Genomic DNA, 72089 nt, shown 5'->3' on the forward strand with positions numbered 1-72089 from the left:
AGATCTTCAATTGATGATAACCCGAACGTAGATCGATCTTCGAAAATACCGAAGCTCCTTTTAGTTGATCAAACAAGTCATCAATGCGCGGAAGGGGATACTTGTTCTTGATGGTCACCTTATTAAGCTGTCGATAATCAATACAGAGACGCATTGATCCATCATTCTTCTTAACAAATAACACCGGAGCTCCCCAAGGTGACACACTTGGTCGAATAAATCCTTTTTCTAACAATTCTTGCAATTGATTCTTTAACTCTTGCAATTCCTTCGGAGCCATCCGATAAGGTGCCATTGCAATTGGAGCGGTTCCTGGCATTACTTCAATTTGAAATTCTACCTCTCTATCCGGAGGTAATCCTGGCAGTTCAGCAGGAAAAACATCAGGAAACTCTTGAACTATTGGAATCTCCTCTAACCTTTTCTCTTGAGCTCTTGAATCAATCACATTTGCAAGAAAACCCTGACATCCTTGTAGCAATAATTTCTTGGCAGACATCACTGATATTACATTTGCTAAAGGATTACACATTTCACTGATCACATTAACTTCTATTCCTTCTGGACTCTTCAGGGTTACCTTTTTCAATCTACAGTCGACATTCCCATAATAATGAAACAACCAATCTATTCCCAGAATCACTTCAAACTCGTCAAAGGGTAATTCCATCAGATTAGCAGGGAATTCAATTCCCTGAACCTTTATGGGGCACCCCTTACAGACCTTTGTCCACCTGAGTACTATGCCCTAACGGATTAGTTACTATCATCACATTACTCGTAGCTTCTATAGGAATCCTCAACTCCTTTACTAACTTACTTGTAATATAAGAATAATTAGAACCCGGATCAATCAGCACCAATACTAATTTATCATACAACTGAAAAGTAACTGCTATAATATCAGGGTCATCACGGTCTTCACTTGTCTTTAGATTGTATACCCGAGCAGTAGATCGAACTTCAGGTTAAGCAGAGAATTCAGACGGGTTCCTTCCTCTGCCTCTTCCTCGTCCTCTTTGTGAGGAAGAACCAACTCTTCCAGATGGTGTAGGCTCACCAACAATTAATGGACAATCCCGGATAAAATGTCCGGCATCTCCGCATCGAAAACAAGTCCCATCAGCCATACTACAAGCCCCATAATGGTTTTTCCCACAGTGTTGACACTATCTCCCTTGACTCGAAGTAGATCTCCCAGCACCAGATTCCACTGACTGCGTCTGTCTAGGTCTTGCCTGACTTGCTCCCCTAGCAGACGATGCAACTGATTCTGATCTAGCTTGTGATCGAAATCCCGAGTCTCTTCCCCTTTTTGTTGGTACTGAGCTAAAGGAAGTAGTCATCCTCTTTGATGTCTGAACTCTTGAGTCCCCAAATCTTTCATTCTGAGCCCTTTCAAGAGCTTTTGCACGATTGATCACCTCCTGGAACGAGGACAAGTTTAATACTATCAACATTTCTTTAAGTCTAGGGCGCAAGCCCTCCACGAACCATTCGCAAGCATCTTTTTCAGTAGGCACAAGCTCAGCTGCAAACCTGCTCAGCTTATTAAACTCACATTCGTACTCATATACAGAGCGGCTCATCTGCTTCAAATTCATAAACTCCTGCTTCATTTGTCGGATAAACTGATCTCCAATATATTTGTTTTTAAATTCTTCTAAAAACAAAGACCAAGTCAACTGGTCGGTTGACATCCTCATGGTGACGTTCGTCCACCATATCCTCGCCTGACCCCTCAATAAAGATACAGCTCCATCTAATTTCTCCACTTCGGAACAGTGGAGACCATCTAACATGATTTTCAAATCATTCAACCAAAGATCCGCTGACACTGGACCTTCCTCAGCTTCTCCCTTAAATTCGGGACCTCCTAAACCTCTTAGCTCTTTTGCTACATTAATTCTTTGAGTTAATGGAGCAGAAGGTTGAAGACGCGTCAGAATAGCGTCTAACGTTCTGAAGAACGTATCTTGATCTTGTACAGGCACTCCTTGAGATGCCTGTTCTTCACCTTGCCTGGCCAGGGCAGGTGAATTACTGCTTTCAGCATGCCTATCTTCTCCCGCTTCACTTCGGGAGCTATTATGTCTGGACATCTAATAAGAATAAACACATTGTTCTATTAGCAAAAAAACATACTCATACTATACCAGATCAGAAGTTCTCACTATTTGTTGGCATGTATTCTATTTAAAGACTCTATAGACTCTGGTTCATGCCTAGAATCGGCTAAACCATAGCTCTGATACCATTAAATGTAACACCCCCAACCCGTACCCGACCCGGATATGAGTCAGAGATACTACATTGACTTTAAAACACAACTTTTAACAAATAATAGCAAAATATTTGAACTTATATTAAGAAAATACGATAATATACATATTGTAATATAAGTTTACCAAAATATTTAGAGCATACACAACTTAACCCTTTAATTACATGCCAACTGCCATTTACATAACAAAATGACCTACTGATTAAGTTGCTTCTGATCTGGTGGTTGCAGGAGTAATGCTGTCAAGCTGCTTAACCTGTCTCGTCTACTTTCTCGGATCCTACGTGTGAAACACTCACACGCTAAGTCATCGACTTAGTGAGGCAATGTAATAATAATAACAAAGCAATGTAATGACCATGTCATAATATGAAATGAGATGCAAACATGTACTTAATCAATGTAGTCTACATCATCAATATCCATACCTGTAAGCATATTACTTTAGCATTCATGAATTTGTATGAATAAGTTTATTGGCCCATGATATCATACTGAGAACCTAAGGTATTTGAGTAATGTTTGTGCACTATGCTGTCACCACAGCTCGTATAAATGCACCGAAGTACCGCGTAGAATTGCACCGTAGTGCCATATAATGATGTCCATAAGGACCATATATAATTCCTTAAGAATCATATACATATACTAGGGATCAAGTCTGTGTCTTTCAAGACTTCACACATGTTCCAAAGAATATACATATGTCCCGAAGGACCGCGTAGACCCTCTACCCTTGGCATGCCAACTATACCTATAGTTCTCATCTACATAACATGGGCTTTTACATTTCACGTAGTCTATATCGCGTAGACATGTAAATTCTTACCTTTTCACATAGCTCATAACTTTTCCCACATAGTCATGTCATATAATGCATTTTATATGAACTCATGTCATGTCTCATAATACAGAATATGCTCATGTACCAAGATATAAAATCTAGACTTATCACAAGTCTAGAATGGAGTATATTTCTATAATTATGCTATGCATATGCACTCACCTATATTTCTTTGCCTTTTCCTCGATCGATCCTACTTGTAGATTGTTCCCGAACTCGTGTAGGCTCAGTATCTACATAATAATTCAATGATACTTATCAGTATACTAATTAATATATTCTAAACTATCATTCCTTAGACTCATAGAAAAGCCAATTTCATCCTTTAATGAAGGTATGCATCGATGCACTACTGATGCATCGGTGCATAAAATGCATTCGATGTTGTATTATTACTGAGATGCATCGATGCATGACTTATGCATCGATGCACTAATTGCATTCGATGTTTCTATTTTAAAAGAGTGCATCGATGCATTACCAATGCATCAATACACCTTCAAATAATTTCTGGGTTTTAAACTTTATGCATCGATGCACTATGAATATGCATCGATGCACTCTGCCCAGAATCCTCTTTTATGCCCGAAAATCCACTCTTTCAGCTTAATACTTCATATATCATCCTCTTTCTTATTTCCTAACTTGCATACTCTTACTTAAGCTAATTATTATCCATTAAATATTTCTAAAACTTAGAAATCTAATTCTCCATGTAGAATTTAAGAATCTAACCCAAATTCCAACATGTTCTAATTTGAATTCTAACACCTCATACTTCTTAGTTAGCTTATTGACAAGTCAAAAATCTTATTCAAACTTCAAAAACTCATCCATATCAAAATTTCATCTAAAAACTCATTTTCCAAATCTATCTCTAAAACATTTATCTTGTTGTCTTAATGTCATATAAGCTTTCCTTTAGCTTATATAACATCCAAACTTCAATTTCCAAGCTAAACATCAAAGAAACTACCAAGGTTCAAATTCTTACCTTAAACTTGGGTCTTCACGTTTGGAAGAAGAGAAGAGTGAAGATAAGAAAGAAGGAAGAAGAAATGAGAGGATTCTGGAAACATTTGTTTCCTCCACAAGCCCCACGTGGGTTATAATATAACCCCATAACATTTTTTTTAATTATAATTTTTCCTTACAAATGACCATTTTGTCCTTACATTCATTTCATATTTACTAACCATTATTTTTAAACTATATAATTATTCTACTTTAATCACCAAATGTTGAAACTTTGCAAATTAATCACTAACCCGACATGGAGGATGTTACAGGCATAGTCGCTAAAGAATGTTCCAAGTTGCTTCGGAACCATAGTACTAAATTGCGGCTGCAACGCAATGTAACACCCGCATCGTAACGTTTTTGAAGGTTACCATGACATAATATCGACGCAACACGATAAGGGAACCACATCACGATTGTTGCAATAAAAAACCGTTACGTAACACCGCAACACGCTATAAATTGCGTCGTAATACAACAAACTTTAAATTATCTGAAATATAAAATTACATAGATGAATTGTTCTAATTTAATTCTTAAAAATGGATTATAAATATATATCATTAATAATATCATAATAGATATGTTTAAAATTAGTTACTTAAATTTGAATTAATTAAATTATTTATTAATGTTATTTTAAAATTAAATTAATTGAATTTTAAATTGAATTTTTCTCATATCTAAAATTGACGTAATTAATTCTAAATTAAATTTTTATATTAACATTAAGTATAATAATTATATGTTTATTCATTATTATATAAATTTTGTATAAGAGAGGAACTCACTTTATAATACTATAATTGTATATGTATTTTATCTATTTACTATAAAACTATAAAATTTTATCTAATCTATAATATAAATAATAAAAAAAATAATATTATAAATAAAAAATGAATATATTTCTTGACAAAATAAAAAAGTGATGGTGTGTGCGTGTAGAGGCAGAGGCGCAAAAAAACAAATAACTAATAGGCATAGTTATATAATTTGGGATCAAATCAGTGCAAATAGATAAATAAATAATATTATAAATAAAATTAAAAAAGAAATATATTCTTTGATAGTGTGTGTAAGAGACAGAAAAAAGTAATAGTGTGTGTGATGACAATATTGACGACCACGACGACGATGATGGTGGTTGTGATGATCACGGTGGTGATAATGAAGGTACATACCAACTAGAATATGGACACATTTATTCTACTGCTTTTCATGGAGATCAAGGTATGTCCAAATATCCTTACGATGATAATTCATGTTTGTATAGAACAAATGCATCACAAAATAGAAGAGATGATGATGATGATAGAACTTATAGGAGGATGTGAGAACACTTTTATGATTCATTTGTAGATTCATCATCATATAGTTCAGCTACAAATGATAATGAAATTAGAGAATCATCTCATGATTCTCATTATTACCAATCAAATTCATGTTATCCACCTTACCTTGAACAAAATCCAAGTTATGGATTTTTTGTCATCATTTATCATACAACATGTTTCCTACCAATAATGCATCTTATGATGCACCTTATGATGCACATAATGTGATGTCTTCTTCACATGGAATAAGAATGAATCAAAACTAAGACAATGACGAATATGGAAATGCTTTAGATCCGTCACGTCATTAATTTTGGTGGTGAACTGTAAGATATAAAATTTTTATATTTGAAGTTATGTATTTTTTCTTTCTTTCTAAGTTATGTAAAATGAACATTTTTATGTTACAATAACAAAATTTTGATATGATTTTAGTGATATTGTTTATATGTTATTCATTAACATTATAATTATTATTACCCATTATCTATTATGATAGTACTTCTATGGTTTATATTTTTTTAATAAATTTTTATCTATGAAATTAAATTTTTATTTTCAAAATAAAATATTAAAAGAGTATATTAATATTAGTATATTAAAAGATAACTGTAAAATGTATAAATATAATATTTTAGACCTATTGTGATTTTTAAGGAAAAGATCACGCCCGTGACAGCTGTAATACGTTACGAAACATTTGCAGCATCCACAATCGTGACACCGCAATCGCATCCGTAACAAAATCCTCAACCGCAATTTGATATTATGTTTGGAACCAAACAACCCGGACTCGTTGTCGGATCAGAGAGACTGCCATTTGCATCTTCTGTGACCTCGAGAATGTGATCCAATCCAATACTGGAAAAACACCGGTTCCCGACAGAGCCGTTCATCCCTTGACTCATTGCCATCGGTGTGCGGTGAGTGCTTTCATCACGTAGATATTAGCCTCTATGGTATCATTTAATAGTGAATAGCTCCAGCTCTTGGAGGAGAAAGAAGAAGAAGAAAAACACATGTGTTTTGATTTTTTATTTATTTTTTAATTGCTTACTCCGACTTGGTTGTGAGTTAACGGAAGTCAACGGCTAAGGTATTTAAACCAGACATACAAAAAACGTAAGGATCAAACGCATTTAATTAAAAAATGGTGACCAAAGTCAATTAAACTAAAAACAAAGGGGACTACTGGAATAGTTTACCCATGAAAAAATGAAAAAACTAAAAAGAAAGAAAGAATTACGTGGCTGAATGAAATTGCAGCAAAGCAGTTTGACCAAAAGTCCATTTCTACCTCTCTCCCTCGCCATATTATCCTGCTTTGGCCGCGTCTTCAAACATCTCCGCCGTCGCCACTTCCCAGCAGCCAATTAAAAAGCTTCCAAAAGCAGCCGGTCGAATCCTCTTCTGGAAATGACTGGAGCTGGATCTGGAAACCCCCTTTCCCTATCTGAGGTATTCATACTTCAGTTTCATTTCTTTGAAACCAGTATTTTTAATAGTTTAGTTTAATCCATGTCCAAATGGACAAGTTCGATCTTCTTTTATTTTTTCCGTTTATTGCAATTGATCGGGACTTTTTTTCCCTAAAATTTTTATTTCGCTTAGAACTTTGTTCAATTGGACTGAAATGAGCCGATCTGACCGAGTGGTTCTGGATTTTATTAGTACCAGCGTTTTGAAGTTTTGATGCGGTGGTTTTTATAAAATTTTTGACTGCCTATGCTCGTTTATCAAATATATTTAAGATTCAACTTTCTTGAGAAGAATCATGATTCATGAACACGTGATTAATATGATTTGTTGCAGCTTTTGTTTTCTAAATGAATCAGCTCATTGAAGTTACTCTATCATTTGCCTTCAGATTTAATCTATTTGAGTTTGCTGTACGCAATGTTGGTGTTTTTGAGGGATGTCATTGATAAGATGCAATGAAAACGTAATGTTTTGAGCAAAGTTTTCACTGGGTTTGTCACTAGCTGCAAAGCTTGTAGAATGTAGAATCAAGTAAAATTTCTGAGCAAAATTTTGGATGGCTTGAGCATTCAAGCTTTTGACTAACTGAAATGAAATTCATTTATGACTATGTTGTGTGGAAATAATTTACATCGATGTTATAGAATGATTAATTAGGATTTCTATCATTGAAGCTTGTTGGTCCTTGAACATTCCATTCATGCGCAAATTTAGCTAGGATGCAACCTTGTTTGCTAAGCTTTGGTGCTGATAACTTCAATGAATTTACTACATATCTTGCTTGTAATGCCTTTTGTGTAGTTGAGAAGGTACTAAAGTTTTTTTTTGATAATGGGCATGCATAGTGGGAGTATTTATTTGACCTGATTATCCTGCAAACCTATTTGAATGTTTGGACATTTAGCAATATGCACTGAAGGAGGAGGAAAAATCAGATGCGGCTACAAAACCAGCAGAAGCGAAAGAGGTTGAAAATCCTGTGAATGCTGCTTCTGTGGAAGTTGTCTCTGAGAAAGTGGAGGCTTCTGTTGCTGCAGTTGAGGAAAGCACTGAAGCCGTTCCTGCTTCTGCTGAAGAAAGCACTGAAGCCAATACCACTGCCGAGAACAGTGGTGAAGATGCTCCAGCTGCAGCAGAGAACTCAGATGATGCTGAAGAAACACCAGAGATTAAGGTTGCCTTGCCAAAAATTTCTACTAAGATCTCAATCTTTGCTGCCAGCAGAATCTTTACGTGCATGTTAAACTCATCATTACATGTTAAACTGTTTCACTAATATATTTTGGTGATGTTTGATATGCAGCTTGAGACTGCCCCAGCAGATTTTCGCTTCCCAACTACAAACCAAACAAGACATTGCTTCACACGATATATTGAGTACCATCGGTGAGCTATGAATTACTTTGTATCTTATAAAGGTACAAAGGTTTGTTTCTTTTAAAATGCTTACTTGGTATATCTTTATCCTATCTTATACAGTTGTGTTGCTGCAAAAGGAGAAGGTGCTTCAGAGTGTGATAAGTTTTCGAAGTATTATCGTGCCTTATGTCCTGGAGAATGGGTGTGTATTTTCTCCCAAGATCCATAATACACTTCACTTCATCATAATCAATTACATAATGGTTTTAACTTTTAACTGATATCGGATGGCTACTGTCTGTTGCTCCTTTTGCATTTGTAAACTATGGAATACCCTATGACCCAACATCTTTTCAAGATAGGTGTTTCTAAGTTAATCCTAAAATGTGTATTAGTTTCAGATGGTCATGTTGAGCTGTCAAATAAGAGTATAGTGGATTGGTTGATTTTTTTTTTGGGTATCTTTTGATGAACATAAGTGCTAGAAAGTCCATATGGATGGCATATGGTGCCATTGGTGTAAAACCAATATTGATATCTTCCCATTGATTTGGAGGTGGGAAAGAGATTTCTTTGAGGGTTTGCAAGTGGAAAAAGAGAACATTTTGGGTATATCACATGGATGGAGAAGTAGATACAGGTGTAGACCTATTTGGTAGTATCAAAGAACATGTTGAAGGATATTCCTTTTATCAAGAAGTTAGGGTTTATGGGAAAAATGAAGGGGCTTAATTGAAAAGAACTTGGCTTGAAATTTGTGAAAGAGCTTGGTTGAGAGGAGATGATGAAGGGAATTAGATTTGGTTTTTTGATTGCATCCATGCCTTGCCTTAGTGACCTATTCAGTCTTCACTATTATGCAAGGCCTCTAAGATACAGTGATTACACAGGAAGCTAGCTTAAAATTACGTAATGATAGACTTAAGAGGAAACATATGAATGTCAAAAGCTACCACAAACCCTTAAGCTTGGGTAAATACCCAAAAGGCAGACTTAAATGACAAATTTAGGCCATACAGGAAATGAGAAGTCCATTCTTCAAAGTCTCCGATAAGTTTAAGACTATGATAGACTCCAATTTTGAGCTGATTTTGAACTAAATCTTATAATTGATTCTTTGGTTGAAGTAAAATGACTAAACTATAGAAGATTAAATCTTGTTCCTCACTTCCTTATCTCAAACTGTTCCAGTATTGGATGTCCTCATTGTCAACTGATCTGGAGATTTTTGTTAAAACTTAACATGAAGGCATGAGAATAAAAAGGTAGTAAAAAAAAGAAAGAGACAGGAATGAAAATGTTTAGTTTTGCATGCTCAATTCAATATATGATTAATACATTCCTGCGGTTTCAATTTAGACTATTTGAATGAGTATAATGTTAATAAACTCAGAAGCTGAAGAGTAAAAAATGCCAGCTTGTATTAACCATTTGGTCTTCAATCTAACAAATCACTCATTTCATTTGTGTTTCAGATCGACCGATGGAACGAGCAAAGGGAGAATGGCTCTTTTCCGGGACCTCTGTAAAAGGTACTGTCTATCGGAAAACCTTGTGGTTTTCTTATGTTATATCCCACCCGGGTGTAACCACAGATGAATTTGTTAAATGAAAATCCTATTTAAAAGGATGAGGTAATAAGAAATTCTGGCGTGTATTTTATACAAATTAGATCAAGGATGAAAACCTTTGCTCATAAAAATGGAACTTTTACTTCTGTTTACATGGTGAAGAACACATTCCTACGAAGTGGAAAAACCTTTTGTTTGAAGTTATTTCTACTTTAACAACATTACGTTAATTGGTGCTTATTCCTTGAAAAGTTATGATTGCTGGAGTTTCCATTCTCATTGAGGAATCACAACTTATCAAACAAAAACTCTATTTAGTTCAAGGTTTTAGAACATCAAATACGACAAAAAAAACAAAAACAAATGAAGTCTAGTGAAAATTTCAGCTCAAGACACAACAAGGATGTGGGAATTTAGATTTCACGAAATTCATGGTCTCACTTGAGAACAAAAGCTGGCTCGGCTTTAGGTAAACACACCCAAAATAAGATAACAACACAACAAATTCAAAATATTTTCAAAATTGATACCATATAGAACATAATTTAAATACGATTATAAATAATAAACCAATAATAAAATATGAAGTCGACCTAGTAACCAATTGGGTAGAGAAGTTCCAGTGGTTTGTAGGGTTAGGCTGAGCTGCCCAACATGGGTTCTTTTCTTTTCATGCTTTAGACTAACTAGGCTCACAATTTCCAACCCTAATTTTCGTTTCTCCATTAGATTAGATGAGATTAATCTTATTGAGATTAAAAATATTTATATCTAACAATTAGTGATTTTGATAAATGGTGAGATAAATTTCGATTAGATTTAAAATGCTCATTTATACCCTAAAGTTTAATGAAAAATATATCAACCCTTTGTTTAAATTAAATACAAAGACGATTATACTTGGCTATTATTCACCTATATATTTTCTAATAAAAATTTACACAAATAATGCTGAAAAAGAGACAGATGTACGAAGAAAACGAAAGTAAACCAAGAAGATGATAGCGATACACATATATAAACATAATCCTCAATCATTTAATAATTACAGATTTCAGAAATCATATTTAAATACTTCGAAGACAAATATCTACTAATATGATTTCCTTCTTTATATTACTCATATTTTACATGAAAATAATTTTATATTAATATAAATGTTATCCTATCATAATTAGAAAAAATCACATCGTAAGCCCACAGTTTGAGCTACTGACTAACAAAGTTTAAAATCATTGTGTTTTCGCTTAAAATATGAAACTTTAGTCCTTTTTTTTTTTGGTTGTATTCAAAGTTTTGCCTTTGATTTATCTGAATTGACCCGAGTCGCTCACCTAATATTGGTGGGTGAATCTACCGACGAGTATTTTTACGTACACAAAGACTCAAACCTGAAATATTATTTAAGCGGTATCAAGCTGCTTTTCACTTCAACCAACCCGTTAGTTATCCCTTCCTTTTTTAACACTATACAAAGTTTCATTCATAGAGGCTGTTGGAGAAGCAAATAGGAACTAATTAAATTAATCGATTCCATTAGTCTTTTCCTTCCTACATTCCACCATGAAATAACAACAAATATATATAATGACGGTATCATATTGTACCATAAAACATTATCAAAGTACCTACAGTTACAACAGATTAAATTTTCAAGCAAAAAAGCTTGTCGGAGTAGTGATTCTAATCCATCAATGAAACAAGTAAAAAAAAAAAAAGCAATGAAGCAAACACCGCCATTAATGAACCCGGTTCTTTCGTCTAAGTACTTATTGGGTGAAACAGCATGGACAAGAACCCACGTTTCTTCTTCTTACGATCATTGCCTTCTTCGCTTCTCATTTGGGAAGCACAAGCGACTGACCAGCTCTTAGTGAGTAAATTCTTGCCATTAAACAACAAAAAGCAAAAAGAAGGCCCTCTTCCATCTGCACTAAAACGATGAGCACGAAAGGGAGAGGAAGAACACGAGGAATAAGATGAAGATGATAAAGAAGACGACGTCGAAGAATAACAATAAGATGACGAATGAGTGGATAACCGACTCAGTTTGTCGGCTAAACAAAGCGAACAAACTCCAGGCGATTGCCTGTGTTTTGGGTGTCTTTTACATCCTTGGTTTGGCTTGGATCGCCGACCACCTCCTCCGACATGTTCCGATGATGTTTTGGAGCTCGGCATTGTGAATACGGATTCCGAGTCTTGGTCTTTGGGGGTGTAAAAAGGAGTTATTATTATATATTATAAAGGGCAAAGTGGGAGGTTGCAAGGGAGTTTCACGGGAGCTTCATTCTTTTCCTTTTAAATTTAGGTCAGGTTGACTATTGGAGAAAAGTTTGACATGGAATAAATGAAGGGCTCTGATTTTGGGAATGTACTTTTTTGGCGGTTCACATTCTTTGTTGCTAGGCGGCCTATGGAAAATCAAGAATTGTTTTACAGTCATGATTTTTTTTAATAAAAAATTACTATTATTTTTATTGAAATATAATGTAATTTGACACCACATTCAATATTTATTGATAATATTTATTTTTAGATAAAAAAAATCTTAAAAGATATTGTATTATTGTTACCAAAACAAAAGATATTATATTATTTCATGTAACAATAAACATATTTATATATTATTGATGAAAATAAAAAATACTTATAGGATTTCACATGAAAATACTGATTTTCTAAAAAAAATTGTTTTCTATCTATACTTTCATTTTTTATTTTTAGGAAAAAAAATAAAAGAGAACATAATAGAAAGATACCAACAACTTTAATAAAAGGGTAAATTACAAATTTCACCATTAAACTTTATTCTCTCTCCTATTTTTTGGACTATATACATTGAATATTTTTTGTCACTCTGCCATTAAATAGCTAATGGGGTTAAAACAATGATGTTTAAAAAAATAAAATTTTCACCAAAACGATGTCGTTTTACATCTATATAAAAACTCATTTATAATGTCGTTAGTAAAATAAAAAAGAGAATAAATTTTAATTGTCAAATTTGTGATTTACACTTGATAAAATTATAACAATCACCTTACTTCTTTAAATATTTTTCCGAGGTAATATTATTCTAAAAAAATTCAACCACAATATATTTTTAATTTAGCCAACAAAAGTATTAAAGAAAAGACCACTAATTTTCTAAAAAAATATTTAAAATATTTATTAAATACTACGGTTAAAAAAATCTCCCAAAATTTTGACTTAATCACTTAATCTCACTGAAATAATTAAAAAAAATTTGATTTTTTTCTAATCTTTGTGTTTAGTAAATATTTTAGCATAATCCACAAACGCAGAAGACTCGAAGTTCTGTTAGTTAAAATGATCAACGGACTTCGAAGACTAGGATAATACCTCTAAACAATTTTAAAAACTAAATTGACATAAAAATTATAGAGACGAAAATGACAAATTAAATATATTTTAAATCATAAATATTCCTTAAACTTTTTTTTTAAAGACTTTGCTAAAACAAACAGTTCTGGAATTATTTAGTCCGTCCTTTTGTCTTTCTACGTCGGCAAAATATTTTAATTTTTGCGCTAACATAAGCAGTAAAATAATGTACACATATTTGTGTTCGTGTCCTTGTTTTTAACCATCAAATGCAATTTTTTAAGGCCGCACTGTTGCCCTGATATCATTTGTGTCGAGTTATTTTTTAAAGTACTTCACGAGATGTTTTATCCCTTAAAACCCCTCCTTCAAATCCCTCCCTCCCTTTAAAACTCACCTTTTCCTCTCCCTCGCTCCATGCAGTGCTACTCGCTCCTCCTCTGTCCTGGTCCTAGACCAAGAAACTGACTAGAAAGTCACTTTAAAAGCCGAAAAAAGACACCTTCAAGTAGGTCCTCGTTGTTCGAAGGCCAATCATGGACATCCCCATTGAAGAAGATGGTCAAGAAGATGACGGAAACAACGACGCTTCCAAACCATCATTTGTATAGATGTTGTTCTTAAAAAGTTCGCTAAGAAGATGCCTATATTTGAACCGAAAGAGGTGAGTTACCCATCACCCTTTCTTCGATATGGGCCATGTTTTTTTACGTGTGCAAATGGTGTATCGAAGGAGAAAACTAACTCGGAGGGCACATGTTTTGTTGGTGAAGGATGTACCGTTGGATGCGGGGGTGCTGGATGTGGAGCAGCTTGTGGGTAAATCTTTGATTTCTTTCATTACAAGAAAACCTTGGAACTAACTATTTAGCTTTATGGGATTACAATGTAAAGTGAGGCAACTGGACTTCTGCTAAGAAATGCTATATACAATAAAACTACTGCTTCTCCATAGTATGACCTTTTGATGTACTCGACAAACTGATTCCATTAATGGTGGAAAATAGTGAATGTCATGCATCATTTAATTTATTAGGTTTTTATTGTTTCTATTTTCAATCAACTACATAATTATATATAGTTGGTAGCTAAAGAATATCCATGTTTCTTGAGTTTATACATTCTAGTTTTGTTCTTTGAAAAGAATCTGGAGTCTATTTTGTTTTTATTGGAATCTGCGATATGCTATAATCTAACATGATCTATGTTCATTTTTTATCAATGAAAATTGTATTAGAGAAGGAATTACAATAGGATTCATTTTCTTTTTTTGTTACATTTTGATGTATTTGATGTGGTGGAGTTAAGGTAATTTTTTTTTGTGAAGCTTTGTTAAGTTACATTGCACTTACAATCAATATTGACTTATTATGTATGGAAACATATTGTAACTTTTATGTATGAAAATATTTTGTGGTGTTTTATTTATGTAAAATAGAATGTAACTTTATGATCTTTAGTAATTGCACTTAACACATGCTTACACTGTAAGTGAAAAGTAAAAAAAATATATAGCATTTAACACATAATTATATCAGTGTAAGTATCTACATCTCTCAATATTTTGTCTGAAAAATTATAAGCATTTTTAGCAAGTTAGCAGCTTGATCACAACATTGTCAAAAAAAGGAAGAAGAGTTCCATTCAAAATGGTTAGCAAAAAATATAGTAAATCAGTCTCAACGATGACACTCTCTTAAAGAGAGTGTTTTTTTTTTTGCTTTGAAGCATGTTGATTACTCGTTATATGTGCATCTCTATGACCGGGCAGAGAGGGAGTTAATAGTGTTGCGTGGAGGAGGCAGATGCGAGTTTTATAAGGACTATGTGATCTTAAGGAGGCTTTTTGGGATTTTCAGGAAGAAAAAAAGAGGAAAGTTAGGTTTTGGCGAAGAAGATGAAGGGGAGAAAAATTGCATGCTTTATTTGTTAAATTTTTTTACTTGTATTTGGTTTTCCATGGAGAATGTTGGACGGGTGTCAGAGAAGAAGAGTGGCTAAGGATCATATTGCAAGTTTAGTGATGATTTTTTTTAAAAAAAATTGGTGACCAAAAAAATAGTTAGGTGACCAAAACGACACCATGATAATAGTTGAATGATTAAATGTGTAATTTATCGCTTTTTTAATTGAGTTAATGATTTGGGACAAATGAGGTAACGATTAAACTTTAGCAGGCAAAATGTCCCGAAAAATAATTTAAAGGGTAACTCAATACAAATGGTATAGTTTAAGGGGCAATGGTGCATTTAAGCCTTTTTTTAACTTGATATGGTCGCACCTACCCCAGATCCGGAAGTCATGCCACAAGGTCCCATTACTAGGTCAAGGGCCAAACAATTCAGGGAAGTTCTCCTAACTAAGTGTCTTGAAGCTTTTGATTCATTTAATAACTTAACACCCTCCTATATTATGTTATATAATGTTTTAATAGTTAAAGAATAACTTAGTATGAACACAACATATACATTGATATTTAAGCATATTAGGATAGTTTTATAATCATATTAAGCATGATTACATTATATACATCAAGGCAACATCATTATAATTCGTTTTAATAGATCATATGCATTCATATTAGCTCTTAAGCTTCATGCATTATCTTACATATACTATGAGATGATATATTTAGCTCATGACCTTTAATCATAGCTCACATTACCATATTCTTACATGGCAGCAAGGTATTTATCTCGTCTTAGCTCAATATCATGGACTTACCTTATTTCCTTGCACATATAGGTACAATGGAGTGTGATGAACGTTGAGGTAGCTTGGTGGATGATTTGGACGTCCTATGCAGCTCACAAACAGCTCACAAAGGACAAGGCAGCTCATGGAACATTAAGGAAAGCTCAATTCAGCTGGTGGAGCTCAAGGCTAGCTAAACTCAGCTAGTTGAACTATTTGGAGCTGAGTTATCAAAAATGATGTCAATGGTAGCTGAATATAGCTGAATGTGTTGTTATAAAGCTCATAAGGATTCGGCTAGGAAGCTTGTTCACAAAACAGCCCATGCTTGTTAGCTAGCTCCACACTCAAGTTAGCTTGGAGGAGACACATACACTCCTAAGAATGGAACACATGACCAGCCATCATCCCATGTAAAGGGTTGCACCACAAGGCTCCCTAGAACACCCATGTGCTTTGCATATGATCAGCCCCCATGTGCCTTGCATGTGATTCATTTAGGCGCCAAGATGAAGAGCCATTTAACCATTCGACTAAGCATCATATTCTCTCCCATTTGGCGCCAAAGTGAAGGGATACAAGTGCTATTCGGACAAGGATCATTTTCTTCGATCAAGGGTCGAACCATCATCTCTTTTAGCATTTAAAACATGTCATTTTAGGAAGGTACAAGGGCTGGTCAAACTAACATGTACCTATTCGGCCAAGTCCCTTCAAAAACTATAAATAGGCTTTCCTATTTCATTTGTAAGCATACCATTTTTTATTAATATAAGTGAGATTATTCTCTTCCTTAAGTCCTGGTGACTTTTATCGACTTATCAAGTATTTTATACTTGTGGCGTCAACCCCTTCCTTTTCATCTTGATACTTCTGGTTCCTAGTTCATATAACTAGTGGGTCAAAGTACTTAACACCACCCCTTGTAGAAGCAATATAAAGTATGGGTCTTTGCTCTCTATAGCATTGGTTCTTCTTTGAGACTTCTTCAAGATATTATCCTCACTTCCATCCCCTTTGTTTCATCGCCATAACCATAACCATATCAATCATCTTCCGCTTCCATCTCTCATTTTAAACAGCCCACCCATTCACCATACGTCTACCACCCTTAACCCTCTCTTTTGAGCCATTCACTTGTGCAGGTTGTTTGCTTCCTTCCTAAATCCACAATCAATTATTATGGCATCAAAAGATCCTTACATCAAGCGGTAATCAGAGCTTTGGTGGAAGAAAGAAACGTGCAACAACAACAAAAAGAAAAATACAAAAAGAAGTGCAAGTGAAGTGCAAAGTCAAAGAAAAAGAAAATCAGAAAATAAATTGAAGCACTCCAAAAGAAAGAAAGAAATCCAACACTCAAAAAGAAGGAAAAACAAAGAAAAGAAAAGAAAAGAAAGAAGTTGAAGCACCCATCAACCAACACCAAGCAATTCATGTAAGCCGTTTTAAATTGATTATGGTGATAGAAGGTTGTAAAGTGACTTGTGTAAGTAACCCCTTTTGTTCTTTTCTTTCTATTTCTAAGCCAACCTTTCAATATATTTGTTTTTCCATTCCTACTAACCTATTTGCAGCCGACGCCAAACAAGTAAATTTACTTGATACAGTCTTGAGTAAAGTTCTCTAGAACTTGAGACAAGAGAATCGAGAGGAAAAAGGTTGGAGAGTGTGTGAGATCAGAAGAGGACAAGTAAAAGCCATTAAGTCCTAGAGTTGCAAACACGAGCGGATTGAGTGACATTCAAAGTTTTCATTGGAGTGACTCGTGAGGCTTTGTGGGAGTACATTCTGGTAAGGTCTTACACACATTTCAATTTTTCCTTATTTGCTAACATGTCTCTTCCATCCAACATCCTTGTAATCAAAAGGACTTTGAACATTCAAAGTCAAGAAGATGAACAGATGGAGAACAACTTCCATACCAAATGTCACGTAGGAGATAAAATTTGCGTGGTGATCATTGATGGAGGAAGTTGTACAAATGTAGCAAGTACTCACATGGTGGAAAAGTTGGGTCTCAAGACTTCCAAGCATCCTCATCCTTACAAACTTCAGTGGCTCAACGATGTGGGTGAAGCCAAGGTAACCAAACAAGTTGTTGTACCATTTTCAATTGGAAGATACCAAGATAAAGTCCTTTATGACGTGGTGCTCATGAGTGCAAGCCACCTTATACTCGGGCGTCCTTGGCAATATGATAAGAAGGCTACCCATGACGGATTCTATAACAAGTACTCTTTCCAACATCAAGGGAGAAAAATCATATTAGCACCAATGCTTCCAAGCCAAGTTCATGAATGTCAAGTGACCCTCAAGTCACGCATAGAAGAATGGGAGAAAGAAAAGAAGGCCAAAGAAATTCATAATCCGAAGATGAATATCTATGCCAGCAGAGGAGATATCCAGAAACATTTATCAACTAAGAAGGCTCTACTTATACTTATGTATAAGGAAAGTTTTCTACTTACTAACCCTCCTCAAGACTTGCCAATTTATATTTCTAATCTTTTGCATGAATTTGAAGATATGTTTCCTGAAGAAATTCCCGATGGATTGCAACCAATTAGAGAAATTGAACATCAAATTGATTTCATTCCTGGAGCCACCATTCCTAATATACCAGCATATAGGAGCAATCCTGAGGAAACAAATGAATTACAAAGACAAGTCAAAGAACTCCTAGAAAAAGGTTACATTCGGGAAAGTTTAAGTCCTTGTGTTGTACCCGTTTTGTTGGTACCAAAGAAAGATGGAACTTGGAGAATGTACGTGGATTGTAGGGCAGTGAATCAAATCACTATCAAATAGAGGCACCCCATACCTCGGCTGGATGATATGCTTGATGAACTTAGCGGAGCCAACATCTTCTCCAAAATTGATTTGAAAAGTGGTTATCATCAAATAAGAATGAAGGAATGTGACGAGTGGAAAACTGTATTCAAGACCAAACAAGGTTTATATGAATGATTAGTCATGCCTTTTGGCTTGACTAATGCCCCTAGTACCTTTATGCGTCTAATGAATCATGTCATTTGGCCTTACATTGGTAAGTTTTGTGTTGTTTTCTTTGATGATATCTTGATATACAGTAAGTCACTAAAAGATCATGTTAAACATTTACGTTCTATTCTTAGCACTTTGAGAGAAGAGCACCTATATGCTAATCTCAAGAAGTGTGTTTTTTTTACTAATCAAGTTACTTTCTTAGGCTTCATTGTAAGTTAACAGGGATTGTCAGTGGATCCAGAAAAGATTAAGGCAATACAAGAATGGCCAAAGCCAGTCAATGTCAGCCAAGTCCGGAGTTTCCATGGATTAGCCAGTTTTTATAGAAGGTTTGTACCAAATTTCAGTATTATTGCCACCCTCTTAACAGGGATTATTAAGAAGAATTCGAACTTCTCTTGGGGCAAAGAACAAGATGAAGCATTCAACGAACTCAAGGGTTGTTTAACAAAGGCTCCACTATTAGCATTGCCGAACTTTGAGAAAACATTTGAAGTTGAATGTGATGCCTCTGGAATTGGGATTGGTACTGTTTTACGTCAAGAAGGAAAGCCCATCGCCTACTTTAGTGAAAAACTAAATGGTGCAACTTTGAACTATCCAACATATGACAAAGAAATGTACGCACTCATTTGAACCTTGGAAACTTGGTAGCACTACTTATTGCCAAAAGAATTCGTGATACACACTGACCATTAAGCATTAAAGCATATCAAAGGACAACACAAACTCAACAAGAGACATGCCAAATGGGTTAAATTTCTTGAGTCTTTTCCCTATGTCATCCACTATAAGAGAGGAAAGGATAATGTCGTGGCAGATGCTCTTTCACGCAAGTATATCTTACTTAACACTTTGGATTCCAAACTTCTTGGTTTTTCATTCATTAAGGAACATTATGCTACTGATTTGGACTTTGGAGAAAGGTATAAGTTATGTGAAACAGGTGCTAATGACAAATATTATCAGCATAATGGATATGTTTTCAAAGAAGGACGATTATGTATTCCACAAGGTTACATACGAGACGTGTTAACCAAAGAATCACATGAAGGAGGACTTATGGGACACTTTGGAGTTGAAAAACACTCTTAGCATTTTGAAGGAACACCTCTTTTGGCCAAAGATGAAAAGGTATGTTGAAAAGGTATGTGAAAGGTGTTTAGTATGTAAAAGGGCAAAATCAAGAGTCATGCCTAATGGATTATACATGCCCTTGCCAATACCAACCATGTCATGGATAGATATCTCAATGGACTTTGTTTTGGTCTTACCAAAAACAAAGAGTGGAAATGATTCAATATTTGTGGTGGTTGATCGATTCTCTACGATGGCTCACTTTATACCATGTCACAAGACCGATGATGTTATTCATGTTGCTAACTTATTCTTCGAGAAGTGGTAAGGTTACATGGACTTCCTCGAACCATTGTGTCAGATAGAGACGTTAAGTTCTTAAGACACTTTTGGAGGACTTTGTGGAGTAAAATCGGCACAAAACTACTATTCTCTACTAGATGTCATCCTCAAACGGATGGTCAAACTGAAGTAGTTAATAGAGTTTTATCAACGCTACTACGATCCATTATCAAGAAAAACATCAAGACATGGGAAGAATGCCTACTACACGTGGAGTTTGCATACAACCGAACCATTCACTCGGCAACCAAATATTCTCCATTTGAGGTAGTGTATGGTTTCAATCCTTTAACTCCTTTGGACTTAATTCCTTTACCTTGTGATCATATAGTAAATAAAGATGGAAAGAACAAGGCAGAATTTGTTAAAAGACTCCATCAACAAGTCAAGGACAACATTGAAAGGAGAACGAGACAATATGAACAGCAAGCGAACAAATGAAGGAATAAGGTAACTTTTGACGTGGGAGATTGGGTTTGGGTACACTTTAGGAAGGAAAGATTCCCAAACCAAAGGAAGTCTAAACTACTACCCCGAGGAGATGGCCCATTTCAGATTGTAGAAAAGATCAACGACAATGCCTATAAACTCGAATTACCCAGTGAGATTGGTGGCGTCAGTGCCTCATTTAACATCACTGACTTATCACCCTTTGAGGATGGACATGATTTGGGGACAAATCACTTAAAAGAAGGGGGGATGATATGGTCGCACCTACCCCAGATCCGAAAGTCATGCCACAAGGTTCCATTACTAGGTCAAGGGCCAAACAATTCAGGGAAGTTCTCCTGACTAAGTGTCTTGAAGCTTTTGATTCATTTAATAACTTAACACCCTCCTATGTTATGTTATATAATGTTTTAATAGTTAAAGAATAACTTAGTATGAACACAACATATACATTGATATTTAAGCATATTAGGATAGTTTTATAATCATATTAAGCATGATTACATTATATACATCAAGGCAGCATCATTATAATTCGTTTTAATAGATCATATGCATTCATATTAGCTCTTAAGCTTCATGCATTATCTTACACATATTATGAGATGATATATTTAGCTCATGACCTTCAATCATAGCTCACATTACCATATTCTTATATGGCAGCAAGGTATTTAGCTCGTCTTAGCTCAATATCATGGACTTACCTTATTTCCTTGCACATATAGGTACAATGGAGTGTGATGAACGTTGAGGTAGCTTGGTGGGTGATTTGGACATCCTATGCAGCTTACAAACAGCTCACAAAGGACAAGGCAGCTCATGGAACATTAAGGAAAGCTCAATTCAGCTGGAGGAGCTCAAGGCTAGCTAAACTCAGCTAGTTGAACTATTTGGAGCTGAATTGTCAAAAATGATTTCAATGGTAGCTGAATATAGTTGAACGTGCTGTTATGAAGCTCATAAGGATTCGGTTAGGAAGCTTGTTCACAAAACAGCCCATGCTTGTTAGCTAGCTCCACACTCAAGCTAGCTTGGAGGAGACACATGCACGCCTAAGAAGGGAACACATGACCAGCCATCATCCCATGCAAAGGGCTGCACCACAAGGCTCCCTAGAACACCCATGTGCTTTGCATATGATCAGCCCCCATGTGCCTTGTATGTGGTTCATTTAGGCGCCAAGATGAAGAGCCATTTAACCATTCAACCAAGCATCATCTTCTCTCCCATTTGGCGCCAAAGTAAAGGGATACAAGTGTTATTCGGCCAAGGATCATTTCCTTCCATCAAGGGCCGAACCATCATCTCTTTTAGCATTTAAAACATGTCATTTTAGGAAGGTACAAGGGCTAGCCGAACCAACATGTACCTATTCGGCCAAGTCCCTTCAAAAACTATAAATAGGCTTTCCTATTTCATTTGTAAGCAGACCATTTTTTATTAATATAAGTGAGATTATTCTCTTCCTTAATTCTTGGCGACTTTTATCGACTTATCAAGTATTTTATACTTGTGGCGTCAACCCCTTCCTTTTCGTCTTGATACTTCTGGTTCCTAGTTCATATAACTAGTGGGTCAAAGTACTTAACACCACCCCTTGTAGAAGCAATATAAAGTCTGGGTCTTTGCTCTCTATAGCATTGGTTCTTCTTTGAGACTTCTTCAAGATACTATCCTCACTTCCATCCCCTTTGTTTCATCTCCATAACCATAGCCATATCAACCATCTTCCGCTTCCATCACTCATTTTAAACAGCCCACCCATTCACCATACGTCTACCACCCTTTACCCTCTCTTTTGAGCCATTCACTTGTGCAGGTTGTTTGCTTCCTTCCTAGATCCACAATCAATTGTTAAGGCATCAGAAGAGCCTTACATCATAACTTCACTTTTGCTTGAAAGTATGGTGGAAGATATATATCATAATGAATATTATTTTATAGGGTAAAGTACACAAATGGTCTCAGACTATAGGACGCTATTTTGTTAAGTTTTCAATTATTAAAAGTTATAAAATGGTCCTCCGATTATAGGGCTTTGCTTTGTTGAGTCTTCGACTATTAAAAGTTACAAAATAGTCACACGACTATTCATATGATCCAAACTCATCTTATTCCGTGAGAAAATTGACAATCATCTGAACTAGAAGTTAACATGTTGACTGTGATATGATAGTCATTTGAGATTTTGTGATAAAATTGTATCATATCTCGATCAGCGAGTTAATTTCCAGCTTAGATTGTCGTCAATTTTTAACATAAAAGGACAAGTTTGAAGCATATGAATAGTCAAGTAACCATTTTATAACTTTTAATAATCATGATACTCAACAAAGTAACATCCTATAATTGAAGGATCATTTTATAACTTTTAATAGTCAATTGACTCAACAAAATAATGTTATAGTGAGAGACCATTTGTTTAAATGATGTCATCGCCACTTACTATATTTTTATAAAATAATTATGTACCGATAATTTATTTTGAACTTATGTATCACTATTGTGGATGGTAAAGACTAAGAGGAATTTGGCCATGTACAATGAATTAGTTATTCAAACTTTAAAGAAGCCATAGCTATTATTTTAGTGCCATCTTTGATGTAAACACAGACGGTGCAGTTGATAGATTTAATGGGATGGTATCTTGCGGAGGAGTAATAAGGGACGAGAATGGGGAGTGAAAAATAAACTTTCACAAGGTAATCGGGCCATACTTCGTCCTTGAAGCGAAACTATGGGGAGTGTTCGAAGGTCTGAAGGCTGCATGAGAGCTTAGGACATGCAAGTTGCTAATCAAAGTTGATAGTAAAGATGTGTGCAGAGATAAATGACAAAACGCTTAGGAACCTCGAGTCAACGCTTTGGATACACATAAATGAAATGCTGCGATTGAAGTGGGAATTAGTAGCTGTCCATGTACATCGTGAAGGAAACAAAGTGACAGGTCGAATGATCAAACTGAGCAGAATGAGAAACACAATTACAAACGCCACCAGCAACCTGCTACGAGTTAGTTATAAAAAAATGTATAATATTTTTGTTTCAAAAATAAATGTATAATAATTTTAACTTTAAATTTCAAATATTATGAGTAATAAAATATCATATAAAAATCATGATGAATCCTCTATAGAAGGAAGAATAAAAGTGTACAAATACAAAGACTTAAAATTGAAGTCTTCAATTTAGTGTAGGAACCATGTGTTGACTTGAGTTTTTGATAGAGGAACGTCCACATAATTTGTCCTAAGAAAGGGAATGGCCATTAATAAGCAAGAATTGGTCAAATATCGATCACGACATCAACATAATATAGGAAACCAATTAATATACCAATACAAAATCAATCGTAAATAGAAAAAAACAAATAATTAATCTATAATTTTTAATAAATATTATATACTTTAATTTTACAATAATGGTGTCAAATTTGGTTGGTCTCATGGCATGATGAACTCGTGACTATTTAATGGTTGGTAAATTGGTTAGAATCCATACTTTTTTCAGTTTTCTTCATCAATTTTCTAGAACCAATATTTTGATGTAACAAATAAGGACAAAAATGTTTTTGGACTTAATTGAATTTGTTCAAACATTGCAAAAATAATTCAAGTTTTTAAGATTTTAAAAGGTAAACTATGTAATTTTGGGTCTGGTTTCACATCCCCTTAGGAGGTTTAGAAACATTGCAAAAATAATAAAGATTTTAAAAGGTGAAACTAGGTAATTTTGGGACTGGTTTCGAAACCCCCTATAGGTTTCGAAACCCCTTTTCCCAATGGCCATATTTTTAAAGACAGGTTTCGAAACCCCTATGCAAAATTGTAGATTTTTCAGCTTCCAACGGCTCCAAATCATCCTCAACGGCTAGAAACGGCTAGTAAATCATTCCAACATATAAAAACAAGTTCAAGACACTTGAAGAAGGTTACACAACACCTATCCAAGCATTGACCATCAAGAGAAAAGTTTTTCACTCTTTTATTCATTTTTCTCTTGTAAATAGTGTGTTTTTAGTGAGTTTAAATTGTAAACACCTTCTTTGAGAGGTTTCTTGTTTACACTCTTTTTATCCTTTGTAAAAAGGGAATGATTCTATCTTAGCCATTGAAAAGATAGAGAAATTGTAAAGGTTACTCTTGAGCCTAGAAAAAGAAAGAACAAGATATCCTTAGTGAGAAGCTAAGTTAGTGGATGTAGACTTCATTGAGGAAGTTGAACCACTATAAATCATTGTGCAAATCGTTCCTATCCTTTCTCCTTATTTCCTTAAATTTTCAAAAAGCCAATTCACCCCCTCTTGGCATATTTCGGTTGATCATTCGAGCCCAACAATTAGTATCAGAGTGGGTCTTTGTAACATCCCAAACTATGGGTTAGTGACCAAATTGTAAAAAGTTCAAAAGTTAGTGATTAAAGTAGAATTTATTGAAAAGTTCAAAATTTTAAAGTGATAAATTTTGGTATTGGATTAAATTGTGAGGAAGGAAAGTATGAAGGGTAAGGTGGTCTTTTCATGAAAAAGATATTTATCTTTTATTTAAGAGATAAGCATGGGGGTTGAATGGGCATCTGGAAGCTTATCTTCTTCTTCTTCTTCTTCTCTCTGTAGGTCTCCAATAAAGATATTGAGCCTAAACAAGTTCCGAAACAAGTGACAAGTAAGATCGATCGAGGAAAAGGCAAAGGGATATAGGTGAGTGCATACTATAAGTATGGTACAATGGAATAAGACTTGTGATAAGTCTAATTCCTATGTTGATTTTCATAGTACAATAGTTATGAACATGCATACATGATAATTACTATGATACATGCATAAAGTATATATGTTCATATGATTTGATAAATGATATATGTGAATAGATTCAAATGCACATGTGATATGATAAATGATATGAGCTATGTGATCACAAGAGAAATGACATGAATACATGAACATATGAAACATAAGAATAATGCCCATGGTATACGAATATGAGAACTATAGGTATAGTTGGCATGCCAAGAGTCGAGGGTTCTACGTGGTCCTTCGGGACGTATATGTATCCTTTGGAACATTTACAGGGTCTTTTGAGACATATTTGATCCATTGGAATATGTATATGGTTCTTAAGGAGTGGTCCTTCGGGACAAATACAGTACATAGGTCCTTCGGGACAAAATTTCATAGCCCCTAGTAGGACCCCATACGAGCTGTGGTGACAACAATAGTACACAACCTCAATGTACTCGAATACCTTGAGTTCTCAAAAATGTGCATGGGCCTATAAAAGGTTATCAAAGGTAAGTGTATTATTATAGTTATATGTTACCATAGTATTATTGTTTATATTGAATTGCATATGACATGATTGAATGGATAGATTGAATGTTCATATTCATACGGAATACGTTATTATTATATTTTTATGTCTCACTAAGTCTATGACTTAGTGTATAAGCGATTTACACGTAGGTACTGAGAAGCAGGAAGATCAAAGCTAAGCTTAGCAGAACAACATAACTCCATTTGAAGGTCAGATCAGAAGTAGATTAAATAATATGTTTTATTATGAGAAAGTAGGTTGGCATGTAAACAAAGTTGGTAAATTAAGTATTTATGCTCTGATCAAGTTTTGTAATGTTTTAAACGTATTTATGTAAATGTATAGTAATGAACGGTTAAATTTTTACGAATTTTATGAACGTTTTACGAAAGTCACTGTAGCAGTGCATCGATTCACAATATTGCTTCGAAATTTTAGTGCATCGGTGCACTGTTCACGGCACTGTTCATACCTTATTTTACTGTTCATGAATACGTTTTTGCCTTAAATTTTTATAATGAAGAATAATTCAATAATATATCATTGTATTTTCTTAAAATGAGTTCAAATATTTGGTTATTTTGGAAGAACATCGTTTTAAAAAGTCAATGTGACATCTCGGACTCGTATCCGGGTCGGGTACGAGTTTGGGTGTTACAGTCTCTATCTACAGTTTAACAACCATGATAAGGTCCTTGGAGAGCTCTATCAACTTACTCAATCAACCAAGAAAGATGGCTTCAACCTCCGGGTTCTACTACATTGAAGATTCTCAACCGGTTAACAAGCCACCAAATTTCAATGGAGCTAATTATGTCTATTGTAAGAATATGATGATGCTCTTCATTCAAGCTAATGATCTAGGAGATTGGACCTCTATCTTGACGTGTTATTCTACTCCAACTAGAGCTATGGCAGAGTGGAGTGAAAACAAGAAGGAAAAATTCCAACTCAATGTTAAGGCCATGCACATTTTGTTTTGTGCATTAAGCCCAGATGAATATGGAAGAGTCTCCTCTTGTTCAAATGCCAAGGAGATTTGGGACAAGCTCCAAGTCACTCATGAAGGAATCAATGGTCTCAAGGGATATGGGGAGATAATCCCTAACAAGAAGCTTATTAGGAAGATGATATATTCTCTTCCAAAATTTTGGCAATCGAAGAGGAAGACGATCATCGAAGTGAAAAAGTCAAAGTCTCTCTCGCTTGATAAATTTATTTGCTCCCTTCTCACTAATGAGATGATGGAAAATGAGAAAGAACAAGAAGAAGAGAAGAAAGAAAAACGTGTTGCCTTGAAATCCTCTACTCAAAATGAAAGTACCTCAAGTGAAGAAGAGGATGAAGATGAAGAAATGACCAAGTTCTTCAATAATTCTCTAAATTCATGTCTTCCAAAAGAAAAGAAGTGAAGAATGAATCTAGTAAGAATAAAGGTCCCCCGATGTGTTTTGAGTGCCAAAGGATAGGACATGTCAACTATGAATGTCATCTCCTAAAGAAGAAGGGATCAAGCAAAAAGAATGCATTTGTGGCGGCTTGGAGTGATGAAGACAACTCCGATGATGATAAAGTAGCCAACTTATGTCTCATGGCCATCGAAGAAGATTTAATGGTAACTTCTAACTCTTATGATTCAAATTCTTATTCATTTAAAGAGTTACAAGATGCATATGATGAGTTGTATTTGGAATTTGAGACCACGAATTTCAAATATAAGAAACAAATTTCAAAATTCAAAATGATTTGATTTTGAAAGCAAAACTTTATTTTGAAAAACAAAATGAAATTTTGAAAAATTATTTTAAGCTTTCAAAAGTCAAAATAAATGATTTGGAAAAAGAAAATTTTGATTTGAAAGTTAAACTTGAATGCTTAACAAAAGAAAAAGAAATAATTTCTCAAAACAATTCATCATGATTAAAAATGGCAAAATGCTTACTTTGCCATTTCCATGGTCACATGGAACATACTTGTTCTTTAAAGAAAGGGAAATGATTCAAAATTAGACAAGTATGAGTTCCTAAAGGAACAAGGGACATTAGCACTAACAATCAAGGATTCAAAGCAATTTTGATACCAAAATCCAAATAAATGTCACTTGTAGGTGTGTGGGAGCAATGGTGACAAAAGTGAAGATATTCAAATGCTCTAGACACACTTGATGAGGAATGGCTAACCTCTAGACTTAATGTTTTTTTTACATTATTGGTTGCCTATTTGTTTTATGCATACATGAGTTTTTAAACATAAATGATCGTTTGTTATTTTTCAATCTCATGTATGTTAAAATGTGTTATGGTGAACATTTTAAATCTTTTAATGATTTTTCATAAATGATTTTTTTAATCATAATGATTTTTGGTTAAATTTGTCTTTCATGTTGTTTTAAACAAATTTTTCTTATTTTTGACCTTAAATTTAAATGTTTATGCTTGTGATTTTATTGTAAATGATATATCACTAACAATTGATATCAATTTCTCAAATGCATAACATTTTTATAGCTTTATGCATATGAACTTTAATGTCTTAAGTTAATATTGCATTAAGTTGTTTAGACTTGGATTTATTGAATTTCATGTACTACTAATGTGCTTCTTTATCTTATTGAAATTCAATATTCTATGAAGTGTCTAAATTTTTTAGTTTTTTTAATGCATTTGTTGAGGAGTAGCTTTGATCTTTCAAATGACTTTTATGTTAGAATTTCTACTTAATCTTCTTTGTTATTTTTTTAACCTTAAAGTTTGAATTATTTTTTATATAACAAAAAGGAGGAGAATTATAAGTTTGAAAAATTAAATTTTAAGAATGAAAAAGGGGTGCTTAAATATTTTCAAAATATTTTTCTTTTTCATCAAATGTTTTTCAAAGGGGGAGCTTTTAACAAAAACCATTTTTCAAAGGTTTTTTTATATCAAAAAGGGGATATTGTAGAATCAATATTTTGATATAACAAATAAGAGGAAAAATATTTTTGGACATAATTGAATTTGTTTAAGCATTGCAAAAATAATTCAAGTTTTTAGGAGGTTTCGAAACCCCTAAGGCGGTAGTAAAAAATTGCCATAAGGTTTCTAAACCCCCTATAGGTTTCGAAACCCCCTTCCAACAATCATATTTTTAAAGACAGGTTTCAAAACCCCCTTAGAAAGTTTCAAAATCCCTGTGCAGAATTGTATATTTTTCAGCTTCCAACGGCTCCAAATCATCCTCAACAGCTATAAATGGCTAGTAACTCATTCTAACATAAAAAAACAAGTTCAGGACACTTTAAGAAAGTTACACAACACCTATCCAAGCATTTATCAAGAGGAAAGGTTTTAACTCTTTTATTCATTTTTCTCTTGTAAATAGTGTGTTTTTAGTGAGCTTAAATTGTAAACACCTTCCTTTAAGAGGTTTCTTGTTTACACTCTTTTTATCCTTTGAAAAAGGGGAGTGGTTCTATCTTAGCCATTGAAAAGATAGATAAATTGTAAAGGTTACTTTTGAGCATAGAAAAAGAAAGAACAAAATGTTAATATGTAGACTTCATTGAGGAACCCTAAGCACTAAATCCTAAGTATTGAATCCTAAACCCTAAACCATCCACCTAAACCCTAAACTATTGTATTATCATATAATATTATAAAGATTAAATTATTATATTATCATTTAAGAGAGTCAAAAAAGAATTAATTTATTAACTTATAACATTTAGAATAATTTATATACAAATTTATCATTCTAAGAGGATCAGATCGATGTTAGCTGGAAATGCAAGTCGAGATATGCTCGGCTGAAGAAATACTTAATTTATTAGGGATAATCATTCGAGAAATCATTCTCAAATTTGGTTTGCATGTATTTCCTTTGTGCGATAAGGATTCATTATTAATAGTGTCAACTATTTACAAACAATGGTGAGAATGTCATTCTCACCTATTTCATTGGTAAGAAACAATTCCCAACAGTTTAGACAATATCATTAAATTTATATTTACATTTATAAAATTTTAATTATAAGATAACCAATTGCATTTAAGGACAAACGAAATGAGTGCATAATAATATATAGAGAAATGTAGTAAATTATTCCTTATTAACATTTTCCATGATAGGCTTTGCCCAATATTAGCAATAACTAAAATGATTTGTCATGAGCTATATAAGACGTTTCACAGTTAAAATTAAATGGTAGATCATGCACTAGTTTTATAAAGCTTGAGATAAACCTATGGTTAATGTGATAATGATTGGCTTACATTCACATATAGAAAAGTAAGCTGGGATTAACACCTACATCAAATGAATGTAAAACAAAGATTAAGTAGCCAAAAAATAGTGGTTGAAGTCGTGTTTTTAGTTGGCTAACTCGAGTTCTTTCACCACTATTTTGACCGACATTAAAAGATGGCGCTCAAACCTATACTTTTTCTAGCCAAGAAGCGAGCTCCTTCGTCGGAGGACATTTCTGACGAAAGAGGGGTGAAGCAGCCTATAGGAACCAGCCTAGGACTTTAACACATTTGATGGACGTGGGGTGAAGCAGCAGGCATGTTATATGCTATCAAAATTTATGCCGCTCTACATGGTTACCTAGATTTGTTTCATCTCAACCTCAGAAAGCTGAAACAAATAACACCAGAATTCAACTTTGTTTAGTTAATCGTTACGAAGAGGAGCACGCCATGAAGAGATATCGATTTCAGCAACTTCCATGGCATTGAGGAACCATTCAGGGACATCTCCTTTAGGATACTACAAGACAGTGCAAAATCTCATATTCAGTTAAAATTATTCAACACATATATACACACGCGCACGTTGCATAGTTCGTGCAGATAGGATGGTATCTATGATGGAAAATCATGATCATGATGCTTGTCAACCATGAAACCAATCGAAAAAAGAGATAACAAATGAATGATAAAAAAAATTACATGATCACCATCCAAGTGTCAAAGCTTGAAAACCTAGATACCAGCCCTTTGCTTCAGCTGCTCAGAAACTTGAAGTTCTGAACTTTTGATGCTTTAAGCTACGATTTGTACATACTAGCAAGCAAGCATAATATACCTTGTTATAGGTGAAAGGGTTTCTAAATAGTAGTATACTGCTCTAAAAAGATTGTTAAGCAAATTTTTTCTTCCCTTGTTTCTGGGGAGATGGTAACTGGTGTAAGGTTAACAACGGGTGATGTGGCAATGTAATAGATGCCCTCGTACTCATATTGGCAGTGAATATAAGACGGTATTTCATCACTTAAACTAACGAAGAAAACGGAACTTCAAAATAATTTTTAAATTTGAGCCAATCACAATCAAAGAATGTTTTGGAAAAATGACAGATTGAAGTAGATTACCCGACAAAATTATAAGATAGAGGATGTTAAGCATGACAGGGAAAACCCTTCAGCATTTTAAAGAAATCAATGGAAGGAAGGAAGTGGGATCAAAATACCATTTTCTGCAAAAAGTTGCATACAAGCCTGTAAAAAAGACTAAGAACAGTTAATTTTCTTATACTGCAAAGAAGGAAATGAGGAAGAAAAATGAAAGTTGGAGAAAGCAAGAGGAAAACATACTCGGGAAACTTCCCCTGGACTATGGATGAGTGTAGATTTCTGCTAAGCTGAAATTGGCAAAGATATACTATCGATCATTAAAATAAAGTAAACATGAAAGCAACAAAGCTTAAAACATATAGACTTTAAGGTTGTACCTGCATCATATAGTATAAATTATGATATGAAAAAAGCTGAGATCCCATAGCATCCTTTGTTACAAGAGAATGAATGTAGACCCTCGTATAGTTCTTGCATACCTATATTGGGCAGAAAGTTTAATATAGCAAAAACTAAATTCATATATTAACAATTTTCAGCAATTTTATCATGTAATGCATACCATACAAGCACATGGGATCAATAGGGCGAGTATCCTCAGCCATCGCTTTGTTCTTGAGTCTAAGCACTCCCTGCATTAAGTGCTTTAATGACATCAGAATACTAAATTCATATTTTAAATAAAATTGGGTATAACTAACAGGCTTTAAATTCATAGGGAGGTGAACGAGATCGAACTTTTAACATTACTATACTATGTTACTCGAACTCAAGTGTTAGTGATAGGATATGTGTCTTAACACATACATCTTCAATTTTTCCTTAAGTTTTTTCACTTATTTGGAGGGTCCTTAGAGAATCATATCCCCGTATCCATGTCTGAAAATATGCTTGACATAAGTTTCAGATACATGTGATCCAAGAAAAATAGAGATAGGTTGTAGATAAAGGATAAACAAAACATGCAAGGCACAAGTTATGGTAATGCATACAATGAGAAAGTCATACGCAAACAGAAAGAATAGCAACTACTGCCGTAAACATCATGCATTGCAACTAGTGACAAAATCGAGAATATTAACTCTCAAAAACTTTGTAAATATATCACCTCCGGGACAAGAGCAGTGCCAAAACGAGCAGTTCGAGTAGGATAAACACAGTCATACATGTCAGCACCCAAGGCACTACAGACAACAATATCCAGTGGATACCCCACACCCTGAAATGAACCAATCATATATATATATATAATGCTTTACAGCAATCTAAATGGAGAAAAGAAAGTGCAATTCATCAGAATCTAAGGATGTAGATTACAGTTATAAAACTCATTTATACCATGACATATCGCGGTTTATCTTCAGGAAGTGCTGCAGTACACTGAGCTACAACACGGCAAAATGAATCTTTATCTTCACCGCCTGCAAGACCACCAATTGCATACCTTTCACACAAGTGAGCTAAGTTAATTCAACTTGTCGTATATTGAATCTTTAGCAGGCAACTAGGTTATCTTAGCTCTAACAGCACCACCCCCCGGCCCCCTAGAGAATAATAATGCTAGAAATTACAGGGATTTAGATATTGGAGTTGTATTTTCTAAAATAATCAATCATTTTATATGCTGGTACTAGTAAAACCAATTATTTTCTAGACCTAGAAATTGATTTAGATATTGAAATGCAAAGTGGAAAATTCTATCGAAACTAGCTGAAGTATGAAACATCAAGATTTGATCATCTGCTGTAAAAGTATATTCAAAGCAAACATAAAATGAGTAGGACTCTATTCAATAGCTTAAACAAACAATTTTTCTTTAGTCAACTCAACCTTTTACTTTTTTACTCCCAGAAAGCAACTCGGATCTTGAAATGTTATAGATCTGATTACATGAACTATAAGTCATCTTCAAAGGAAACATAGCATGCATTATTCCTTGATATAGAATGCACATACCCCGGTAAATTTCGATCCACCAATCCTCGAACACAGATATCCCTGATTAGAACAAGTATCAAAAGGGTAAAAAGTCAAAGTATCATGAAAAGAGGGTAAAACTCACATCAAAAAGCATGGTTGGAAGAAGATCAGAGATTCACCTTAGTACTGGATCTAAACCACCTTGTACTATACCAAACAAATTCTGTTCATGTGGCTTTTTATGAGCTGTCCATAAGATCAAGGCAGCAAAAAAGAGTCTAACTCAATAGGAATGCCACCATTAAGAGAATGAACAAACTACTAATGAATAACAATGACTTAAAATGGACACCAGAAAGAGCCACGTTAAATGAAAGATGGAAAACTGAGAGATCCAAGTGATGACAATCAACAACAACATTAGGTTGCTTTGTATGATTATAACACACTGTAAGAACTTTTTAAAAATACTTTAAAAGACCATGCAAACAAGTCTGATAAAAGATAATCTACCCCAGCAAGCTAGAGGGCAGGCAGACAAGGCAAAATACATATTTAAAACTTAAAACATTGGCAAGTACTATGATTCTCAGCCAAATGGTTAATCTACCATGCGTGAACTATAAGTAATGTTTAGTCTTAACAATGACTACCAGCTATGCATCTGTCTATCCAACGAAGGGTACGATACATGGCCTCCTCAATTCGTGGACCAATACTAGTAGTTTTCACCACATCATCAAGGGCCATTATGATATCTGCTCCAATTCTATTCTGTATAATTGTTAACTGAAGACAGTTAAAATGGAATATTCAAAATATATGAAGACAACAAGCCCAAGAAACTTTTAGAATTTTATGGTGTCACGTGGTTACTGTTAAGGGTTAAAAGATTAAGGGTGCATTTGGTTCACGGAATGTAAGATTACCAGTGGGAATAAAAGATTACCAGGGAATAGGATTACTGGGAATGTTGTATTTTGTGTTTGGTTGATTTAGCAGGAATGTAAGATTACCGTATTTGGTTAAAAGAATAAAAGATTATTGGAATGTATATTTGACCAAATTGTCCTTATTATATATTTGTATAATATTACAAATTGTAAAATATTTATATATTTTCTTTAAAAAATTAAATTCATAATATTATTATAATTTTTTTACAAAATTAAAAATATAAAAAAGGTTTAATGAAAGGGTCATTTTTTTTAACCACTGAACTTCATATAAAATTTTAATTATAGATTTTTTTTTGTAAATCTAAAATAATTTAAGGATAAATTTATAATTTAACCTTCGTAGAATTTTTATTATTCAATGAAGGATATTTTTGAAAAAAAAAATTTAAGGGCATTTTAGTCCAAAACGCCGGTAATGTTACAATACCTAAGGGAAGGGATGTAATGACATTCCCGGTAATATACCCCAAAAAATCTACTATTGGTAATAAAACATTACCGGGAATGAGATTCACGACCAACCAAACATGGGAATGTAGGATTCTCATCCCATGAGAATTTCACATTCCTTGAACCAAACACCCCCTAAGGGTTCAGGGAAAAAAAGGTGAATGCACATACCATAAGTTCTCATAGCAACTGGTCTTTAAATTTTGCTAGATATTTGTACTGCTAGGAAATACCCAAGTAAAAATCATGTCTTGAGAGTAAAATCACTGTAAAGTACACCATCAAGCATCTGACAAACAAGTGCATCCCTTCTTTACAGAGAATCAAACTTTACAGAATTTCAATTCATGTCTTAAAAGATAATTTAGTTGAAAGGCAATCAAGAATAAAAAAAGATCACCTCTCATCCCCTTAATATGACCCAGTGTTACACAATTTAGGGGGAAGAGAGAGCATAAATTTTTGATTTTTTACCACAACATTGAAACAAGAATAACCAATAAAGCACATACCTGGATTTGAGTAGACTCCTCTGGTGTAAGGAGCATTGGAATTCCATCCACAGGAGACTTAGTTAATAAAAAAGAAGACTTTTATGAGTAAAACATCACAAAAAAACAAGAAACACAGAACGCTGCTTGAAGCTGGTACTTGAGTAGATTATTATAAAAAAATTCATGAACACTGAATAAAAATAAATAATAATAATAATAATAATAAAAAACTAAATACCTGAAATTAAAACTGAAGTTTACTGTGGATAAAGGTCCTTAGAGAATGCGGTAATCTAAAATTATAAGAAGCTTGAGATTATGATTTAACGCAGTGTAGTAACAATGTTATCATGATTCAGAGAAAGGAAAACAAACAAACATCGTAGGTTCTAATTTCCACATAAACTGTATACATGCATAAAAACAACGGCAAGTACATGAAAATTTATGGATGAACAATATAATGAAACCAAAAATTTAGAGTAATACAGCAGCATGTCAAATCATATCACGGCCATCTGAAAGCCTCCGGAATCAGTCGGCAATGCCCTAGGCCATCAAAAATAGTTTATTTTTATTTAATTTAGAGTTAATTTTAATTATTTTGTAATATAAAAATAAATATTTTATGATTATAAAAAGTGAAAATAATATTATATATGAATTATTAGTATTTTATGTACTTTAAATTTTATTTTTTAAAAATATTATAAAAAAAATTAGATAAATTACATCATTCATCACTCATTATCATTTCATTCTTATTTTGGTCACTAAAATTTAATATTTTATAATGTAGTCACTCAACTTTGAATATTAAACATTTTTGGCAGTTCAGTCTATCGTTTTTTGTCTAGCACTGCAGTGACATGGTATTTTTTCATTAATTTTTGAACTATCCATTAAACATCGGAAAATATTTTATTAATATTATTTTTCCACTCTGCTCGTGTACTTACCGTCTCTACGCTGCATGATTAGAATCTCACAGTGAGTAGCAGATTTCCTGGTCCTTGAACTCATTAACCGACAAGGCCTTGAACTCATTAACAGATGCATAAAGGAAAAGATCATTCAGAGGTTGCTAGTTAGGTAAAGCTCAAATCTTGGATGGCAAAAAACAAGAGAGAGACTACGAGGGAGGAGATTACCCAACAGACGGGAGCAAGAACCAAGTGAGAATAGACACCACATTAAGGGAAGACATGTTCGGTAGAAAATTGAGTCATTGATATTTCACAACGATGGTCAATGGTGGTCAGAATAGCGACCGACGTGGTGGTCGAAATATGAGTTTATTCATGTTGAGGGAAAAATTAATCAAACCAAATAAAAAATTAAAATATGTTCAACAAATTTTAGAAAAATGAACTGAATTAAATTATATACTCCCCTAGACAAAGTAACGAAGGAGACGAGAAAAAAGAGATTTAACGCATTGAACGATCTTCCATCTACCTACAAAGTATTTTTTTTCTATTTGATAAACTACTTTAATAGACATTGATACTTAAATAAATTTCTTTATTTATCATTATATTTATGACTAAAGTTTAAAAAATATCCTACAATCACAAAAATTATTGATTTATAATAAAATGATCACTCGATCGTTAATCTATATTATTTAATTTCTCAAGTTATCTTGTCACACTTTTTTTCTCAAAAAAGTTTTATTTAAATTAGAAATTTTAAATCTTCATTTTTTTTAATTTGTTAAATTTAAAAAAAATGAGATTTTCACAAAATCATATTACAAAAAAAATCATACGTTTAATTTTATTTCAAAACCTCTTATATTCTCATTTTTTATTTCAAAATCATATCATTATTTATAAAAAAAAATATAATTTAGTTACTTAATTTTGTATTAAGCATAATATTATGAGGATTTAAAAAAACGTCTTTAATATTGTAATCAACATTACTTTTATTTTGTTTGACATATTTTACATACAATGTGATCTTTAAAATGAGAAAAAAAATATTTTGATCAATTGATTAATATAAAATAGTATTGATAATTATGTGCTGACGCATCGATTAGGGATGAGTATTTTATTTGGACTGTTCGAGTTTCAACCCAATCCAACTTAGTTTGATTGATTTTTTTTTTTTTTGGAAAATCGGGTTTGTTTAGATTTTTTAAAAGATGTGGTGAGGTTAGGTCAAGTTTAGTTTTAAGATAAAATAATCAACTTGAACTAATATAACATCAAAATTATCTCTTATATATTTAAGAATAATTGCAATAATACACATTTTTATATTATTATTTATTGTATATTTATTTTATCTAATAAAAATGAATTGTATATAGAGGTTGCAACGGATAAATATTTTAATCGAAAAAATTTGATTGAATGTGATTCTCCTAAACTCAGGTCGGATTAGGTAGAATAAAGGTGTTTAATTTTTAGGTCATGTTTGGGTATGCCGAAAATTTGACTTGATTCAACCCATGGCCTCCCTAATAGTTCACTATACTAATATGACAGTCAATAATATTAATGTGACAGACCATAGTAGATGATGATATGATAGATAGACTTAATTATTTTTTTATTTTGAAGATTTATTAAATTTTTAAGAAAAAATAATTTTTTTCTCAATTTAAAAGACCATCTTAAATACAAAATAAGTGTATGTTTAATTAATTAATAAATAAATGTTTACGAGCCATACTATTCTTTTCAAAAGTAGGACCTCATAAATTTGAACTACCTAAATTCCCTTTTGAGATTTCTTGAAAGTTTTATATTTCTCCAAATTTACAGAAACATATAAATCTAATATTCTTTGATTTTTAAAACCTTACATAAAAGTCCATTATCTAAAAGACACTCTTAGTTTGAAGGGTGAATTCAATACAACACACAGTCGACCGATTTAAGGTGCTACACGAAACCACCGAAGTGGCTAACTAACTTTAACTTATTTTCTCTTGATTTAAAATGACCATAAAATAAACTGAAATATAATAAAAATCTTTTCACTGAGGAGCTCCAAAATAAAATTTACACTTCAAAAATATTACAGATCAACTTAACTGAATCTACTACTCAACTAAATAATAATGTTTACAAATATACATGCCCAAATAAAAATGCTGAGACATACATCTTATCTGCACTAGATTGGTCTGGATCTTGGTCTATCTACTGCTTCCCAACTACTTGATCTACTAACCTACCCACGGAAACATCTGAAGGCTGAGCTAGTTAGTTCAGCGCCACACTAACGGCTAAAACATACTTACTGTAATTAACTGAAAGGCATAAACATTCAAGTTTATTGTTATATGTTCTACTAGCCCACCCTTTGAGTGTTGGACCTCGCGCCCAAGCTAGTCTGCTTTAAAACTGCTTTAGTGAGTATTCTCAAATACTCACTCTCTATGCTATGGTAGACATCATGGTGCAGTTGAGGGTTCTGCATCTCGGAGCTCACACACCCCTCTAGTCTACCATGGATATGGCCCCCAAAATTCTTTGCATCAGAAACGATACCCCTGACTAACCCACTATTTCTTCTAAATAATATTAAGGCCTCCACAAATATAGCTAGTCAGAAAGGCCTTGACCCTACCTAAGGATATCCGGACTGAATCTATACTGTCGACTCTGCTAACTTTTCTAAAGGAACTCGGGTGTCCTGGTCGTTTTCCTGAGCATTCATATAAGGCTAGTTTTATTTCTCCTAACTTTAACTTGTTTGTACATTGAAATTAACATTAATGTTCTCACTTGTAGTTTTAACTGAATAATTACTAAAGTGTTGGGGTACCTTAAGTCTAAAACGCTCAAAAATCGCCTTTACTGCTCAAAACAGACTGAAAGTATCGATATTATCCCTAGAATATCGATACTCCTGCTAGAATTTTGATACTTTATATAATAACGATACTTTTAAATATTTTGTTCTACCCAGTTTCGAAAGTTTCTAAGAGTTTCGAAACTATGACCCAAAGTTTCGATACTCTTGAAAGAGTATCGATACTCTTGCCCCAAAACTCACGAATCTGCCCAAAATGAAGAACAAGTATCGATAATATCCCTATAATATCGATACTCTACCTGCTGAAGTCATAAAACAAGTATTAAAACTCTATTTTTTCAATCTCAAATACCCTAGTTGTAACACCTCCAAAATCAGACTAGTGACTGAAATGAAAGTTTTTGAAATTTAGTAACTAATTTAAGAAAAATGGAAAAGTTCAAGGACTTAAATATGAATATTTTGGTACTAGATTAAATAGTAAATATGGAAGGAGTGAAGGGCATTATGGTAATTTCAGCTTAAAGGATATTTTATCTCATTTATTAAGAGATAAACACGTGGGATTTGAGAGAGATATCTGGAAGCTTATTTTTTCTTTCTTTCTTCTTCTTCCTGTTTACTCCAGCTCCAAAGGTGAGTTAAGATTTAGTTGTTTATTTCTTGGATTTTAAGTTGGGTTTTGTTCTTTGAGTGCTAATTAAGCTTAAGGAAAGCTTAAGTGGTCTTAAAATTAAAAGATGAAGGAGTTAGGAATGATTAAAAATAAGAGGTTTATAAGTGAAATATTGGAAGAAAGTTAGTAAATAAAGTTTGAGACTAGAATTGACTTCTCATCAACTTAATTAAGAAGTATGAAGTGTTTTGAACATGTTGGAAATTTGGTAGGATTCTTAAATTCAAGATATAAGAGGAGATTTTGAAGATAAAGATGTATTAGATGAATAGAAATTGGTTTGAGTATGAGTACTTGAGTTAATAGTATAAAAAGGAATAAGACATGAAGGATTTAAGCTGATATGAGTTAATTTTCGGGTTTAAAAAAGTGAAATATGGGTTATGAGTAAAAGAGTGATATTTGGTATAGAGGTATCGATACTGGTTAAACAGTATCGATACCATAAGCTTGAATTTGACAAAGACATTCATGGGGTGTCGATACTTGGGAAGGTAGTATCAATACCAAGGGTACCGATACCATTAGGTCAGTATCGATACCATTTTTGAAATGAGGATTACATAATGCAAAATGGGTATCGATATCCATGCTTGGTATCGATACCACAACTAGGGAAGTATTGGTATCATACTTTGGGCACCGATACTACTTCAAGTAGAAATGGAATTAAGCCTTTCTTTAGTTTGAATTATTAAGGATCGAATTATGGTATTTAGAATGCTGATATGAGTATCCAATGTATATTTATGTAGATATCGATCGAAAACAAAGTTCTGACAAGTCGCTAAAGTAGGAATGTCCGAGAGAGCTATCAGAGATTGATATTGTCTAGTGAGACCAAGGTAAGTACATGATATTAAGTATAAGTTATGTTAGGGAATTAAAACTTGCGATGAGTCTAATTCCAATATTAGATTATATGAGTACCGAATACAAGCATGTAGTGATATGATACTTATGTGTACCTGAGTATATGCATATGTCTGTTAGGTGCATATCCATATGTGATCTATGTGAATGCATGAATGTATAATAAATATGTGAATATGATTCAAGGGTGATAATAAATTATATGATCATAAGAGATAAGATATATGATAAAAGATATGTGAAAGGGATATATGTGATTACATGTCTATATGAATACAAGAAAATGTGACATGACATATATGTGATATGAGATTCTATGAGAATGTTACATGATATATATGATATGAAAGTATGAACTTATATGACTATGTGATATGAATATGCATATGTGACAAACATAAAAGATAATGCCCATGTTATTTGTTATAAGAGCTAGGGGTATAGTTGGCAAGCCAAGAGTCGAGGGTTCTACGTGGTCATTCGATACATATATGTAATCCTTTGGAACATATATTCGGTAATTTGGTACACCTATTTGGTCCATTGGAATATGTATGTGGGCCTTAAGGAGTGGTCCTTCGGGACATATGTGTTATATGTGGTCATTCGGGACATCTATGTGGTCCTTCGGGACATTTCTATGTGGTCCTCCGGGACAAATCCTATGTGCCCCTAGTGAGAATTATACGAGTTGTGGTGACAATATTAGTGCACAACCTCTATATACTCACATACCTTAAGTTCTCAAATGTATACATGGGTTTTAAATAAAGAATAAATAAATAAGCCTAGTATGATGTTATATGTGTTTCTTTTTCAAAATAATATATGTGTTTTATGATATGTATATATATATATATATATATATATATATATATATATATAAATGATAAGTACAAGATCATATGATAAAAGGAATGAATGATAATAATGATATGTGTGCATATAAGTTTTGTGTTACATGAAACGTACATGCATTTGTTAAGTAGTTATAGTTTTCATTATTTATTTACATGTCTCACTAAGTCTATGACTTAGCGTGTGAGTGTTTCACACGTAGGATCCGAGAAGTTCCGCAAAGAAGATAAGCAGAGGAGACATCATAATTTCTGCAAAGATCATATCAGAAGAATTAACAGTAGGTTTCCTTGTTGTGTTATAGTGTTGGCATGTATTTAAAGAACTAAATAGTAGAAGCTCTGAACCGTTTTGTAAACTTTTTTCAATAATATATGTAAATTATTTCGTATGTTTAAATTATATATGAATTTTCCTCTATTTTTATATAAGAAATGGTTTGAAAGGTTGATGTGACATCTCAGACTCGTATTCGGGTCGAATACGGGTTGAGGGTGTTACACTAGTGAGGTCCCCAAACATTCTTTAAAGTCTTATGTAAATACAAGGATCATAAATAAGGCTTTATACCATGCTTATAACATCAAATGAACAATCTACCATGGAAATTGCTAAGCATGCTTTAAACTTAACATTATATGCTAAAAACTAGGATTCTTTATTTAAACTTAATCAAAAACTCAAAAATAATGATACATAAAAAAACCATCATCAATATTAAAAAAACATCTACACTAACATAAAAATTATATAATAATAATAAGTTGTTAAATTGAATTAAATAATATTAATAAAATAATTAAAATCATACTCCATTATTTTCATTAAGTTGTGATTATTTTCCCTAGAGTTGAAAAATAAAAAATTGGACCAACAACGAGCAAAATCATAACGGTAAGCAGAATTTTTATTCATAAATATATTGGGAATTGCTTTGATCCAAGTGAATTTCCTCTTCTTTTTAAATTAAAACAGAGAGAAATAATAAATAAAAATAATGAATTAAATATAATACTACTAGGGATGGACATGAGATCCGACCTGAAGAATTTCGATCCAATCGGGTTCGATTTTCTTAAAAAAATTTAAGTTCGAATCGGGTCTGGTCGGATATTTTACAGGTTATGCTTTGGTTGAGTTGAGCTTGGGTTTAGGGTGAAAAATATCTGACTCGACCTGAACTGACCTAAAAAATTTTAATTTTACCTTATATATTTATGGATAATTGTAATAATACCCCTATGTATATTATTTTTTGGGTAACTACACATTTAGTACCTAAACTATCAGTTTTGGTTCGTTTTAGCATCTAAACTTTTCATTTTTTCAAAATTGTACATAAACATTTAGTTTTTGTTTCATTTTAGTACGCTACTGTTAAAAACTTAACGGGTTTAGTACCCAAATTATCAATTTTGGTCCGTTTTAGTACCTAAACTTTCATTTTTTTTTCAAAACTTAACATTAAATTTTGAACAGTTGCACTAAAATGAAACAAAAACTAAACTTTAAGTATGATTTTGAAAAAAATTTGAAAGTTTATGTACTAAAATGGATCAAAACTGATAGTTTAACTACTAAACACATAATTTGCCCTATTTATCAATTAAATCTCTATTTTTATTGAATAAAAGTAATATTTTTAATAAATATATCATTTTGAGTTGGGTCGGGTTGAGTTTGGATTTTATCTAAAAAATGTGGGTTGAGTTCGAATTGGGTGAAATGTGTATATTTTTCGGGTCAGATTTTGATCAAGTGGATTATATATAATTTTTCGGTCGGATTGACCGAAAACTCGACCCAATCCGACCCATACGCATCCCTAAATATGATAAATCGAATGTGATTTATATTTAGTTCTTGAATGTATTAAAAATTTTAATGTACTTATTTTTATGATTTTTTAACAAAATTTACAGTTTTGAAGTAGATATAATCTACTAACAAAATAGATAGAAATAATTTGATAAAATATATATAATTTAAAGACAAATGACTCATTAGGTCATGAAATTATTAATATAAAGATAAAATTATTGAATTATTAGATACATTTTTTCACTGAACAGTTTACAAAACGAATGCTTAAAACCAACGCGTTTTGTAGTTTACAAAAACGATAAGGTAGACGCTTGAGATTCTTTGATTGTGATCCTCAGTGGACACATGTATGTTAATAACGTTTTTATCTCTTATTCTCTTGAAAATATAAATTTATATTAGTAGTTAAAAAAATCGTTATTGTTTTTAATGATTATGAGTTCGAGCATCAGCGACTATAATAAAACGTTTGAGTATTAATTGTCAAATAATTGAGAGTATTTAAAACATATACTACTTTCTGATCACCTTTCATTACTATTAATAAAGGTAATAATATGCAAATAAATGAAATTGAATTGAATACATTATTTTTTAAGTAAAAATATGCTAAATATAAAAATATTATTAATGGGGTATTTAAAACAATAAATTAAAATTTTTACATTTAATACTATATTAAAATTGTTTTTATTCTTTATTTTATTACTTATTTAGTTTCAATATATTAAAAATGTCAAGATCACATAATTTTATTAAATTAAAGAGGTATTAATTAATTGATAAATTAATAATTTATTAACTTTTAAAAAAATGGATGTCACTTATTGAATTATTCGGATGAAAATGATACATGTTCAGATGTTCAAAGTTTAAAAGAAATTTTAGCTAATATTATTAAAAATCATATTGAGGATGAAATTAAAGATGATACAGTGTTTTTGCAACCAATTACGCAAAAATAATCAGCGACAATAACTCTTCACAATTTTTGTTACAATATGAGAATGTTACAACAGGACTTTTGGATGTAGTAAGAAAAGTTAGAGATAAAATACAACTAGATTTAAATCTTAAGAAAAACAAACAATAATAAAATCATATTTTACTAAGTTGTCCTAGTTGTATTTGTAATTTTATAGAATTATTAATTTATAATATTGAAGGGACCATAAACTTATATAAATGTCTTCCCAAGTATTTTTTTTATCTCAAAATCATACTTAATGTTAGATTTTGATTTCATTTTTGGTGATCCACCGTTGAAATATAACTATTGATATCTTTTTTATTTTTTAATAATGACATGGCATTAGTTTATTATGACATGTTAGAATCATTATTATTATTTTAATAACATAGGATCAAAATAAAATAAAAAATTAAACGCTATCTATGATTTTAAAAAATAGTTCGATGTCTAAATCAGAGCAAAAGTAATAATAAGGGCCACTAAACGTGTAGTTTACCCTTTAAGTTTTTTTTTAATATGTCAAAACCCAGCCCAAGGCCTAAACCTTCTATATAAACCTCCTTTCCTCTCTCTCCTTCTTTTACCCGACTGCCGCTTCCTCAATTTCTCATATTCTGTGTGTTTACTTCTTTTATCTTTTAAAATTCTACAATGGCGAAAACTTTAGCTTGCTTTGTTCTCTTAGCTCTCATCGTAAGCTGCGCTCTCGGGCAGGCTCCAAGCTCCGCCCCAACCAAGTCACCGCGGTCTTCTTCTCCGACTCCAGCTCCCAAGGTTTCCCCAACCACGTCTCCCACCGCTACACCAACTGCTTCGCCGCCGTCAACAGCCACCACTCCTTCTTCAGCACCAGAATCTTCTCCAGCTTCCTCTCCCCCGGCTCCTCCTATGTCTCCGGCTGGCTCTCCCACCGTCGGTGCTTCTCCCACCGGCGCTCTCACTCCATCCTCCATCAGCGGGTCACCTGGGACATCTCCAACTTCAACTCCGAATGCCGCCGCTTTGAATAGAGCCACCATCGCTGGATCCGCCGTTACTGCTGTTTTTGCAGCTGTCGCTTTTTTCGCTTAGATCTGATATTTGCGGATTGTAGGATTTGATTTGATTTGATCGATTTTTTTTTTTACTTTAGGCCCATTGTTGAAATCTCGTATTGAGTTGTGGTAGCGTATTTCTTATGTTTTATTTAATTTTATTTTGACGGGTTTGATTTTATATGTGGATAGCCTGGTGCTATTTGACCGTTGAGATTTGATAATAGTTTGTCATTGTTAGTTATTATAATTAATTAAATGTATTTCTGTATCAAATAAAGTCGGATTTTGAATAGATTAATGGAGTGGAAGAAATAAAAGACGAAAGCGAGTGATGAACGTTGTGAGTGTGTGGAAAGTGGAGAGCAGGGGTACTTTATTGTCTTTTATGCTACCCATTTTTGCAGGACAGGACAGCTGTTTAAACGTTGTACGTTTTTTAAGGGTTTTCTCGTCTTTTGCTAGGTCGGGCAGGTTGGGTCTGGGCGGGGAGACAACAAGTGTCACGTAGTAACAGTTGTTATGGGACAACATGTTTCGCTTATATTCAAAATGAGGGATTAATTTTTTATTAAATTAAATGATTATAAAATAATATTTATTTTAAATAATTAATAATGAATACAATAATAAATGTTTGAACTTTTAATTTTTAGAAATAATAATAATTCTTTTAACGATAGAGGTAATTTAGTATATACAATTAGGGATTACCCTAATTTTTAAATCTAAGTCTAGTTTTTTAATTTTATATTATATATATATATATATATACATCACATAGGGTTATAGAATAGAATATATAATCAATATCATGAATATTTATAATTAAATTTAAATAGAAATTTAAACAATTCAATTTGGATTTTATATATTCGATTTAACTCAAAAAAATTTCAAATAAAATTTAAATTGTAAATTAAGACTCATTAACTCAAATAGCTTGATTTTTTTGTCTCGACTCGATTGAATACTCCCTTTCTATTTTCAACCTAATTAAGTTTCTTATTTTTTTTTCTCAATCAATTTGAGTTGAATTAAATTCAAGCCAAACTCTAGTAATCTCAATCAAATTGAGTCAAATCAAATTTGAGTTAAACTCTAATAATCTCTACATTGACATAAATTCTAAAAGTATAAAGAGTTTGGAAAAAAAATTCAAATTCGATAAAATATTCAAACTTAACAAAAAATAAATTATTCACCTTAAAAATCAATTCTTTAACGATGAGGATCAACTACATCCAAGTCTTGCTAAATTTGAGTTTAATGTTCACATCAAAAGAATCATTAGGCTTAAATGCACCATTTCCCTCCGAATATGTCATTTATACCGAGTTGTTTATTAAAGTATTTTTCGAACGTTTTGTCTCTTAAAGTTTAAATTATTACCTCATTTGTCTCAAATTGTTAACTTTATTAAAAACATTGAGGATAAATTACATGGTCACTCAATTATTCCTACAATTCCGTTTGGTTACCCAACTTTTTCCTTTCAAAATCGTCACTTAACCTATATGATTTCTTCACATGCTTCCACTTTCTTGTATCTTCTTCTTCAAAGCAAATCCATGCATTCATGTTTGTTCCAAAGCTTTCTTCGATTAGGCTTTCACCCCCTAAAATGCAACCCAATATATTATCTCAAGAATTGAAGACTAGATATGGTTTCATCAACACGATCCCAACCGGAAAAAAAATTAACGAGACACCATTGTTTCAGGCTAACTCGTTTGTCAATGTTGATAGAGTATAAATGGATTAACTCGTTGCTCTGTTTGGCAAACAATTAATCCATCTATGAACTTTAAGTTGAGCAGATTATTTATGAGATGTTTTAATACCAGTGTAAGTCAATGTTGATAATTTAGTAAATGAAATGACTTTCATCGATGTAAGTTAGTATTATTAGTTAAATCGGTTAAAACTAAATAATGCTCACCCTTACTAATGTATTTGATGTGAAATCAATGTTTACTAATGCTTACTAGAGATGAATTCATCAATATGATCCCAACCGGAAAAAAGGTTAATGAGACATCATTGTTTCAGGCAAACTCATTTATTTCAATGGCTACCTTATAATTTTATGTTATATTAGAGGTGGCAAGTAGAGATGATAAAAACGTCAGAGAACAATGAGATAAGTGGAACACCTTACTCCTTAACTCCATCAATATGGTGTCAATTCTCACTACAACAACCATGTCTAATGTTGTTACTGCAACTAGAGAAGATGGTGCCGGTGCTAGGTTTTCTCTTTTGGTTTTGAAGTTGACATTCACTGTTATGTTCTTATCAACCACTGAGATGTTAGTATTGATGAACAAGATTCAACCCAACTTTGCACTTCCAGCAAAATTTACCATCGATGTATAGCGAGAAAAATGTCATAATCACTAAAATGAGAACAATTTGAAATCCAACTAATCTCGTTAACGAAGAAGATCAATGGTTGATGAAGACACTAAAAGAGCTTTGATGAAACATTTCAATACCTTGAAGAACAATTATGATATTCACAAGTGAAAGAAAAAAAAGTTGGGTGAGCAGAACGAAACTGTAGGAATAGTTGAGTGACTAAGAGGTTTTTTGTTTGGCTCTGAATGAAATCATTCAGCGCTGAATGTTGAACCGTTCAGCATTCAGACTGTTTGTTTCTCACCTCTGAATGATTCAGTGTTGACTGATTCAGCAAAACAGTGGTGCTGAATGATTCAGCAAAACAGTGGTGCTGAATGATTCAGCATTTAAACATTCAGCGCTTAATCATTCTGAAGTAAACAAACAATCCCTAAGTATATAATTTACACTTGGTATTTTTAACGGACTTAACGATTTGGGATAAGCGAGGTAACTACCTAAACTTTAAGGAACAAAACGTCTCGAAAAACACTTTAAGAGGCAACTCGATACAAATAACATACGTTCGGGAAAATGATGCATTTAAGAGAAATCATTATAAGTGTCAATTTTACTATCACTACGGGTAGTATCATGCCATTAGTGTTTCGTGGCATGGGCCCAATGTCCATCAGTGTTTGAGGCCATTGGATAAACCGCGGTGCCTGTTTTGTTGTCATTTTCCAACACTTTAAATCCATAGTATGACCACTAGGATAATGGAGCACCCGAGAGGGCAACTAAACTCCAATGGAGACTTGCCATCCTCAATGGTACACCATTAAGCAAAATCCACACTTTCCTTACACGATTGGAACCCTTGGCATGAATCTTGAACTCGATTATATTCGGATTCAGAAGTGAACACCATATATTAAATATCCGAATATGTTCTCGACATTGATATTTCGAGGAAAAAATATAGCAATTGTTAATATGAGCATGGAAAGGATTAGAGTTGAGCCGAAGAACACTCAATTTACTCCCAAGTGTCACCAAAATAACACAAGAGAGCTCAAATGGCTGAAACATTCATTTACATATGTTGCTTACCTACGGAGTAACAAACAACCACCTCTTTGCTCCGAGTATAATCAAATTCAACTTCATTCTACGGCTTCTTGTTCCGAATTGAGGTTCAACTCAGCCGATTTATCATCGGATTGTGAACTGTCGTCCGATTGAACTTTCACGAATTGTCGACTACGTTGCACTCGAATCGTTCTTCCCATAAACATCTGCAATCACAAACTATCAGTTTCTTGACTAAAGAAAACAAAGAAATAAACAATCGAGAAATTTACTAAGGAAGTACCTTCCCTTGGAAAGCAGACAGTGCAGCATCAGCTTCTTTCTTGGATTTGAAAGATACAAAGCCATAGCCAGATGACTTTCTCGGATTATCATGAAATATAACTTCAGCAGAAACAACGTTAGCGCCCTCAGAACTGAAGAACTCTTTAAGATGTTTAGTCCTCACTTCATACGAAAGATTCGCCACAAACAAATTGAATGCCGGCACTGGCTTCGGTTTATCAGGTGGAGGAGCTTTCTTCTGCTTAGGTTTAGCATAATTGAGCCTTAAAGTACGACCCTCGAATTCCTATATCAGTTTTAAGGAAACAAATCGATTATCTTCCTTGTTAAATGATGTCAGAGCAAGGAATGGACGGAGAGGGTGCTGGAGGTGTGCGGTTTCACCCCTGGAAATTTCAAATTCTCAAGTAATTTAGGATTTATTTTGTATTTTCTATTGATGATCTATTTTATACCTCTGAAATTTTATAATTTCGCACCCTCTAAATTTCTAATATCTTCCGAACTTCGCGCCTCCGGGCATAAAATAGTGCGTTCCTTGTGTGTCATAGTATACTCTCAACCATTAATTAGTCAGGGTAAATTGCCTCATACACTGAATTCATCAAGGATTTGCTAACGAGTGCCTTAAGAGCACTTATTAAACTATTATCTTAACGAGTGCCTAAAAATTTAGAAGTTCCCTCTGACATAAAATCTTTACTTCATCCCAGAATTCCCGAGTAATATTAGAGAATAATCAAAGGCAATAAATATGCTTACATAGGACTCAAGATTATTGAGAGCCGCAAGAGCCTCCTCAGGCGAAGCCATGGAAACAAAAGCCAATCCCCTATTTCTGGTCTTGTTATGCATTGAAAGCTGGAAAACACACACATTCACATCAATACACGAACCACGAATCAAAACAAAAACAAAAAACAAGGCAAACCCGAGAGAGAGAGAAAAACCTCAACATCAACGACAGTGCCATATTTCTCGAACAAAGAACGAATGTCTTCGACGGTACAACTCCAAGGCACGTTCTGGGCAATCAATCTGGTTTTTGATAACTCTTCTTCTTCTTCTTCTTCTTTCACTTGTAAAGCAGGGTGTTGGGTAGTGGCAGAGAAATGGAGGACGAAACTGGTAAATGGTGTAGCTTTGAAGCGAAGAGTGGCGCTGAAGGGAGAGAACGGATGAAGAAAACAAGCGGAAGAGATGTTGGGGATGTGGGTTTTAGGTTTATGTTGCAGAGAAAAAAGAGAAGATTGGTGGGGAAGTGGGAGCAGAGCCATCGGGAAGATTAGTTCAGCTCCGGTTGGGGTTGAAACGATGACTTGGTTTGCTGAGGTTTTTGACAGGGAGAAGGCGAATGGATAAGGGTTAAGGAAACTATAAGAAAATGGGTAAAGTACACTAGAAATCCCTAAGCTATACCCAATGATTGTTTTTCCACTTAACTTTCAAATATTATAAAATGGCTATCAAATTGTTGGCTAAATCCAAAAAATAAGTGTCTGAACTATGCTGCGAAAAACGTTTTAGTACCTAATGAATTTTTCGCTAGAAATAGGTTACTAACATTTTCTCGGTTATACTTTTAGGTACCTATTGTTTATTTTTTAATTTTTTAATAATAAAATTATTATTTTTAATTAAAAAATAAAGAAAATAATAAAGGTTTAATTTATTTAAAAAACCCAAATTTTTACTAAAAATATTAAAATAACCCCTAAAAACTAAAATCTCTCATTTCAACCCCATTATCAACTATCGCCAGTCATCTCCGGCCACCATCGTCATTGCTGAACGATCACCCACCTGTCACCACCCACCCATTGATCAATCATCGTCCTTACCGTCACCCAAAATCCTTAAATTTAAAATCCCCAATATTTAAATCCCTAATTCTCAATTTTAATTTCTTAACCCAAACGATTCGTCGGCCATCTTCGGCCATCGTCGTCGTCGTCGAACGGTTGGGTTTTTATCGAAATTGTACGGTGGTTCGAATGGTGGCAGCGGTATCACTTATGGACGACAGAATCGACCATAATCGACAAAGATATATGATAGTGGATTAAAAACTAGCGAACATTTGAACGCTTCTTTACGACAAACGATGATATGTTACGACGAAAGGTTAATGAGGGTTTAATCGGGGGTTGACATCGGTGCCGATGATGGTGGTGGTGCTAGTCACCGTCCGTCGGTCGACCTACATAAAAAGGGGAAGGGGAAAGGAGAAGGGGAGAGGACATGAGGGGGTGGGTGAGTGCTTTTTTTTTACAATTTTTTTAATTTTTTAAAATATTCTCAAAATTACCAGAACGTGACACGTGTCTCTTAACAGAGATATTTAACGGCAGTTAACAAATGGGCACCTAAAAATATACCGTTGAAAACATTAGAAACCTATTTTTAGCAAAAAATTCTTTAGGTACTAAAACATTTTTCGAGGCATAATTGAGACACTTGTTTTTTTATTAAGCCTAGTTTTTTTTAAATTGTTATAAACTTTCATTTTAATATTTTCTTAATATTTTTAACAATAATTAAAAAAATCAGAAAAACTATTTTTAGAAAAAGATATGAAATTTTTCTTTATTTTACTCAATGTGTTTTTTAAATAATTTGGGATGTTTGTAAAATAGTATTTGTTCAGAAATCTTTTTAACATATTAACAACACACACCTTGCAGACACAATATTTTGAATTGAAATCCTCTAATAACATTTTCTTTTACAACTGAAGCTACTAAGGGCCAATTTGATATATCTTTTGAAAATTGACTTTTAAAAGTGTTGTATAATCGAACTTTTAAAAGTATTTTATTATACATTAATTATATCAATTTAAACTATAAAAATATAATTATAATAAAATTATATTTTATATAACTCATTATTAATATTTCAATATATAAATCATAAAATTTATTTATTTATAAATAAATAAAATAAATTATTTTTTAAGGATATTAGTATCAAATTATTAAAATAAAATGTAAACACATAATTGAGTGGAACCTACTTATTAGTAAGACTAAAATTATTAGTTGCTTCCAAAGGTAAAATTAAAAATGAAAAAAATTAGATATCTTAGCTTTTGCCACAGTTTTTATTGCAATTTTTTTTCTTTCAATTTTACCCGTTTAACATTGTTTTTATAGTCAAAATGAGACCTTTTTTTTTACTAAAAGTTCTTTTAGAAAACTTTATCAAATGGACCCACTAATTGTATCTTTTAATTATAAATTCAAATAAATTTTCCAACCCACTCATACCATTTTCAATTTTTAAAATATTTATTCTATTTTTAACTTATTATTTAATATATTTATATTTTATAAAATCAATTTTTTTATTATTTTATACATGGAATAATTTATATTTACGTAAATAATCGTTTGATTATAAAATATATATTTTAAATCTCTTAATTATGAAAAGTTATAAGATAACTACTTATCTTATAACTTTAAAGTGATTTTGAGTTAGGGTCATGCTGATCTCCTTATCCATTTTCCCTGCATAAGTAATCATTCGATTATGGTTTTCGACACTCCCTTTGAAAATTCTATCGTTCCTATGTTTCCATAGACCCAAAATAACGGTAGAGATTGGTTCCCTGGTAGACACCCTCAGTATTCTCCTTCCACGAGCAGCAGTTTTTTTTCATCCTGTCGTAACCGTCTTTCGGTTAGGCCTCGAAATTGAGTTTCGACTTGAAAAATGTAGATTGAGAGTCGCCACCGATCATTTATTTAAAATAAATGGGTTGATCGGATACCCTATTTCTTACCTGATCTGCGTCTTTCCAAAGATGTGTCGGGTTCGGGAGTCGGTTACGGTCAAGGAATGATTAACACCCTTGAACCGCCCTTTCGGTACTACGTAATTTCCAATTGTCTTTGATTAAGAAAATTGCAAGTTAAATTAAAAGATAAAATTTGATCCGAATTATTTAGTCTTAATGAGTTTACGAAAATACCCTTTAAAATAAGATGTTAAAAAAAATAATAATAATAAAAGAAAGTAACAAAACTAAATAGTAAACCAAATAAATAAATGAAACCAATAATAATAAACATAAAATAATTGGATGAAACAAATATAAAAAAAATGAAATTGAATAAAATAAAATAAATTAAGAAAAAAATATATATACAAAAAAGAATAAAAAATGTAAAGTGTTTTTTTTTAAAAAAGAAAAATAATAATAAGAGTAAAGAAACTAAAAATATAATGAAAATAAATAAATAGTATAAATAAAATAAAAATAAAAAATATATATAAAAATATAAAAATATATGTATAGTATAATAAAATACTAAATAGTAACAATAATAATAAATAAATGAAAAATAAATATACATACAATATTAACTAAAAAATAGCAATCATAGAAATATAAAATAAATGAAGTAATATATATATAACGTTAGGAAATATAGTAAAAAAATATAGTAAATAAGTAAACATAGATAAAAAAATAATAATAATATATATATATATATATAATAATAATAATAATAGGAAAATAATATAATATAACGCAAAGAAAAATGAAAAAAAAAATTATAATAAATAAATAAATAAAATAAATAAAATATATATATATACATATAAATAATAAGGGTTAAATTAAAATAAAAAATGAATTAGGGGTCAAAACTAAAAGCCAATCGAAGAAAAAAAACGATAAAACACGCGGATCCACACGACCCGTTTATAAAAATCTGAATAGTTTTTCAAAAACACAAGCCTCGGGGACTAGATCTACAAAAATAGATCTCGAAAACGCCCCCGTTCATCGGCCAAAAACACTTCTCTCAGTTTTTTTTCGAATCAAAACACAGCAAGGGTAAGGAAAAATAACATGCGAAGGTATGAACTTTACCTTTCAAAATATAAATGCTTCGAAAAATGGCTACGAGTTGCTTGTAATTTTTTGCTTGGTATGTCGTATATCCTTCTCCGAATGTGTTACAATAGTGAGCTACAATGACTATTTATAATGCTTGTGGATCCTATCTTTAAGAGTTTAAATAATAGTAGAACTCTATCCTATTTTTAGGAGTTTGAATCCTAGCAAAATTATATCCTATTTTTAGGAGTTTGAATCCTAGTATGACGAAAAGGTGTGTTGACAGCTGCCCCTCTTTACCCATAGTCGTGTAACGGGGATAGGGCAAAGATTAAAAGACACATTTTTCGTTCAGTGGAGTTGAAAATAGACTCTGATGTTTCAATAACTCCCTGTCGAATTGAGTTACGGATGACTCCTCCATCGTGAAGTCGAGTTCATCTTGAAATGATATGAAATTGAAGCCGTAGTTCGAAATTTGAATCAGCACGTGGCTTCCCGTTGCCCTTCGGTCTTCTTCTCGGTTTAAAGACCTTGGATCGGATTCGAACTCAAAAATCTTCATTGATGTATAGCTTTTTCTTGACTTAAACTATGCTGCTTGAAAATGGTTGCTTGTCACTCAGGCACGGCTAACCCAGGTCCTCTTCTCGACTTGAAAACCTCGGCTGCAACCGGAAAGTAGTGCGATTGATGTGTCATCGAGCTGAATGGAATCGAACTCGACAATTTTGATGGCAGATAACCCTTCTAGCCTTGAGTTATGCTGTAAATGATGTGCCTTGGAGCTGAGCGTAGTCGAACTCGAAGGTCTTTGTTGACAGATAATCCTTCTTTGAGTTGGATATCCCTCGTCGTGAAGTTGAAATCCAATCTAAAGATGGATGATGCTTGTGTGCACGATTCCCTTCGTCGTGAAGTTGAAACCGCGGGTGACCCCTTCGTCGTGAAGTTGAGCCTGTAATTGGATATCCTTCGTCGTGAAGTTGAAATCCAAGTAAGTAGCATTGTTCCGAGTCCAATATCCTCCGTCTTGAAGTTAAAATTGGCTCTGGAATCGGGAAATTGTTTCTTGACAACCAGTCGTCCCTTCGTTGTGAAGTTGAACTTGTGTTGTCTCGAGTCCAATATCCTTTGTTGTGAAGTTGAAATTGGCTCCGAAATTGGGAAATTGTTTGTTGACAACCAGCGGTCCCTTCGTCGTGAAGTTGAACTTGCATTGTCTCGAGTCCAATATCATTTGCTGTGAAGTTGAAATTAGCTCTGAAATTGGGAAGTTATTTGTTGACAACCAGCGGTCCCTTCGTCGTGAAGTTGAACTTGCGTTGTCTGGAGTCCAATATCCTTCGTTGTGAAGTTGAAATTGGCTCTGAAATTGAGAAGTTGTTTGTTGACAACCAGCGGTCTCTTCATCGTGAAGTTGAACTTGCGTTGTCTGGAGTCCAATATCCTTCGTTGTGAAGTTGAAATTGGCTCTGAAATTGAGAAGTTGGTTGTTGACAACCAGCGGTCCCTTCGTCGTGAAGTTGAACTTGCGTTGTCTGGAGTCCAATATCCTTCGCTGTGAAGTTGAAATTGGCTCCGAAATTGGGAAATTGTTTGCTGACAACCAGCGGTCCCTTCGTCGTGAAGTTGAACTTGCGTTGTCTGGAGTCCAATATCTTTCGCTGTGAAGTTGAAATTGGCTCCAAAATTGGGAAATTGTTTGTTGACAACCAGCGGTCCCTTCGTCGTGAAGTTGAACTTGCGTTGTCTTGAGTCCAATATCCTTCATTGTGAAGTTGAAATTGGCTCTGAAATTGGGAAATTGTTTATTGACAACCAACGGTCCCTTCGTCGTGAAGTTGAACTTGTGTTGTCTGGAGTCCAATATCCTTCGTTGTGAAGTTGAAATTGGCTCTGAAATTGAGAAGTTATTTGTTGACAACCAGCGGTCCCTTCGTCGTGAAGTTGAACTTGCGTTGTCTGGAGTCCAATATCCTTCGCTGTGAAGTTGAAATTGGCTCTGAAATTAGGAAGTTGTTTGTTAACAACCAGCCGTCCCTTCGTTGTGAAGTTGAACTTGTGTTGTCTCGAGTGGCACGATATCCTCCGTCGTGGAGTTGAAATCACGGATGGCCACTTCATTGTGAAGTTGAGCCTTGACTTGAATATCCTTCGTCGTGAAGTTGAAATCCAAGTATTGTATGTTGCGGGTGGACACAATTCCCTTCGCCGTGAAGTTGAAACCGTGGAGACCCCTTTATTATGAAGTTTGGCTTCGAGCTAGATATCCTTCATCGTGAAGTTGAAATCCACTCTCAAACAAATTGTGTTGTTTCGAGAGAAACTTTCAATCTGTCGAGTTGGTCGAAGTGTAGCTTCTTGTTGCTGAGTTAAGCAACCAACATGAATATTTAAAGGTGCTTTTGAATCGAGTATCCTTCGTCTTGAAGTTGAAACTTGACTCTAAAAGCTGCAAAAAATTATGTATGTGGAAAATGATAAATATGATTCTCTAAAATGTATGCATAAGATGCATGTAACATGAATTGGTTATATTTTATCTCCTGAAAAAGGTCTGATAATTTGCATTAGGATGTTGAATCCCCAAATGATGCCCCAATATCAAAAAATGACCCAATATTTGATGTTGAATCTTCAAAGATGCCCCAAATGTTCCTCATTTCTTGCTTCAACATTGATTCTGAGCATGAGTTTTGTGTCTAAGAGTCACATGTCATTTACCAAGATCCACTCTAGAGAAACTGTCTTGTTTGAAAAAAAATGTTTTTCTTTCTCTTTTATTTTCAAAGTTCTGAAAATATCAATAAAGAGTTTCGAAAAATGTTTAATCAAAAGTTTTGAAAATATTGTCTCTTTCACGGTTTTACAATTGAGACGAATCATAAAACTAGAGTTCATTGGATATCAAATGTTTAAGTACAATGTTAATCCTTCAATAAATTATAGCTATTTGACACGTGCCAATATCAAAGCTATCTTTGGGAAATGGTTAAGTAAGGAAATGATAAAAAGGTCTCAGGTTATTGTGTTTGGTCAAAGGTTTGGCATTTGATGCTCAAAGGTTTGGCATTTGATGCTCAAATGTTTGATGGAGTAGCTTGCATGCTCCTCTACTGGAAGTGTTCTCCGACTCCCAGTTTTCATAGTCACATTTGGATTGTGCGATGCCTTATCAAGGAATTTGTGTGATCGCCTCAGTTGCACAATTTTTATATTCGAGCCGCCTTTTCAGGTTTTCAACTCGAATCCTCCTTTGGTTTCAAGACGTTATTCAGGATTTACGTCTTGAACCCCCTTTGTTATTTTTCTCTACAATGAATTAATTATGTTGTTTTTTGCAAACAAAGATTAATACTGATGGGCGGGATGAAATCTGAAGATATTCTCTTCTGTTTAGAAATCCATGTATGATTAGAAGATACTTTTAAGGCACGTAATGTAGGCCAGGGTTCATGGTTATGAAAGAAATGGATAAATAGGCCCAAACAAGTGTTTCAAGGTGTTGAACCAATGATCAATTCATTATGATGCCTTCAATCTTGCTCAAAATGTTTCTCTCTCTTGATGCTCTATGATCTTCGAGTGAAGTGATTCAGTGATTCGGGAATGATTGTGCTTGATCAATCTAATAGTTTGAAGCTTGATGTACCAGTTGTCTTTAGGGAATCTTTGCATGTGCTTTTTTGTCCATTTTTCTTTTTGATTTTTGTTCTTTTTTTGTTCTTCTTTTTTGCTTCTTTTCTTTTTTGTTTTTGCCATTTTTGTTCTGATTGAATCTTCGCACTTGGCATTTGGTTCACCTTTTGGTATCTCATCTGAATCAATATCTTCGCTCATGTGAGCATATTTCTTCCACCTTGCCCCCCAGTGTGGAGGGTGATCCTTGGTTAGGGTTGAATCAGAAGAAAAATACTACAGGCTCAAAAGAGGACACAAGGGATATATTTTTTCTCCTGTTGTGAAGGGATAAAGAAAGAAAGCCGTTCATAATTTCATACATGTAAATCTTCACAGAAGAGGTATCCCCAGGGGGATAGATTTTCAAGATTAATTCTATTCACATGAAAACAGTGTAATTAATGTATGATAGAATTATTTCAAATGAATTCTTCTTCTTTTTTCCCAGATGTCTCAATGTTCAGGCTCCTCGCGAGATGCCCCAAGTTGGTTCTTTAGAAGAATACTCATGTTAAAATGAACAACTCAATGCCTTGGGTTTTAATGGTAAGAAAGGTTATTTTTTAGTCTAAAAAAGACAGTAGTGTGATCTTATTGACTCAAAGAAAGGTATGAGTGTATCAAAAAGATAAAGCCAATGTTCAAGAATTTTAAAAGGAGGTAATGTCAAAATTTCATCTTTTGGTAATGACCACGAGTTGTTTTGTGCAAAGAATCAAGGTATTTTATTCTGGGGTTTGAGACATGGTAAGAAAAGTCTAATATTTTCATATGTCAAAAATCTATAATTCTTGAAGAATTAAAAGAATCATTAATTCATTTAATATTCGAAGAACTAAAGATTAAAATTTATTCAATTGCTCCACCTTAGAAAGCAGCATAAATTCAATCATTTAAAAGATTAAGCAAATATGAAAGATCAAAGACATGTTCAAACAAAACAATCCTCTAAGTGCAAATGGTATATGCCATGCCCCCTTCTTCGGCAAGCGCCTTACAGTTTTCAGAGGAATGTTTGGTTCTTCTTATGTGGTAAGAGCTAACAGCTTCAACATCGTAGCCCTTAGGATATGGGGATTCGTTTCTTAGATCATCCTGGCAGGCTTTGTCCTACAATCAGTTGATCATGCTCCCACTGTATTGTTTTCAGTTTTTTTTTCTTTTGATGTTACAATCTTGCTTCCATGTGGTGTCATGTGGTTAAAACCACTTCATCGAATCCTCCATGAAGAAATTTCATGTTTATGAAAATGCTTAAAAATGAAATGTAGATGCACAACGCAAAATGAAAAAAATGCATGAAATGTTCGAGGCATTGATCCAGAAAAGTGTCCATTATTATAAATATTCCTTATTTCGACAAAAATGTTTTATCTTGTAAGATACATAAAAACAATCAAAGGTACATTCAGACTAAATCCTCTAGACCCCGAACAGCTTCCAGCAGGTTGACAAGTCTTTTGTTTTCATCTGTCACTGGTTGTATGCCTTGTTGGACCACTCCAGCTTCCCTTGCCAGGCCGTGTAGATGGCGAGCTACCTTCTGTACTTGATCCAGGAAGTCTCGGATGACTGCGTCTCTGGCATTCACCCTTTGTTGTGCTTGCTCCCAACGGAAACGCCACTGTAAACATCCGTCGAAGGGCACTATCTGAAGCTTGCTTGCTTACTTATTGAACCCATCTACAATAGCTTCTAACTCGGCTATTGTTTTGCAATCTCTCTCATGTTGTTTATCCATATCAGCCATTCGGATTCTCAAGCATTGGTTTTGATGCTGACTGCCTGCTAAGTGACTCTGGGCAGTCTTCATCTATTCCTTCCAAGCTCTCTCATTCCAGTATTTATAAGCCACTTTCAACTTGGAGTTATTCTTGACTTTATCTTGATACCCCTTTCTCAAGTCTTCGAACTCTAAACAGACTCTTTTTTGTTCTCTTTCTAGTTTGTCTGCTCGATCTTTCTGAGAGTCGGCATCTAGATTCCACTGATAGCGCTCAGCCTCAAGTTCATTTATCCTCTTCCCCAGCTCATTGTTCACAGCTTCAAACTCTGTTTTGGCTATCTCAAGTCCATAAGGGACAGGCCTGAGATGTTCCTCCATGGTCCGTATGTTCTCACAGTCTGGCACCGGAATATTTTCATTTTTCCTCAATCTTCGCCACTCCACATAGTTCGGAGCAAGCATGTTTCTGGTAGTTACCACATCCATCCGGAATACTTTCTTCCATGAATCGACTGCTTCCTTGATCATCTTCTTATAGTTGTCACAGTGATACTCAAACTCTGATTTAGCTAGTCCGTATATTACTGGGACAAACTGACGTGCCCTATAATGTCTAAGTGCTAACAATGGAGCATACCCAACTACATCCCAAAGTTTAGGTAAGGTCATAGTGTCAGAGTCCCCACATTGGAAAAGAATGTCACTGAGGAACAACCAGGGGGCTCTCCAAGTAATATCTCGGTCTTGATAGATGAGTGAAGACTTTCATCCACTTCTCTTTTGAAGTTCCTTCATGCCATTTCATGGTGATGAACTCTCTCAAAGGTGAATACGTAGTGCTAAATCGGCAGTAAGCAACCCAATTAGTGTTCCAGAAGAGGCTGTGAATCCAGACTTGAAGGAGCTGAACACATCCAATGAATCTACCTCCGTCAGCTCTTCGGCAATGGTTGAGAGACCGAAAGGTCTTGGCTAAGATGGTTGGTGCTGGGTTGACTCGTTTCGGAAGTTGCTCAAACAGTTCCACCACGGCTGTGTCAATGCATCCCAAAATCTTCGAAAAGATGGTCAAGCCATACAGACCTAGTGCAAAAAAGGTTTATAGTCTTTCATTCATCAGGGTGGTCATTCATTAGTTTCTTTATGTAGATCCACTGAATTCCTTTCCCGTTACCTTTGTTTCGGAGTTGGTCAGTCACCCACTTTTCATCAACTCCTGCAATCTTAGCCAGTATGTTCTTGAAAGGCTGACTCTTGATGTGTTTGATGTAGGCTCGCTCCAGTTTAATGCTTTCACAGTGCAATAGTGAAGTATACTCCTCGATGGTAGGTACCGTATCCTCTTGGTTAAAAGTGAAGCAACTGTATCCCGGGTTCCAGAATTGAACCAAGGCTCTGATTAAGGGCTCACCGATCTTAACATGAAGCAAAAGTGCAATGTCATCATACCGCTGACTGAACTTCTATTTTCGATCATTCTTCCAACTATCCCAGATGTCTCGAAGTTCTTGCACATTGTTCTGTTTTAGGCTGATAGAGGCATAGCTAACAAGCTCTGACACATAACTTTCTTGAAGACTGTCTCCTTTTTCTTTCTGAGTCTTCTCGGACCATAGTCGTACCTCGGGGTTTTTAATCTCCTGTATTACAACACCTTTGTCCATTAATGCAGATTATTTATGGTTAACAAACACATTTTTTTGGTGGATCAACACCTCTTTTGAATGATGCAGATGATGGAAATAAAATAAAAGAGAGGAAAAAAAATGAAAAGAGTTAGTAAGGTAAAGATAATAATCAAAGCAATCAAGAAAATAAAAGTCCTACCTACATGATATCTACCCCACATGCTTATTATTCCTACCCGGACATGATCTTTATCCCGCAAGTTGATTTTGAACAAGTCCTAACCGCATAAATTTCTAGTTCACATGTTTTGAACAGAAAGTAAAGTAGAAAATAATTTCGGCATCCTAGGGTTTAAAATGAGGTTTTGGGGTGGGTCCTAACTCCTTGTAGTCTCCGGGTTTAGGTTCTAAAAAAAGGTACTCGAGTTCTCCTTCCCGGTGCCCCCTTGGGCTTACCAGACCCTTAGTCCTAAACCCATCACATGCTTCTGTGGACTAAGTTAAACTCGAGAGGAAACATTCCCTTATGCCTATACGGAGAATAAATTCACACGAAGGCATAAGGTATATGAATCCCGAAGGTTACTTGCTAGGCCCATACGATGAATAAATTCACACGAAGGTGTCGCTTTCACCCCCCACTTAAAACGGGTTCGGAGCTCAGGTATAGAGCCTTTGGATGAAAAATCTTTAAGGGCTGAAATCATTAAAAAACGGTCAATACAACTATTTACTCGAAAATATAATCAAAAGTAAGTAATAAGGATCGAAATGTTACCTTAAAATTTAAACTTACCCTTTTCATTAAAAAGATAACTGGAAATTACCCTAGCCTGACTCACTTACCTGTGTCCCCAGCGGGTAGCCAAGCTGTCGTAACCGTCTTTCGGTTAGGCCCCCGGAATTGAGTTTCGACATGAAAAATGTAGATTGGGAGTCGCCACCGATCATTTATTTAAAACAAATGGGTTGATCGGATACCATATTTCTTACCTGATTTGCGTCTTTCCAAAGATGTGTCGGGTTCGGGAGTCAGTTACGGTCAAAGAAGGATTAACACCCTTGAACCGCCCTTTCGGTACTACGTAATTTCCAGTTGTCTTTGATTAAGAAAATTGCAAGTTAAATTAAAAGGTAAAATTTGATCCGAATTACTTACCCTTAATGAGTTTACGGAAATACTCTTTAAAATAAGATGTTAAAAGAAAATAATAATAATAAAAGAAAGTAACAAAACTAAAGAGTAAACCAATGAAATAAATGAAACCAATAATAATAAACATAAAATAATTGGATGAAACAAATATAAAAAAAATGAAATTGAATAAAATAAAATAAATGAAGAAAAAATATATATATACAAAAAAGAATAAAAAAGGTAAAGTGTTTTTTAAAAATAATAATAATAATAATAAGAGCAAAGAAACTAAAAACATAATGAAAATAAATAAATAGTATAAATAAAATAAAAAATATATATAAAAATATAAAAATGTATGTATAATATAATAAAATACTAAATAGTAACAATAATAATAAATAAATGAAAAATAAATATACATATAATATTAACTAAAAAAATAGTAATCATAGAAATATAAAATAAAATGAAGTAATAATATATATATATATATAACGTTAGGAAAATATAGTAAAAAATATAGTAAATAAGTAAACATAGATAAAAAATAATAATATAATATATATATATATAATAATAGGAAAATAATATAATATAACGCAAAGAAAAATGAAAAAAATTATAATAAATAAATAAATTAAATATAATTAAATATATATATATATATATATATATATATATATAATAATAAGGGTTAAATTAAAATAAAAAATGAATTAGGGGTCAAAACTAAAAACCAATCGAAGAAAAAAATGACAAAACACGCGGATTCATACAACCCGTTTATAAAAATCCGAATAGTTTTTCAAAAACACAAGCCTCGGGGACTAGATCTACAAAAATAGATCTCGAAAACGCCCCCATTCATCGACCAAAAACACTTCTCTCAGTTTTCTTTCGAATCAAAACACAGCAAGGGTAAGGAAAAATAACATGTGAATGTATGAACTTTACCTTTCAAAATATAAATGCTTCGAAAAATGGCTACGAGTTGCTTGTAATTTTTTGCTTGGTATTTCGTATATGTGTTACAATAGTGAGTTACAATGACTATTTATAATACTTGTGGATCCTATCTTTAGGAGTTTAAATAATAGTAGAACTCTATCATATTTTTAGGAGTTTGAATCCTAGCAAAATTATATCTTATTTTTAGAAATGTGAATCCTAGTATGACGAAAAGGTGTGTTGACACATCCAAATCTTAAAAGATTCATTATCGGATAGGTTAATTTGGTTGCTACTCCTCATGTCTTCCCAAACTTGTTTTGCTGTTCGGCACTGTCTAAGGATGTGATCAATTGACTCCGTAACATTTGGGCAGATATCACAGTTTTGATCTTGAGCCATGTTTTTCCTTGCGCGAACTTCGTTTGTATTCACCCTGTCTGGCATGCATAACCAAATGAAGAAACGTATCCTTTTTGTTGTAGCTATTCTCCAAACCCAACTTAGGTTATCTGATGAATGTTCTGCTGCATCCATTAAGGTGATAGCTTTCACAGTAGAGCTCAACGTGAACTTGCCCTCCTTCGCTAGTCCCCAGTAAACTTTGTCTTGAGTGTTTTCATTGATATTCATTGGTAAGGGCACTCCTTAAATCTTCTCTTTTGTTTCCTCTGAGATAATCCCTTGGGAGACTTTGTAAGTTCCACATTCCATCCCTTGTGATAAATGAACTAACCTTTACATTCTCAGTATTGTTTTCCATTGAGTGATACATCTCAATTAAGGGCGCCTCGCCTACCCACCAATCATGCCAAAAGTCAGTAAACAAATCAAAAACAAAACATTGTGATTTTCGTGAAAACTATGACAGAACCTTTGTATCCAGTAAACTATGTGATCTCAATAAAAGAACCAAAAACAAAGAATATTAATTTTTTCAGAAAATAAAGAACCATATACCATATATTGAGTGAGCTATCCCTTTCTTTCGAAGTTGTATTCGTCTCATTGCAATGGTCCAGAAAAACCTAACCTCAAATGAAGAAGAACCCACAAAAACAAACAAACAAAGTACAATGAAGAAAAAACATAAATCTTGAATGAAGAAGAACCCTAAACCCATAAAAACAAAGAAACAAAGTAAAATCAAGAAAAACACAGAAGAATAAGAACACAAAAAAACCAGAAAATACGAACCCTAAACCCAGAAAATAAGAACGATAGACGGGCAAAAACTCAGAAAAGAAAGAGTAGTATGAGATTTGAAGGATTTAATTGACTAGAAACTAAAACGTTTTGAAAAATCAAGACAGATTTGAATGGTTTCTCGGTTCTTGAAGAGGTATTCATTGCCTCGTGTTTTCCTAATGGGTTTCTTCAATTTCAAACGCTGAGAATAAGGGCTTGTTTATCTTAAAAAAAAAACCCCTTCATTTTCCACTTGTGTAGCTGACGTGGATTATAAAAAAAATGTTTGGAAAATCAATAACGGAATAATAATTTCATGTCACTCCATTCGTTAAATTTTTAACGAGAAAATATTAAAATAAAACTAAAACTAAATTTTAAGTATTAAAATAAATCAAAACTGAAATTTTAAACGCATAGTTTACCCATAAAATAATTCGAATCCAAAATTGACTAGATTGCGTGAGACCAAGCTTCTTAGCTCGTTTCCCCAGTTCTGAACCAAGTAAAAGTACAAGATGAAATGAGCCAACTGTCAACAGATGAACAATTACAACTAATAGATCAGCTTTCACATATTATTTCATGCGATGCAGTTGTGACTCAAATTACAATTCAATTTTTCATGTATAATAATATGAATATTGAATCTGCCGTCATCTTATAAATAAAAAATATTCCCTAAAATTATTAGCTTAAACAATAGTAGGAGACGATAGCAATGTATATATACCTCAAGAAAAAGAAAACCAAATTTTCCTATACATTTACCCATATTATACATCACAGAAGATAGAGATATCATCTCCCAAGTGTACCATCTTCTTGTGTATCCGATATCAGTGAGATTACAGTCATCTAAGGCCTGCTGAAAATCATTCATTTGTCTTTGATTGTGAATACGACCACCATACTTCTCAACAACAAAAAAAATCATTGAAATCTCCAATGGATATTTGGGTTATCGTTAAACTGTCTCAACAAAGTCCATGATTAAACTCGACGTTGTTCTTCAGGCTCGCCGTAGAAACTATCCAAGTCCTTGGAAAAGATTACATCAATATGTTTATCTGAAAAAGATTTTAGTGTTACATCACAATCCTGGCGCCAAGCAAGACAAAGACCTCCATTCACAAATCCACAACTCCTTGGAAATTTCATCATCTCATTGTTCTGCAATTTTGTTTCCGTCAAAAATATTAGAAACGGGTACAAATCTGTCAGCATATGTCGGAGACGTCGCTTTGCCAGAGACTTTTCCAAACCTCGAACATTTCAACATAAGATTTTCATCGTAATCGGTGGGCCTGTACATTCAGGCCGACCGATGAAGATGATGGCGGGACACCCAAAGAGTCCTTTAAAACATCAGTCGAATCTCGAATCCATTCTGTCAAAAACTTCCACTGCTGGCTGTTGCACTCTAATTCTTTTTCTTTTTCTTTTTCATCTGGTTGATCAATTGGTTTTTCCTCCTCATTAAAGTCCAATTGGAACTTAACTATCTAAATTGAAAGTTAATCCTCAAGAAAACTCTACGTACCAACTTAAGAACAGCCATCCAAAATGCTTCAAAACTTTAGAAATTAACTATAACACTAAACCAAAAATTGCTATAACAATTCACAATGAAACATTATTTTAAGTAAGTTTTTCCCTAAATCTATTTTCCAGAATTGATATTTTTTAACTTAAATTCTTTCAAATTTCGGAATGGCTTTCATGCATGAGTAGATAACTGGACTCTTGAAAGGTCTACTCCAAAACAAAAAAGAAAAAGGAAAAGAAAAGTAATATCCAAAAATTAATTCTATTATTATTTTAAACCAAATTATCATCAAAAGTTGAGATCGCCGAGTTGGTGTGAGGCGCCAGATTAAGTTTCTGGTCCAAAATCTCAACAATATAAATAATTACAAGGTAATGTTTATTCTCCTTTTTAATTCGTATACATACAAGTTTTTTCACGTTTAAAAACTAAAAGGTATGTTAACACTTGAGACATAATTAATTAAAATGATGGCGTATATATTCCCCTCCGCCAATAGCATGTTACCGACTGATCTCTCATTGCATGGCATGGAAATTTCCATGCATTACTATTTTCTTAAGAGAAAATCGCCTCAGTGACCAAAAATGCCTTATAATATACGATTTTAACCAACTTTTTTTGGATTTGCCAAAATGACCAACAAAATCGCAACGCGAAATAAAAATCGCAACGCGATCCCCAGAATCGCAAATCAGTTTCCAAAATCGCAACGCGATTCTTGAAAATCGCAATGCGATAGTACAAATTTGCAATGCGATTTTCCAAAATCGCAACGCGAATATGAAAATCGCAACGCGAACACATAAATCGCAACGCGTATCCGTAAATCGCAACGTGTATCCGTAAATCGCAACGCGTATGGGTAAATCGCAATGCGTATCCGTATATCGCAACGCGTATCCGTAAATCGCAACGATAATACATAAAATCGCAACGCGTATCCGTAAATCGCAACGCGATATTTAAAGCGCCATTATAATCGCTACGCGTATTTTATTTTCAAATTACAAAAACGAATATTAAGACAAAATCCCGTAATCGCAACTCATAACCTAAAACCTAAAATCACAACTCAGTCCCATCTCCATCTCTCACTCTCTACGGCGAAGAAATCCGTCCCCATCTCCGAAGATTTCCGTCCCCATCTCCGGCGAAATCCCTCACAACCATTCACGGTCAGAAATCCCTCACAATATTCAGAAATGGAAAATCAACCTCCGATGGTTAGTTTTTTTAATTATTTTTATTTTGAAATGTTTGCATTATTGTAGGTTTTTCATATTGAAACTGATGATAAGTTTACTGGTCATTTCAATAATAGATTAACCATTTCACTTAGATTTCATTTCGCGTTACGATTCTGTCGTTGCGATTTTCATTTCGTGTTGCTATTCTCTCGTTGCGATTTTCAAGTTAGTATTTGTCTTTGTCTTTGTTCTGTCTTTTGGTTGAAGTAATGCAATCCATTCAAGTTTCAATTTGCAGAAGAGTCGCAACGAGATAAATGAAAATCGCAACGAGAGAATGACTGTCGCAACGAGAGAAATGAAAATCGCAACGAGAGAATCGCAACGCGAAATGAAAATCGCAACGCGAAACCAAAATCGCATTGCGATTTTCATTTCGCGTTGCGATTCTCTCGTTGCGATTTTCATTTCGCGTTGCGATTCTCTCGTTGCGATTGTCATTTCGCGTTGCGATTCTCTCGTTGCGATTTTCATTTCAACCAAAAGACAAAACAGTGTTGCAAATTTTAGTTTCAAGAATAAACTACTACTTTTTATGTTTATTGTTTTTGGTATATCTTCACAGTGTAGTTTTTGGTATATCTAACTTGGTATGTTTATTGTTTTTGTAGAAATTTTTTTCGGCTCAATTGACCTTGAGAAATAAAGTCAGCCTGGCCACTACAATTGCTTCGAAGCTTTCACCTGCTCAAAGACAATTGTTTGAGGAAACCTGCTTCGGGCCATGGCTGAGAGTACAGCATCCGGGTGGAGATGCTAATTTGACCCATTTATGGCTTCAGACCATGACATCAAATCTACCCGACAGTATACAACGTGGTGAGGAAGAGATATGGTTTCATTTTCCACCAGCGTATACTTGTTTTGGGCGGAAGGAGTTCTGCTTAATCACTGGTCTACGATTCGGACACGATGATGTAGGCCGGTACACTCGTCATATCGCCCGCCCATCATGGTTATCCCGGGTTTTTCCGGATGAGTCAATGGAGAAGCCGAACCTACATGTCGACGACCTGAAGAAATTGTTTAATAAGAAAGGTGGTTTCACGGATGGATGACGTCGATGTTGTCCGAGTATGCCTTCTACTACTTGTGTATGCCGGCTTTTTAGGCAGAGAGGCCAGACAACCTATTCATCGGGAGCTAATAATATTGGTAGAGGACCTGAATGCATGGAATCTGTTTTCGTGGGGTTCGTATATATGGAAAGCTACCTGGACTAAGTTGTCGTCTGCCTTTGATGACCGCAAAAGTTTGCGGGGCGATGGGTCCAAATACACTTTGTCAGGCTTTGTTTGGGCCTTTAAGGTAAGAATTTCTATAATGTTTCTAAAATTATAATTAATTATTTAACAATTACTAATTTTGTTATTATATTGTTTGTAGATTTGGATATTCGAGGCTTTCCCCAGCATGCGTACATATGCAATAAAAACGTCAAATGATATTCCCAGGGCTATTTCCTGGAAGAGGAAAACTCTGTTGGATTGGGAAGACTTAATACCATATGCGACAATAAATAATGTAAGTTAACACAAATACTTTCATATAATATAAACAAGTTATTAATAGTAGACGTTTAACTTTGTTTGAGTTTTTATATTTTAGGAGGCCAACATTCCATTACAAAGACTGACACCCACGGAGGAAGAGCTTGCCACTGATTGGTGGCAAGCTAGTCAGAGTTTTTTTGATGGCACGGATGATGAGCAGCATCCACTTCCTCCAATTCGAGAGCCATCACCTCACCTAGAGCCATCACCCGATCGACCCGACTATACACCTCTAGAACGAGAGCCATCACCTATCCCGTCACATCATCGAGCCTCTTCTCCACCATCACCTCATGATAGGCGACCGGCAAAGATGCCACGACTCCTATCTCCCTGTTCTCTACCTCCACCTCCACGGGATGAGTCAAGGGAGTTACGTGATGAGGTCAATGCCTTGCGTGAGGAGATCGGTACTCTACGCGATAACGATGGTGCATGGCGTGTGGAGGTGTCAACTTTACGTGGTGAGGTTGCCGCTCTACGTGAGATGATAGTATCGTTGCAGAATGAGGTTCATACTCTACGCAACGAGGTAAGTTTAAGATTTTCCATATTTAACTTAATGATAAATTTACTCGTAATTTCACTTAGATTAGCCATTTCACTTAGATTGCTTAGTAAATTTATTCGGTTGCTGCCAATTCTGCTAAACTGTGTATTCTTTAACACTGTGAAATAGTATTTGTCTTTGTTTTGTCTTTTGGTTGAAAGTAAATTTGTTCGGTTGCTGCCAATTCTGCTAAACTGTGTATTCTTTAACACTGTGAAATAGTATTTGTCTTTGTTTTGTCTTTTAGTTGAAAGTAAATTTGTTCGGTTGCTGCCAATTCTGCTAAACTGTGTATTCTTTAACACTGTGAAATAGTATTTGTCTTTGTTTTGTCTTTTGGTTGAAAGTAAATTTGTTCGGTTGCTGCCAATTCTGCTAAACTGTGTATTCTTTAACACTGTGAAATAGTATTTGTCTTTGTTTTGTCTTTTGGTTGAAATAGCATTGCGATTTTCATTTCGCGTTGCGATTCTTTCGTTGCGATTTTCATTTCGCATTGCGATTCTGTCGTTGCGATTTTCATTTCGCGTTGCGATTTTGGTTTCGCGTTGCGATTTTAAGTTTCGTGTTGCGAAAGTAAACTATTTCTTCTTCTGCAAATTGAAACTTGAATGGATTGCATTACTTCAACCAATAGACAAAACAAAGACAAATACTAACTTCAGGGTATTAGTTTGAAACATATTTTTCTTTGTTATCTGATGCATTTTGTGAACTATGATAGAATAATGACTTGGGTGAATACAATGCAAGTTTGAAACATATTTGTCTTTGTTTTCACTGTTTAAATATCATGTCTGTTTATTTACTGATTTTTGTATTTAATTATTTAGCGGCCCGATAGAGTGGATGCTTTACGTCGGGTTATGCTTGCACGACGGAGTTCACGCATCAGACAGCGTGCACGTGCTATTAAGTCTCCGTACACCCCAATAGTGCGAAGACACCGCAAGAAGAAGCCCGACTCGCCTGTCATCCCTCAAGAGTCCACTCCTATCGTTGAAGAGGCCCCCCCTATCATTCCTCGAGAGTCCCCTCCCACCGTTCAAGAGGCCACTGTCATCATTGAAGAGGTCCCTCCCACCATTCAAGAGCCCGATTCACATGGCGTCATATGTAGGCTTCTTGAGAAACCCTCTGACGTGCCGGACATGATGGATTCAAGTTGGCTCTCGTATGAGTTACCGGCCAGTACCATACCGGTATCTGAAGAGGAGAGGGAACAACTACCGGACACAATTCTGGATAACACCCTTTGGGCTAAGACCGCTGTTGATTTTTATCTACATGAGCGGAGCCAGGGGTGTTTCACTGACATATGCAAGCTCACCGATGATATCTATTTGTTGCTTGATCAGTCTTGGTGGGGCGTATTATTAGGGGTCGAAGACAATGGCTATTTCGATGGGGGGGGGTAAGTCTTATATTTTTCTTATATTTCAATTTGATTAATTTTTTTTTTAAATTTATGTAAGTCACTAATATATGTCTTTTTTTGTAAAACAGCATATCGATGCGTGGGTGACACGTCTTCTAATAATAAGAAAACTTAAGAAAAATAAAAATATACGATATACAATTATGCCGACGTCTTTTCACGCCGTTCACTTGAAGAATGCACGAGATGAATCATTTGATTTGGGCAATGGACAAGCTAAACTTTATCTTGCATGGTGGGAGGTCGATAAGGTTAGTATTTATTTTAGATTGAGTTTAAAGGTTTTATGAAATAAGTGCGCAAATGAATGAATTATTACTTATGATTGCAGGTGTTTATCCCTGTTTTGGAACGTAAACATTGGATTCTCGTCGAGCTTCAGCTCCCATCCCTTAAGATAATTGTGTATGACAGCATGATAAATTACATATCATTGGCTGATTTAAGAGATGTTATTAAGGGATGGAGCTCTCATTTGGCTAAATTCTTGGATGCGATCAATTATTGGACTCGTTCTGGAAACAAGAAGCCAAAGAAGCTCAATATTACAGTTATTAGAGACGAGACCGCGCCACAACAAACGAGCGGAGCCAGAGGAGATTGTGGTCCTCTCGTATGCTTGGCGTTGGAGCGTTTGACGACGGGAAGCATCAAGTATCTACCTCCCACCGATAGAGATAGAGCTGCAGTAGGCTTGTGGTTTCGGCATTATATGGCTAAATCGATATATACGAGACGCTGCCTACCTGCATCCGCGTTATAAAAATGTCCATAAACAATTGGTAAGTTTATATACTTTTGGTTTGAAAATGTTTGGTTAAGTACCTAGAATTCAATAATTTGCTGTTTGTAGGTTTTAGATGTGTAGAAAGTGTTGTTTGAGCAAATGTTTGGTTTCTGCAGGTTAATCTCAGAAGTGAACTGCGTGAAAATGATGTATGGCTGCAAAAGTTGATTCAATAGTTTAATTGATTGTTTAATTGATTTGTAAAAGTTGATTCAATAGTAGATGATCGGAAATAAGAATTATTGCTTATTTTTTGATTGTTTAATTGATTTGTAAAAGATGATTTGTAAAAGTTGATTTGTGTAATTGATGCGAACATAATTCTTATTTGTGCTTGTTTAATTGATTGAAATGTAATGGTTGATTTTGTTGATTTCAATCTGCATTATGTTGAAGGAAAAAATGACCATCGCAATGCGAAATGAAAATCGCAATGCGAAATGAAAATCGCAACGAGAGAATCGCAATGCGAAATGAAAATCGCAACGAGAGAATCGCAATGCGTTTATAATTTCGCATTGCGATTCTCTCGTTGCGATTTTCATTTCACATTGCGATTTTCATTTCGCATTGCGATTCTCTCGTTGCGATTTTCATTTCGCATTGCGATTTTCATTTCGCATTGCGATTCTCTCGTTGCGATTTTCATTTCGCATTGCGATTTTCATTTCGCATTGTGATTCTCTCGTTGCGATTTTCATTTCCGCATTGCGATTTTCATGTTGGGATTTTCATTTCGCATTGCGATTCTCTCGTTGCGATTGTAATTTCCGTGT

At 33.9% G+C, this 72089-nt stretch overlaps 4 protein-coding genes and 1 pseudogene across 4 annotated transcripts; 2 read left to right on the plus strand and 3 right to left on the minus strand.

Moving 5' to 3' along the window:
- Positions 1 to 6769: 6769 nt before the first annotated feature.
- Positions 6770 to 10022, plus strand: LOC120126296 (cytochrome c oxidase subunit 6b-1-like). Its single transcript, XM_039144519.1, has 6 exons — positions 6770 to 6943; positions 7869 to 8138; positions 8268 to 8350; positions 8444 to 8525; positions 9799 to 9878; positions 9912 to 10022. Exons 1-5 carry the CDS (start codon positions 6902 to 6904, stop codon positions 9850 to 9852), a joined length of 531 nt encoding a protein of 176 aa, XP_039000450.1. The 5' UTR covers positions 6770 to 6901; the 3' UTR covers positions 9853 to 9878; positions 9912 to 10022.
- A 1633-nt stretch (positions 10023 to 11655) lies between these two features.
- On the minus strand, positions 11656 to 12075 carry LOC120126279. Its single transcript, XM_039144504.1, has one exon. It carries the CDS (start codon positions 12073 to 12075, stop codon positions 11656 to 11658), a length of 420 nt encoding a protein of 139 aa, XP_039000435.1.
- Positions 12076 to 30720: 18645 nt separating this feature from the next.
- LOC120126280 lies at positions 30721 to 35338 on the minus strand (annotated as a pseudogene).
- Positions 35339 to 44849: 9511 nt separating this feature from the next.
- LOC120126306 (classical arabinogalactan protein 5-like) lies at positions 44850 to 45520 on the plus strand. The gene has a single exon (XM_039144530.1). It carries the CDS (start codon positions 44917 to 44919, stop codon positions 45334 to 45336), a length of 420 nt encoding a protein of 139 aa, XP_039000461.1. The 5' UTR covers positions 44850 to 44916; the 3' UTR covers positions 45337 to 45520.
- Positions 45521 to 48689: 3169 nt separating this feature from the next.
- LOC120126311 (28 kDa ribonucleoprotein, chloroplastic-like) lies at positions 48690 to 50391 on the minus strand. Its single transcript, XM_039144533.1, has 4 exons — positions 49970 to 50391; positions 49782 to 49880; positions 49018 to 49305; positions 48690 to 48940 (listed from the first exon to the last, which is right to left on the minus strand). The coding sequence occupies exons 1-4, from the start codon at positions 50294 to 50296 to the stop codon at positions 48809 to 48811; spliced, it is 846 nt and encodes a 281-aa protein (XP_039000464.1). The 5' UTR covers positions 50297 to 50391; the 3' UTR covers positions 48690 to 48808.
- Positions 50392 to 72089: the final 21698 nt, after the last annotated feature.

The sequence above is a fragment of the Hibiscus syriacus genome, unplaced genomic scaffold, assembly GCF_006381635.1.
Source record: "Hibiscus syriacus cultivar Baekdansim isolate YM2019G1 unplaced genomic scaffold, ASM638163v2 tig00110457_pilon, whole genome shotgun sequence".
Taxonomy (NCBI): Eukaryota; Viridiplantae; Streptophyta; class Magnoliopsida; order Malvales; family Malvaceae; genus Hibiscus; species Hibiscus syriacus.

Bases quoted from the DNA above. Each gene is read 5' to 3' on its own strand.
- LOC120126296 (XM_039144519.1), top strand. From the start codon at position 6,902: ATGACTGGAGCTGGATCTGGAAACCCCCTTTCCCTATCTGAG. The intron at 8,139-8,267 runs GTTGCCTTGCCA...TTTGATATGCAG, and splicing joins AAGAAACACCAGAGATTAAG to CTTGAGACTGCCCCAGCAGA. The intron at 8,351-8,443 runs GTGAGCTATGAA...TATCTTATACAG, and splicing joins CGATATATTGAGTACCATCG to TTGTGTTGCTGCAAAAGGAG.
- LOC120126279 (XM_039144504.1), bottom strand. From the start codon at position 12,075: ATGCCGAGCTCCAAAACATCATCGGAACATGTCGGAGGAGGTGGTCGG.
- LOC120126306 (XM_039144530.1), top strand. From the start codon at position 44,917: ATGGCGAAAACTTTAGCTTGCTTTGTTCTCTTAGCTCTCATCGTAAGC.
- LOC120126311 (XM_039144533.1), bottom strand. From the start codon at position 50,296: ATGGCTCTGCTCCCACTTCCCCACCAATCTTCTCTTTTTTCTCTGCAA. The intron at 49,881-49,969 runs GTTTTTCTCTCT...TGTGTTTTCCAG, and splicing joins GCACTGTCGTTGATGTTGAG to CTTTCAATGCATAACAAGAC. The intron at 49,306-49,781 runs GTAAGCATATTT...AAACTGATATAG, and splicing joins TCAATAATCTTGAGTCCTAT to GAATTCGAGGGTCGTACTTT.